The following is a 61,582-nucleotide window of genomic DNA, read 5'->3' as shown; positions in this document are numbered from 1 at the left end:
AGTGAATAGTTGAAATAAAGTCGTTATTTTTGTTGTTTTTTTGCGCACAAAAGTGTTCTCGTCGTTTGATAAACTTAAGATTGAGCCCCTGTAGTCACTTGGACTATTTTAACGATGTCTTTAATGACTTTTCGGGGACAGCAAGAGCCAGTCCCTCAAGAAGCCTATGGACTGTATGCAGGAGCGATCTTAATATCTTAAATATCTTAATTTGTGTTCCGAAGATGAACGAAGGTCTTACGGGGTTGGAACAACATGAGGGTGAGTAAATACTGACAGAATTTTCATTTTTGGGTGAACTAACCCTTTAAGTGGGACGTTTGCATAGAGAGTGTGATTTTTCTTTCAGTTTGGGTGTGAATGGGCAAATTGGCAAATGTACAGGTTGATTTTTTTTTCTCTTCCTGTAGCAATCTGTTATACTGCATGCATACAGATTGTTTGTGTTTGGGAAAGCAGGTACTAGAGTAATGAATGCGCTGGGATTGAACAAGTTGTTGATTTATCAGAAGCCGATATTACACAATTGTATTTATTTTTTTGCTGTAGAAATCTATGCAATAGTCTTAGTATTAGTGTTGTGCTGAAATCATTTGACTTTTTATGTGCCTTAAAAAAATAAAGGCATTTGAAATAAATTTCAATTTATGCACTGCATGGTTTGAACAAGTTTCAAGTTTGAACAATGATTTGTTCAGTAAATCATGTTGTAATGTGTTTTAAGATAGAAGTTAAAGATCGAAGATCTCTGAAACTATTAAATTGTTTAATAGTTTTATATAGTAATATTTAATAGTTTTATATAAATATATTACAGAAGCGTATTGCATTTACTTGAGGAAACAAAATCTTTTTCAAAAAGATTCATAAAATCAAAAAATCAAAATTATTCTGGAAAAAAGTTTTTGCTCTGTTTTTCTGAATTAACGAGTTAATTATCTCAGATATATATTTTCTTGAAAATAAATAAAACACAGAAAATGTATAGGTTCATTATTGTATTCCATATTTTCCATGCATCAAATACAGATGTATTAATTCACAAGAGTATAACTGCTAACTAGGTAGTAGAAAAATGAATATATCTATATACATAATATAATCTTAGCATTGATAGTGCAGTTGGAAATGGCAATGGAAATGAACAATAAACTCCCGTTTCTGAACAACTAAGCCAGACAACTAATCCAGTCTAGATAGACATCGAGGACCATGTTTCAAAACATCACAGGACTGAGAGCGAAGCACTTATAATAATTTAAACACTGACATGAAACTTAATAGTGGATTGCTGTTTTATAAGAGGGTTTCAGTTACAGAACAGTGTGACCCTCCATTATTACTAATTAATTTGACTGTGTTGGATAAGGGAACACACAAAATAATACACATACAACTATTGCTTGCTGTAAATAACCACAATTGTTTTTAGCAAATTCGTTGTCTGGGGAAATGTAAATAACATTTTAATATAGCACCAAACTCAAAAAAAAAAAAAGTGTAATAAAATGAAGGTTTTATAATTATCTTTCTAACTAATGTTTTTCTTCAGACAGGATCACGCTCCACAATCTTATCACGATTCCTTTTCATTTTGGTTTTTAAGACGAATCACTGAGCAGTTCATCCAAACTAATTTCCCTATTACATTTTTTAGCCTTATAATGTATAAAAAAGAAATAAAAGAAAAACAGACAATTTAGGCCAAAGTACGGGCGATACTGTCATGATTCTGCCCTAGTGTCCTTGATTTTCTTAGGATCATGACAGGGCCATGTGCTTGTGTTGTCTCGTTACCTAACCCCGCCCCTTGTTATTCTCGTTTTTGTCATTATTGCTTTACCTATGTCACCTGTTATCATTAGTCTCCCTAATCCCCTCGTGTTTGCTGTCCTGTGTCGGTTCATTGCGAATACATGTGAGTACCTTGTGGAAAGTCTTGTCATTGTGAGCATTTACTAGACGGTTTGGTTGGTCTGTTGGTTGTGCAGTCATAGTCTAGTCTTGTCAGCCTGAGTCTTTGTCCCGTCCGTGTTTCGACCCCTCGAGGGTTTTGTTTTCCTGATTTTGTACCAATATACCTTGTGTTCATTGCACTCTGTCTGCTTTTGGGTTCATCTCCTTGCACCATCATAACAGATACAACCAATATCTTATTATTGTTTTATTTTTTGTTAATAATAGGAACAAAGATGAAAATTACAAATAATAGGACAAATTGAATATAATAGGTGCATTTACTGTAACAGTGGCGTTCAAAAATGACTAAAACACTACATAGACTTAACTGTAAATTTAAAATACAATGATTCTTACTGACGTTATTCAGTCAAGAGTAGTGAGGGATTTTCTCTGTATTTTGATGACATTAATGACAGACGGTAGTGTTTTTTAGGCTGCTGTAATGCACAGATCCAATATAATGAAACGCATGCATAATCATAATTTACTTTCACTTAAGATAGAAACAACTGTGTTTATGTAAACCTTGCATGTATTTGACAGGTTAAGACGGGAAAGAAAACTTAGTTCAGTTCTCGCGTGCTGTGTGACAGGCTTTTCGAAGTTTTACGTGCTCAGAAAAGCTTATTTATGTCAGAACAGGCAAGACTTAAAAACGCATGCAAATGATAAACTTTCGTGGTGGTGAGCGTAACCCAAACCTTGCGTATTTAACATTTGATGTGAATGTACGCTGTGTAGGCTACACAATATTTTTGGACTGATAGCACAATACTACAATTTCCCAACAAAAACAGATTGTGGAGACATTTTAATCATTCACAAACAAAAATCGTGATAATCAGTGAGTGCATTCAGAAATCGATACATTAATTCCAGTTCAGTATCTCAAATTAGTTTGATTTAATATTATTACAATTTAAACTGAATTTTTTAAAATAGTCGTGCTGCTTAATATTTTTGTGGAAACTATTTGATTAATATACAGTTCAAAAGAACAGCAAAGGTTATTTTTAATATTTTAAATGTATTCACTGTCACAGTTTAATGCATCCTTGCTGAATACAGGTGTTGTAACTTGTGAAGGGTGGTGACTTGGTATGTTTATTTTTAGTATTTATTTTGTAGGGGTGTAACGATACTCTCATGTAATGATTCGATACTGGATATTATTGCGATGTGGTAAAAGGTTAACAAAAAATGTACTGTTGATTAAAATGCTAAATTCGTTATTACATTGTGGACTTGGTGCTGGTAACACAATGCACAGGACAATGGTGACATCAGAATAAAAATATTCATGATTCTGAAACTGAAAATACAGAACTATTTTAGATGAATATTATTGCACTCTTTCACTGACTACATATATTTAAAATAATGTAGGCCACTTTTTACTGGTGTTTATGTTAATAAGATATGTGGACCCACAAATATTCCCCCATTGCATTATTATACATTATATTCATCATTATATATAATAGTTTAATAATGTAGTACTCACACTAAAACTCTGTAAACTTGAATTATTTCCTCACACAGAAATTGAAATTTTGGGTGAACTACACATAATACATATTGTCACTATCAACGATACTGTGGCGATATATTGTGACACGGGATATTGTTACACCCCTAATATTTTGTCATATTAACGTGGACCAGGGTGGAAGAACATTTCCCACAATGCATTACCTGTTTGGAAATTTTACTAACTAAACTAAAAGTCACCCACAATTTAGCAGGCCACTTGTGTAACAGTGTGCTGATTTCCTAGTGTGTGTTGTTTTGTAAATCCATCCTTCAATCCTGGCCTCCTTCTCTGAGGTTACCGTTGCTCTAGGGCTCAAATTAAGTTTCAGGACCGTGCTGATGGATAGATATGGGGGTTACCACATCTTAGTGACATAATGTTCTCCTAATTTGCATGGTGATGACAGAAATCCACTAAAAAGGTAGGTCAATTGCACAGGCTTATACAAGTCACATGAACTGAAGCCCTTATCACATATAATATCTGGTCCACACAGGTCCAATTATGATAAACACACTGATAGGGTTTTCAGTCATGTTTGTGGTCATGGTAGACCTGCCAATTCCCAGGTACGCTCTCAACAGTCTGAACTGGCAGGAAAAGGCCCACAGCCCAACGGGAACCAAAAACATCGGTCAGGTTGGCACGCCAGGTCCCCCGACTCTCTGACAGATACCCTTTTTGCAGCTCACACCAGGTCTGCCCTCGGGCTACTAGTAGAAGCTGTTGACAACAGAAGCCGGCACTCACTAGTCCGATACCCAGCCAGATGTACAGCATTACAACAAGAAAGAACTGGAGACCTGAAATCAAACCTGAAAAAAAAAAAAAAAAGTTGTCTTATCCTTGAGAAAAATCAAGAAAGCCAGGCTGGATTATGCCAGATTCAGGCTACATGATATTTTTGTTTTGTTACGATAGTTAGCTGTGTCAGATTATACGATTGTGACTCTTAAATTCGTAGTGTGGTGTGGACAAGAAATATGTCCGACCAATCATCGCTAAGTTCCTCCCCTCCGCTTCCGGGTCATGGGACCTTATTTTATTTTGGAAAAAATATGTAGCCTATGGTAGTCAATGTCGAGAGACAACTTGTCTTTTTATTCCGTCTGAACTGTGCATTAAATTACGCATATGATGTTTGTCAATTTAAAAAATTATTTTATTAAAGTCAAGAAAGTCGCAGTTTGTTATAAAACAGAAGAGTAGCATTTAGTTTTATGTGAAAATCGCTCAATGAACTACATCTCCCGGGAAGCGAAACAACGAGCGAGATCCATTGCTCGTGTGTGTGCAGTCTGGTACAAAACACTCCTAATGTTACGATTATAACGCAAGACTATCGAAACAATGACAGACGTTCGCTTCAGTGAAGTTAGCTTCATTCATTGAGAGAAAATATGCGTCTTTGGGGTTTGTAGTCTTTGTAATTATATTGTATTTTCACAGTCTTATCTCAACAGTTTTACATCAAACTGCGACTTTCTTGACTTTAAAATGTATCTTTTAAATTGACAAACATCATATGTGTAATTCAGGGCGACTACCATTTAATATTTTTCTGAAATTTGGGGTGCTTCTCAATATCCCTCCTCGTCTCCTCGCTCCTCTATCCTCCCTCCTATGACCCGGAAACCGATCGAGCTCAGCCATCTTGAAGGACATCTCAATGGGCTCTATGCACGGCGGTATTTCCGGTGAAGCATTAGGGATGCTCGATAACTTCCGCCGATCATAGAGTCCAATGCAATACCGAGAATTTATATTGAATTTTATACTCCATGGTTATACTAATGAAACGTTAGTCACAAAAACAGATAAAACAGACACCCCTCGTTGTGTTTTTGCTTCTTTTAAAAATTATATTAAATAAACATAACTATATATAAAATTATATCTAAACGTATGTACGTTTCGTTTCAAAGACGGGAGGACAGTAAATATTGAAGACTCTGCCATAATCCCGTTTTCTCCGGTTTTCCTCCGCTTTAATCTACACAACCGGAAATGGACGAGCATCCTTACGTCAAATGCGGAACTTATGCGTGCATATAGCCCATTCTCTAATTGCACTATGAGGAGTCGAGGATCGAGGAGATAGGAGGCTTCCTGAGGAGTCATAAGCGAGGATACACAGGTGCATCCTACGCGGAACTGTTATATTGACTAAACGTGACGCACGTGTCAATTCTCCTCCCCCTTCACATCGGTCACAATCATTTTAATTTATACTTTACCTTTGCAGTTTATATAAGCCACACATCTCAGATATTTCAACAGTATAGCCTATCTTTATTATTATTTATTATGAATTTATTAAATAACCAAACATCAACAATATAAGGGCAGATCCTTTTAGCGCTGCTGATGACACTGTGGAGTGACACTCGAGTGATCAAGTATTCCAATGTATATATAAAAAAGCTTTTATTCGATTCCTCTGTCCTCCTTTCCTTTCCTCGCTTCCTTCCCTCACGTCCTACAGGGGGTGGAGCTGAGACGCAAGGAAAGGAAGCAAGGAAAGGAAACGAGGATGCACAAATAAGAAATGAGAAGAACCCAAGGTACCATGATGGTTGACCGGAAGGGGAGGGAACTAGCGGCTGACTTCCGGGAACAAGAGCATAAACAAACTACAAAAGCGGTGTGTTAGCTTAATGCTAATTCCAGTGTTCAACGAGTTGCGAAGTGCCTCCACTATAATTGTTCGTCTGCATTTTTTTATGAATAAATTTAAATAATTTCGCATTTATTTAGATTTTTAGAACCGATATTGAACTTAAAAATGCAATTTTCAGCTGAGTGTATTATCTTAGCCCTCCCGTTTGAATGCAACTTTAAAATTACTTGACAAAAAATTACATCCTGAGAAAAGTGGATTTCTGGGGGTGAAGCGCCCCCGCATGGACAGAGACGTGTTACTGCAGCCAGTCCAGAAACCGGAAGTAACCAGCCAGTGCCAATTCTCTTCAATTAGACATTCTCTGTCTGAACCCAGCATTGCACTTACCAAGGAAGAAGTAACCCGTCGAGAGTGGCAGAAGAGAGAGGAATGTCAGTGGGTTCTCAAAGGAAATGGAGTACTCCATCGTAAGATACGCCACCCCAATTACCAATGAATAGAGACAACAGCAGGACGTATAGATGCTGAACATAATAAAGTAGCGCATATTCCTATTCCCAATACAGTTTCCTGTGAAAAAGCAGTGGTGGTCCCGTTTTAGAATCACTTTCTTACACACTTTACAGAAGTGGCGTCCATTCAGGAGGTAGTGTGCGTCAATTCTGTCTGGGCAGTCGGGTGAACAGACTGGAATAACTGTTTCGTTGGCACTCTCAGATGGGTACCATATAGTCATTGTGTAATTACCCAGCGCGTTCCCCATGAAGAATAGAAAGACGGCAGTGTGGGTCAGCATGGTTGGATTTAACATCACATCTTGCCTTTGGAATACAGTGGGCATGAAGAGGAGGAAGTAGAGGGCGAACGTGACCACGGTTGCCGTGTAGAAGTATGCAGGAGCAATCGTGTTGAGTAGTCTGAGTTTCACCATCCTGAACAACATGCCTGTTAAATTAATAAAACAAAATAGTCAGCTGAAGATGATAAAATCATATATTTTATCTTGGATTTGGTATCAGTAGTGCATCCCGATAATTATGAAAGAAACTGTAAACTTTGGAACAGGAGCAGTTTAAAAAAAAAAATAGATAGTGTTAAGATAATGTTAAGATATGTAAAGATAATTTGCCATCAATTATAAAGTAAGTCCAAACGAACTTAACTGAAATACTTTATCTTGTCTTCATGTGTGGCCGGAAAAAATCGGACTTAAAATAAATAAATAATAATAAATAAATAATTTAAATAAATAATTGGAAATATATATATTTTTATATATCACTCCCTGGTCTTCCATTGGTCGGAAAAAAGATAGCCCCGCCCCTAACTCACACCATTGGATGAGCCCAAGTTGCTAATTCTGATTCGTAATAAGCAATGTTGAAAGCCACAGTGTTTACACTTTTTTAATAAGCAATAAATAGCCTAAATCTACAGACTACCTAAAAGTCTCTGCATATTTAATACTTTAGCATAGTTAAATGTGCACACATGAGCTAATTAAAAAAGACGCCAACCGATTTTATCAACGAAACTAAACTGTACTATTTGTTACACAGCACATCATTTACATCCTATGGGTTAATATAGGGTTTAGGCATAGCATATGTTTTTATTAGTGATCATGAAATGCGCGAGAGAAGGATGTGATGTGAAGGATTGTCTAATACTAAATTCTAATACCAACTAACGTTTTATAGACATGGTTTGTAATGAATAGAGGAAGGAACTATGAGGCCCGACACATATAATGCTAGCCTATTGAAACGCATATTATAGAGCAGGATGAGGATATTGCTCGGTTACCTGACGCCGGTTAGACCAGAGGAGGAGCTGATGGATCAGCAGCACTGGAGCTCGAGCTCATCCCTCACCCTCGTGCTAGGAGATAAACCACATGTAATTCATTCAGAAATAACGTTACTAAATCAGTTATCATTCTGTAACACGGAGCACGCATCTCTTCGCAATGCCTCTCAGTGGTTTAGCACCGCCGCCTGTTGGTGTGGGTAGCCTACAACATCATCATTCAGCTTCACTAAAAGAAAATCAGACAAACTTGTAACGTTATAGCTACACTTGTGTGATAGGTATGTTTATTTATTATTTTATATTGCTTTGTGATTTTATATCCCTATATACCGCCGAATCATACTGTTTCCCCCACCTCGACTCATTGTTATCGATGGACGACACGCACGTACAACTTTCTCCAGCAGATGGCAGTGCAATCCAACGCTTAATTTTTAGCAGACACGTTTATTTAAAGAGATAGTTCACCAAAAAAAAAAAAATTAACACATTTACTCACCCTCAAGTAGTTCCAAACCTGTATATATATTTGTTCTGATGAACACAACCTTTAAAGGAAGATATTTTGAAGAATGCTGTAACCAAACAGTTTTGGGGCACCATTGGTTCGTTCTACTATGGGTGACATCAACTGTTTGGTTACCCACATATTTCCAAATATCTTCTTTTGTGTTCAGCAGAAGAAAGAAACTCATACAACATGTGATGTGAGTAAGTAAATAATGGCAGAATTCTAATTTTTCGGTAAACTATCCCTTACATTTTCTCTCCATTGTTTTATATTAAGTTATTAAGTTAGCATTCTATGATGTGAGCCATGCTAACAAGCTCACACCTGTGATCCCCAGAAAAACAGTCAAAACTTTATAGTTCGCACGAGCCTTCAGTTTTCGTGTGTGTTGATGGCGTGTCCCTTCACAGACGGTCCCTAAGAAGGGCGCTCCCCGTGTGTGCTCACTGTGCTGGTGCTGATGCAGACACACTGAAGCATCTAACCGGACATAAACCACAGGAGGTGTTTCAAAGGTAAGCCGCACTATTGTTATATTCACATCGCTTGCGATGAACTGTTCTCAGTTATATCGTATTATTCAATTATTCAACCAACGATTCCATGATTATTTCGGAACTTCAACGGGGTTTAAAAGTGGACGTTTTTAACAGCTGTAGCAATTGTATGCAAAACGCTATTGCAGCAGAGACCAATGCATGGGTGCTAAACATAGAGGAGGGGTGATACATAAATAATTGAACCGTTCGAGGTTAAATGGGCATTGTGATGGGTGATGGCACTAGGTTTTGTTTTTTTTTTGGCTTGTTTGTTTACCGTCTCGTGCTCCCCGCTGTTTTATTGTGACATGGGAGTGCGCACGTTGTGCATTTATTGTGGGCTCTTGTAGTATTATCTTCTTAAAGTTCTGTTCTGCTGTTGGTAATGGTTGTATGAGTGCACACACGCTGACAGCGGGGAGTTTAATGTCTGGATAATGCATTGAATGGGGAACAAGTCAAAGCTGCGCGTTACAAATAAGAGGATGGGGGCGGATAGATTTCTCCACGCTGTTGCCAAGAAGCCGCGATGATGCATAATAACTTTCACAATTAGAATGGTGGTCTCTAATCTTTCATTTGAGAATCAAAAAGTAGGCTATTATTCTATTACTTGAACTGTTAGAGGGTGAATATCGAACCTGTCATGAACATGTCAACAAACACACAAGATGAAACAATATTGTGTTTCTTATTGTGACAATAGAACAACAATAGAATTCATTTTATTTAAGATTATATATATATATATATATATATATATATATATATACACACAGTATATTAATCATATATGTATTAATCACCCTGTATGTATGTATGCATATATGTGTGTGTGCATTGAATGAAGCCTATTTTGCCTATTTTTCTAGAATTGTTATTAAATATAATTATTTAAATGTTTAATTTAGGGCTGTCAAACGATTAATTGCATCCAAAATAAAACTTTGTGTTTACATAACATATGTGGGTGCACTGTGTATAATTTATATATATATAAATACACACACATGCTTGTATATATTTAAGAAATATTTTAATTTATATACTGTACATAGATTTATATATAATTTATATTATATATAATAAATATAAATATTTTATATATAAATAAGATTTTGTTTTCTTAAATATACAAGCATGTGTGTGTATTTATATATATATATATATATATATATACAAAATAATTATACACAGTGCACCCACATATATTATGTAAACACAAACTTTTATTTTGGATGCGATTAATCGTTTGAAAGCCCTAGTTTAATTACAAATGTTTTAGGTGGACATTTATTAGATTTAGACATCATGGTAATATTTGTTATGCACATCTTTTAATTTATGCTGTTTTATCATTTAAAAAAAGTAATGTGAGACTCTGATAAGAATAATCATTGTGATTAAAAGCAGTTAATTAAAAAAAATACATATGCATTAAACTATCCAAATGAGAATGTGAATTATGTGTGAATTGTTATGAAAGCAATGTTACAACCTCTATGGTTACAACGCACAAATTTAGAATTTTTTTTTTTAGCAAAGAATTCATGAATAGTCCTTTTTACATGCATATCGTAACATTGTTGTCAATGGGGTTTTCAATACCCAGCATGCTTTGCATGAGCCTGGAGGGGAATAATAAAAGTAGTAAGTTGTGTTATGTTATGTGTTTTTGACTGTATGAGTTACTGGGATCTTATAATGGCTTCTGTTAGGGCAGAATTTTAGGGTTTGCTGCTGTTGTGAAGAGGAAAGTGTGTGCTCTGTAACAATGCTAATGCTAACACTGGTATGTTGCTTTTCTTAGTAATCTTCAATGCTGAAAGATTTGGTCCCTGCTTGGCTAGTGTAAGCATGCTGTTTACCAAAACGAAGATGATAAAGCTAGTTGACCAAGTGATAAGATCAGTCGTCGGTGTAAATCAGATCTTTTATCAGATCATTTTTTGTACAACAACAGGGCATCTATCTCATCCCAGAGATAAAAGCGCAACCATCACAATTTATATCAAGCTGAAATAAGATTCTAATCCTCAATGGTGTATTTGAAAAAATTGTCACACTTTCGGAAAGAATAATCTATTAAAAAAAAAAAGATAAATGCCTGACATTTGCTGTCTTCAGTCTTCACCGATGGCAGTGTCCATCTATCAAGGATAAGACACAGTTATGGAGCATCTTGGAATGATATTCTGCGATGCATGATTACCAAACTGACTGTATAAAGCAATTAATAGTAGTCGAAATGTCACTGCACTTATGACAGAATGCTGTTGAAGCTCATAATTGGATCATGCATAAATCATCATTTGAAACATCTGCTGTTGGCTGATGTCTCTTTCAGCTCTTGGTCCTTACTACTCTCATTAAAGGAGAGATATTAGTGGCACCTTGCTTGAATTGGTTTTTGCTTGAGTTGCACCGGATGGGTGAACTTCTGGCTCTCACACACAGTGGTGTATGGTTTTCATGTTCCAAATAATTGATGTTTGCAATTTGCATGGTTTTCTGGATTAAAGCATATGAATCAGCATTACCTTACTTTATCAACAGACATATGAAGAGTTCAGATGCAAAAGCCTCTAAGTGCCATTTGAAATTTTCTTCTAAAATGATCATTTTTATCAAGCTTGTATATTTAAGTTCAGTGATTTCACTTAAATGGCAATGATAATTACCTATTAATTGTCATTTAAGTGAAATTACTGAACTTAAATATACAAGCTTGATAAAAAATTTCAAATGGCATTTAGAGGCTTTTGCATCTGAACTCTTCATATACTATACTATTTTTTTTAATGTTCATTTTAATATTTTTTTTTAAACCAAGTACATTAAAGTCTCATCAAGTTAATATGCTTTTTAACATTATTTGCATTGCTTCAATGTAATTTAATAAAGTAAAGAGCAGCCATTTAATATAAAATTTAATGTAGATTTATTATGTGTAAGGTATCATGAAGATCTCAGCAGAGATTCTCCAATTGGTAAAGTATCTCATTGATCATCATTTCAAGTTGATTTCGATATGATTTCGTTGATTCAGATATGACTGAAATGTTGTCCAAGTAAGTGTAGGATGAAAAACTGTAAAATAATTGTAGAATTTCACTCGCCTTCATGTCTTTGCAAACCCAGAAGATAATTTAGAAAGAATTCAGTAGCGCTGTGACTCAATTGAATACTAAATGGAGCTCTAAAGTGTGTGGCCAAAAAAAGTATGCTAAAACAATCCAATATTTCAGAAATTTTAAAGGGATAGTTCACTTTGAAATCAACTTTTGATATGTTTTAGCTTACCTCAAGGGCATCCAAGATGTAGGTGTCTTTGTCTCCGCAGTATTTTCAATTTTGATATTTTTAGGTCAAACCGTCATATATGAACGTGGTCAGTTTTTGACCAATGTTTTCCACTTCTGATGTCTTTTCCAGCGAGAAAAGACTATTGTAGTAATGAAATATTTGCTTAGTTATCACCAAACGTCTCTCTGTTCTGCTTAAATCATTAATCGTTACACTGCCTACAAAGTCAATGCCTGATAAGGCAGCGAGGCAACAAGTCAGATGCCTACGTTTGTGAATGCAACCATGCATTTCTGCCACCTCCATAAAACATTCATAATTTGTTATTTTTTTTAAACATAAGTTTATGTTGTTAGTCAAGTTAGCAGAGCTATAGAGTGCATTAGACAATTTGATTGCCATCTCTGATTGGTTTCAGCGTCATCTTATGATATTTATCAGCTTTAAGAACATTTGAGCAAGCCATGATGGCAATCTTACTAATGGTCTCAACAGCAATGCACTATCGTCTCCGGTTCTGACTTTTATTCTTCATCAGTGACAAATATGAACCAAAATTTACCTCATTGATACAATGTGAGGGAAGGGGCAGATGTGAGCAGAGTCAGACAAATAAATACTTCAGCGAAAACAGCTGTTGGGAATTGTGCCAAACCCTTAATTTTAGCCAGCAGGTGTGATTCCTTCATAAGGTGCTTTTGCAGAGGTTGTAGAGATGTTGCTTAGTCGTTTTCTGACTGCTGCTTTCTCTCCAGTGGTTCAGTGATCAAAAGCCTGTAATGCATTCCTGAGAAAACACAACAAATAACCCTTAGTAAAATGTGTATCTGGCATCTCCAGGCAGCACAGGCATGAATATTTGATGGTGCACTTGGCTGAGATTGAAAGTTGATACATCCCGCTGCAGTACACAAAGTGTGCAGAGGCTGGAGTGTGAGCTATAGGAAGTTCTCATAGGTAGTGGTAGGATATGGTTAGATGGAGCGCTTCGTCTTCCATAGATGACGTGACGTTCATAGAAACATCCAACAGCTGGCATGTAGACAGTTTGTGCCACTATTTGTCAGTACTTTGTCATCATTGCAATGTTTTTAGTGTAAGGACGTCATATGCGTTTGTTTCTAATATTATCTTTGGTGCAATATTGTCTCGTTCTAACACCCACACATGCATACGCAAAAAGATACTGGCACCCAAGGCCTTCACACAGTGTAAGAAATAGTAGTGTCCTTGCTATCAGACAGAGGTTAGAATATATGATTGAGATAGTATAAACCATCCGAGCCAGTTATCATACCTCAATGGTTACTTATTAAAGCTAATGACCTTGAAGTAATATTCATAAGAACATTGACAAAACCAAACCGTTCGAGATGCAGTTTCCCTCAGATATACGTCACAATAGGAAAGAAAAGACTAAAGCAACTTCAGTTTCATGCCAACTTAAACTTAAAAATACTTAAAAATTAACTTAAATCAACTTAGAAATAAAAATAGAGATTGATTTGAGTAATTGAAAATATTGATTTTGAGAAAAAAAATATTATGTGTAAAAACCTAAAGATAACTATAGCAAAACTATATAGTATCCACACCAATGCATGATACCTTTAACTAACTTAAATATGGCTTACATGGAGTTGTGCAAGAAGAAAGTAATGTACCATCATAAAATTACACACTTTATCTTTAATATTGGCTTGCGCGCGCGCGCGCGTGTGTGTAAGAGAGTGAGTGAGAAGCCAGATTGCTGCTTAGATGTCGCATTACAGCATTTATGACTCACATCCTTTCTGTCAAGAATAGATCTCAATGGAACATAAAGCACATACAATAATCATCACTGCATAGTTTACAGTTTATGGAAGAAGAAAGTCCATATAAAATGTGCATCATTCAAACTTTAACCAAAAAGATAGAAGCACTTCTGTACAACCATGAGAAATCATAATTAGCATAGTTTGCGTAGGAAAACACTACTAATACATTAGACGAGATCCATATTTATTGTTGCGTCACTGTGAACTCATGTTTGCATATGAAATTAGGTCTGGCTATATAATGAAATGCAAATAAAGATCAGGGCATTTTCTGTAGGCTACTTCAGATGAGCCCGTGAGACCTAATGTCGGGTTCGTCTTCTTTTTTATTCCAGAACATTTGATGCTTTGTATTGATAATCTTTGAACTGATGATAAATTTACCTAACATAATACATTGTTACATTTGATGATTCTTCTTCTAACTGACTTTTATATTATTTAATTAGAGTTAAAAGGAATTAGTCAAACCTTCGCTTAGGCTATATTTAATGATGCACAGATGTCATTAAAAACCTTTTCATTTTATGGAGTCAGATGAAATAACGAGAAAATACATACGACCGAGCGCGAGTTTACATGCATTAGGCTAATGTCTATGAAAATTATGTCCTTTTTAATATACAAGTTATACAAGTTTGGTCATTAAACTCTAGAGGGCGCAGGCTGATAGGTCCTTAACTCAATTTGTTAGCGATCACATCGTTATCTACATAGCACAAGGGTGGGGGGGAATCGATTCTTAGATGCATCGAGATGCGGACGTGGACGATTCTGAATCGTTTCACAAATGTCAAAATCGATTTTCAAAAAAATAAATACAATTTTTTTAGATAACGTTAAACTTCAAATCCCAGTCCCAAACACGCCTAGTCTCTTGAACACGCCTGATGTGGCTGCAGGTTTGGGTAAATAAAAGCCGATCTCACATAGAGGCTGGATCTGTTTTTTAGTTTTTGGTTGATAATCTTCTAAAACCGTCAGATTGAGAACGAGGAGTTGACGTCATTTTACAGTGCCCCTCCCCTTTCCGCCATGTTGGTAGGATTCCCACGACAAAACAGTATTGATTACGTGTGTTTTTAGCTCGGTAGTAGAGGAGTTTCTCGCAATACGCACTGTTTTACCATGCCTGGAAGTAACTGCTGCGTTAAAAACCGATAAAAACCCTGGTAACCGATAGCGTCACCTACCATCATGGCCGACCGGCTCAGACCCCGCCCAATTAGGCACGTGACTCCTCATTCTCAATAGTCTGCTTTTTGGCGGCCGGAAGCGCGGAAGTGCAGTGGCCGGACCGTGTGTGACGTGCACACAACATAACAGAGACGCGATGGCTGAGCGCAAAATCCGAACGGCAACACGCTCATAAAAGCTGACGTGTGGAAATATTTTGGCTTATAAAATGAAACGGGGAAAGGAGCCTTTTGGTTCATTGCAATGTTAATAAAATGTATTGTATGTTAATTCTTTATGGGTCACTACTAGGGTTGGGTATCATTTGAATTTGAACGATTCCGATTCCGATTCCTTGTTTCGATTCCGGTTCCTAACGATTCTCAATTCCGATTCTTTTAAGAGGCAGGGTCAAAAAAGTTTAGCTAACCTTGCTAACCAACGGTCTTTCTGAAGGAAATAGTTCTTCTGTCACAAATACTCCTTTTGTCACAAATTTTGCATTTTGCCGAGATTTCGTTATTTTTAGAAAAGTGAAGCCACACTTTGGACCGCCGACGTAAGCTACTCATGTTCGACTCGCGCGGTTATGCCAACACTTTCTTCGTTGGTGTTGTTCAGCGGTTTCTTCTTCTGCTCGGCGGACTGTGAATATCGAAACTAGGAATCGAAATTTTAACTTTTGAACGATTCCGGGAAAAACGAAAAGTTAGTCCCGGTTCCAATCGATACTCGATTCTCGATACCCAACCCTAGTCACTACTTTGTAGCCTACTTTTAAAGCAAAGTAGGCTAAAGATTCAGATAATCGATTTAGGATCGAATCGCAGCCCTCTGAATCGTAATCGAATCAAATCGAATCGTGAGGTGCTTAGAGATTCCCACCCCTTGTTATTTCATATGTTTTATGTGCAACAGCAGCATGCTCTACATGCGTACAGCATCATGTCTATGAATGTATTGGCAGCCCAAGACCAAATACATTAGCTCCATATATCTATTATCTTGTCAATCTCTCTGAGAGTTGTCATAACAGAAATATACTGTATAAATTGTCCTCATATTGGACACCTCTAATCTGTGTGATTCAAGTGTCATCATGTTTGATGTAGCAGGGCATTCCAAATGAACAGATATAATCAAGTGAAGTGAACTTCTCCAGAGTCCAGACAACCCCTGCTGAGTTTGTAGGGAGCTGTGAAACTGCGTGGGGACCCTGTGAATTGTAACACGACTTTAAACTTTGATGCTCAACAGCATTTGTGCTATAACACACTGTGTGGACAGGAACACAGTGGAAACCACCGATAAGCACCCTAGCAACCACCCAGAACACCCTAGCGACCGCTTATCAACATGCGAAAAACTATTTCTGTCACTCTTATTCCTCAGTACATATTTAAAATTGTTCTATTCTAATTAGCATATTTAATTATCATCTCACAGATCTTTGCGGATTCATTATGCCACCAAATCTACCCGAGGACTATGCCTTTAAGATCTCTGGATTACCGACTGAAAGATGAGAATGTCAGTTGTGGGTGGTGGGATCTCTAGAGGAGGGCTTCTCTCATCTTGGCCGAATGCTCCTTGGATATTCTGTTGCTAATCCATTCGTTCAGTCACAGCAAATCAAGGCAGTGATTCCTGTCTGAAGTTTGATTGGGGGAAATGGGAAAAGTAATGCAATATTTCCTGCCTAGCAAGGATTTTTAGCATATCCACTTAAAAAAAAAATGGTGGTAACAAGTTGATATTTTAAGCAATTTTTTAAGGCTTGATTTCTTTAATGCAATCTACCCGAATCAATCATGTAAAATCTCCTAAATTATTTAGTCTATGACACAATGAGTTTTATATTTTTAGTGAAATATGCTTTTATATTTGAAAATTCAAATGTATGTGATTTTGAGTGAACGGAAATGACCTGTTTGTATTGGACTTTGAGTCGTGTTGTTCAATTTAAAGACTGTATGCTGCACAGGAACATGTTACTGTACTGGCATTAGCACAGCTATTTCTCATTGAACTCCACCTGTATACAATAAATCTGCCACGGGTGATTTATGTACGCTATATTGTCCAGCAGCAGCACGTCATGCGCACAGCAGCGTGTTGTGTGTGTGTGTGTATGTATTGGCAGTAGCAAGTCCTGTACTTGCTCTATAACAGCAGCAGCGTAGACAAAACATATTAACCGTCATATCCATTACAATGCAAAACACTCTGAGAGATGTCATGACAGAAATACAAATATAATTGTTTCCCGCAGAATCAATGTGGTTCAAATAAGATGCAGGAATATACAGACGAAAATATCAGAGAGAGGACTGTCTGCAGACCCTGATAATTTTAAAGAATCAGAGGTTAAATGTCATGTGGTGCGACTCTATTGGTAAAGAAAGAAAGCTATGTATGTATGGATTTTTGGATGTTAAATATTACATCCACTATGTAAATAAGTTTGTAACTTTCTTGTGTTATCCTCAACAGTTCTTATAAATGTACAATGCCACTGTGATGGCATCTTGTATGCATTTTTTTTAACTGTCTAATAAATCAAATCAAATCCATAATATTTAGGGAAATTACATCTCTTGAACTATTTTAGAAATTCCTTTTGAAACTATTTGTAGAATGTCCTTTTTTGAAATTTTAAGCACAAGTTGTTATAGCAATATCCTCCACCTCTCTATTTTGGATGGATAAATACTTCCAAAATGCATCAAGTGAAATGCAAAACGAATGTGACGCTGTGACTTATTTGTATTCATGAGCCCTGAGGATCTGAGAGCTGATTTTGAAGGAATGTAACCTAGATTCAGTGACTTTGCAGTAAAAGATGCAAGCAACAAGCACTGTGAGGATAAAAGCATGTTGAAATATGACTCGGTGAACTCCGTGGTAGAGCGACCAGACTCTGATATTGTTTCATTAAAGTAATTGTTAGTTGTTTCAAGGGGACATAATACTCTTTTGTCTTTATCCTTGTGATTTGACAAGTTTCATTAAGCGGGTGGATTAGAGTTCACAGTGTTATTCCTGTCTTGCCTTTTGCTGTCTCAAGTCATTCTCCGTCTTTCATACTCAAGATCATGTGCTTGCTCAAGCAGGTAATGGAGCTTCAGCTGACAAATGCTTTTACTCTGCAAACATGCACTGAAGTTTTTTGTGGTTCAGAGTTCAGGACAATCTAATATTGAATTCCAGGCCCAAAGAACATCTTGAACGAATGAACAAATCTTTTTCCGAGTCAATTCGTTCGTTGAATGAACCAAATGACTCGGTTATTTATAACTTTGTTATTTATTAAATAAGTGATCGTTTCGCTTCTATGGAAGCTTGTTTCAACCATTGAATGAAAAATATAAAAGGTAATTGCGACTTTTTTTCTCACAATTGTGAGTTTACTTCTCGCCATTCTGACATTATTTCTCAGAATTGCGAGATGGAAAGTCAGAATTGTGAGATATAAAGTCAGAATTGCGCGAAATAAAGTCGCAAGTGCGAGATATAAAGTCAGAATTGCGTGATATAAAGTCAGAATTGCGAGATATGAAGTCAGAATTGGAAGATATAAAGTCAGAATTGCGAGTTATAAAGTCAGAATTGCTAGATATAAAGTCAGAATTGTGAGATTTAAACTATTCTGAGGGGGAAAAAAGTTAGTCTTTTTTCCCCTTAGAATTGGCCTAATAAGTCGCAATTGCGAGTTTATATCTCACAATTCTGAGAAAAGATGTCAGAATTTCGACATATAAACTCGCAATTATGTGTTATAAAGTCAGAATTGTGAGATGTAAACTCGCAATTGTGAGAAAAAAAATCACACTTCTGTCTTTTTCTCAGAATTGCGACTTTATATCTCGCAATTCTGACTTTATAACACACAATTCTGACTTTATAACTCGCAATTGCGACTTTATATCACGCAATTCTGAGAAATAAAGTCAGAATTGTGAGATATAAACTCGCAATTGTGAAAAAAAAAGTCAGAATTGTGAGATAAAAAGTCACAATTATTTATTATATTTTTTTATTCAGTGGCGGAAACAAGCTTCCATAGATAAGACCCTTTTTCATCGTCTGGAATCATTTAAAGCCCTTTGAACAGTTTGCAGTTTGCACTGAAACTGTCTTTTGGACCTTGAACCGTTTGGTTCCCATTGAAGTGCATTATATGGAGAAAAATCCCGGAAAATGTTTTCATCAAAAACCTTAATTTCTTTTCGACTGAAGAAAGATAGACACAGACATCTTGGATGACATGGGGGTGAGTAAATTATCAGCACAAGTTTTTTGAAAAGTGAACTACTCCTTTAAAGAACACAGTTGGTAGACCTTTTGTGAACATGATCAAAACAGCTTTTTATGAAGTTTTTCTATAAGCAAATTGAGGTGGCACAAAATATTTTTATGAGATAAATATATTATAATATGCTTTGCCTTAATTGGGAATATAGTTCTGAAGAAATAAGGAAAAAAAAAAAAAAAAAAAAACGATCCTATAGATGTGCCCCATTTTGCTATTTTCCATCCCAGTCTCATATAAAAATGTACCCTGACTACATTGGTCCAAAGTGCAAAACGGAGAGGGGTTACAATAATGGCCATTGAATTGTATGACTGTTTTTTTTTTTTTTGCCTATTCTTTTGCGTCCAGGTCACGTGACAACCCAACCCAACCTATTTTCAAATTCCAACATGTGTTAAGTATTCAGTGTGCAGCTGTAAAGGATCTGTTTGTACTGGACACTTGGCAGAAATGTTCTTCTCATGTTGGATTTCTAGCCAGTGATTCTCTGCCACATGAGAGGTGTGTCTTTGTGCCATGTTTTCAGCGTGTCATCAGGAGCTCAGGTGGCTTTAGCTCTTAGCATCTCCAGCTGCTCACCCTCACAACAATGCGACCGTAGATGCAAATGTGTTTCTTTTACTCATCCTCAGTCTTTTCAAGTAAGCTACAAAACACCTTACAGATTGAGATGACACTTCACTTTTTCAGGAATGAGTTTGTCTCCCATTAGATCTCACTGTTTACATCATCTAATTTACACTTATAAATGAATGAACATTGTACCTTAATTCTTCAATCTTGTGCTGTAGCTGTAAAGGAAATGTCATTTTTTTGGGGGGGTGGGGGAGTTAGAACTTATTGCTTATGTGTTAGTGTAGTATATTATAGTATACCATGTGTGTGTGTGTGTGTGTACTGGTGGACACTCCAGTGTTTAGAGGAGGAAACTGCTGACTCATCATCATCATAATTTCTTAACCTGTGACTAATGGCTGTTGGTTTTTCTCTCCTGTATGGCGAGAGGAGAGTCAGACTGTACTACGCAAAAGAGCCGTTTATGCACCGTCTGTCCGACTGGAAGAGCTCGTCTTTGTCAGCAACTGTGCAGAAACCTATTGGTTATTTATTTGTGCTGACAGTAGTAAATTAGTCATTTATGGGGGATGTGACATTATTTTCTATCAACAAGGTTTTTCTCATCAAAAGCAAGCTTAAACTCATACTGATAGCTTGCGTGACCCGATTTAGAAACCAGTAGTTTTATACTGTAAAGCTGGCTAGTTGTTCTTACTTGAGGACTGATATCTGGTATTTTAAAGACTGTAAAACTATTTAAATTAAAAAAAATAATAACTTAACTTAGTCAATTTAAATATTATTTATATGTAATATAATGTTATATATTTCTAAGCCTTCAGGTCATTTTCAGTGCAAATTGCCATTTGATTGACACTACAAACTACAGGATATGACAGCATTATAACTAACTTTAAGCCACACTCTTAGAAGAAATAGTTCTATTTAGAACCAGAAATGGTTCCATCCCCCGCTTCATATATGGAACTCCAAAATGGTTCTATATAGAACTATTTTTTTTTTGGTAAAAGGTTCTATTGGCCAAGTATGGAACCCCCAGGGTTCTATATAGAACCCAGAGGAACCCTTTTTTTAAGAGTGTATAGAACCTTTTAGGGGTTCCAAATACGTAGCACTGATAGAACCTTTTAAGGTTCTAAATAGAACCTTTTCTTCTAAGAGTGCATGTATATTTCAACAATGTAGAATGAAAAAACAACATAAATTATAGTTTGTTTGAAAGCTTTTCATTTTAGTCGATTCGATTTGCAAGAGTCAAATTGTCTGCATGACTTGAGGATGATGTAGTTTCTAAAAGTGATTTTATATGGATTAAGTGACTGATGTGACATGGCTTAGTCTATGTGTGAGTTGGAGATGGTTTTGTTACTATGGGAATCATCAGTTTAGGGCACAACATTATCTGTAATATCAACAAACAAAGCAATGAGCGTTGACCCTGTTTGTGTGTTCCTGTTAATGCGCTTCAGGGCAATATTCATAAAGGTTGTTAAACTGAATGAAAATGGTTCTTCAAGCTGTCCCAGTGTTTGTTCAAAGGTTTAGAAATGTTTGTTCAAATTGCCCCATAGTTAGTACCAGCTTTTTGCACAAGGTTTAACTGCTCAGGGCACTCTGTAAAGATGAAGATCAACATCAATGTCAGAATTAAACAGAAAAATTTGAGGAAATCCAATTACTGTCTTCTTCAGAAGTTGTGTCTTAAAAAAATCACTAAGTAAATACATTATAATTAATGTATTAAAATGCCGTCGACATAGCAGTGAGCGAGTAGTCGTCGTATGATCATTTAAACGGATTTTATGGCGAGGTCGGTGAGGATGGGAAAAATCTTACATTTCTGTTGTATATGGGCTGGGGCAATAATAATAAAAAAGAGAGCTCCTAACATATGGAAAAAAAGAACTATAAATGAACTAGTTCATTTTTTGAAGTATGAACTATGAACTGAACTAGTTCATTTTAATATGTGTGAATTGAACTTTGAACAGCATGTAGAAAGTGAACTTTCCCAACACTGGGAGTAATCAACGATGTCTTAATCTGTGCCCTGATTCGCCAAGATACCAAAGTCTGCAATCAGAAGTCAGAGATCAGATTGATAGGCTATATAATGCTGTTTATTAATATTTTAATTCTCAGTTAGTTTTCATTTTGAATCTAGACACTTCTATTTAGCTTTATTTCAGTTCTTGTTTTAGAAATTTTAGTACTTCTACTTATTTTTTTTAAACTTATTTTGCTCCATTTCAGCTAACAAATGTTTCCTGATTGACTAATTTCGTATGTTTTCCATATGAATGAGTAGTTGACATCATCATTGGCCACTATAATACATTCACAGTTACTATCTTATAAAATATTGCTCGTATCTTTAATGTTGCTTGTTCCCTGTCGTCTCTCCTCAGTGATGCTTTGACAGTTTGAAGGGCTTCGTGAGCCATGGCGGTGCGCTCTGACCTGTTGGGGTCGTCTCAGCCGGTGTTTGAGTCCTGGCCTGCAGCTGGTGGCGGTCCTTTAGAGGAGCTGGACGTCAGGAGTTCCCTGGGCTCACTGATGGAGGAGAACAGCACAGCAGAGAGATGTTATCGCTCTCACTCTCGCAGCAGTGTCCTGCAGGGCCTGCCCTTTGGAGGAGTCCCCACTGTCCTCGCCATCAACGTCGTTGTGTGGCTGGTACAACATTCCTGCTAACATATTTCGTTGTTTTGCTACAACTGCATGACATTTAGGGCCAGATATACTAACAGCTTACGTCAGCGCAAACCCTCTTTTGGCATTATAGGAGCATTGCGCAACATTTCATGTAAAAACTAGCCGTTCTTCTAACCCATACATGCTTAAACAATTGCCTGATGGGCTGAATGAGCCCTTCTCTGATCACTGCGATTGCCTCTATAATCCTGTACAGTAAAATTAATGAGACCGGGCGTGACGTCATGCGTGTTCACGCTCGCCTGGCTACGTCTGTTTATGTTTTGCCGCCATTCTCCGTATCAGCGAAGACAACTCTAGCGACACAACTTTAGTCAACTTTCCACAAAAGTAGAAGATTGATTCAAAGAGACTGGCTTGTAGTTCATTCCAAACCCCAACGCAAACTCCGCGTAAGACAAAAAAAAAAAACATGAAATCTTCCCATGTGAAAAAAAAATATTGGATTATTTTTATTAATGAGAATTTGGGAGGGGAATTTGTCGTAAAAATAATGTCACTATGTAAAAAGTCCTAATGTCTAAATTAGTTGAAACAAGACACATATTCTCAAAAGTTAACACACTTTAATTCATTTGAAAAAAAGCACATCTGCTAAGACTGCATTTATTTGATGTTCTGGTTTGGTGCTTAAGAAACAGTTCTTATTATTATCACAGTTAACTTGAAATTGCGTTGTGTTGAGAAAATTTGAGGATTCTTTGATAAATAGAAAGTTTTAAGTATAGCATTTAAATTGAAATAATTTTTTTTGTGACAATGAAAAAGTATTTACTGTCACTTTTGATCAATTCAATGCATCTTTGTATTTTTTTTAACTCACTGACCCCAAACTTTTAAACAGTAGTTTATGTACAGGACATTTGAGTTGATCGCTCAGGATTAAATTATAAACATAGGGAGTGTTTGCTGCTATTTTTGGTGATGCTAGTGAGGAAAAAATAACACTCTTCACCTTTTAAGTTTAGGATAAGTTAAGCAACATAGGAAGCTAAATAGAGACTAGTAGCTTCCCAGTAGTCAGCGTTTCTGTTGTCTTTTTTTATTGACTGACTGTTCTTCCCGGAGTCATTATGAACACAAGTGTGCATGCAGGCCGCACAGCCTGTTAGTTTCCAAGACAACCACACACCTCGTTTCTATCTGGCCAAAGAAATGGCTAATTATTACTGCTGCTCAGGGGTCTAGTGAGTGCAAGGGTCGACTTACACAAATGCTTCTTAATCTGTTTATACCAATAGCTTTGGCACACATTTAAAGTGGCACAATGCCTTCTGGCCATATTCTGGAATGTATCATATCTTTTAAAATGCATGAGCATTAGATATTGTTCACTGTGCATGTAATTTACTAGCAGTTTTTATTTAGGTCACTCATATCTTGAACATGATATGAACAGTATGCTGATATCACTGAGCTTTGGTTTATTTTTATTGCAGTTCCTGCTTCTAATTTTCTCCTGTTTGAGGAAGGCAGCATGGGACTACGGCCGCCTGGCTCTTCTTATGGAAAATGACAGGTATCATCTCATAACTGTTGACTGTTTGCTGAATGCATTAAAGATGTAAATAATTGAACAACTGTGTGTGGTGGTTGAGTGAACTGAATGCTTAGCAGGTCAGTGTGAGATCCTGGCGCCACCTGCTGGTTACTTAGGACATTATATTATTTGACATGATATTATTATTATTTTTATAGATTTTATTTATAGGCACCTAACATGACACTCAAAGACACCATCATAGATCTGAATGAATGAAATATTCTTATTAAATACTTTTTTCTTGTTTTTACTTTTTAAGTGTTGTTTAAGTGTTCCCTTTAATTTTTTGAGCAGTATATTTTGAGTTTTACTACTTTTAAGTTTGAGAAGACTGGATGTAAACCAAGCTTTAATATTACACTGTAAAAATGAATATGCTTTATCTAATAAATAGAATTGTGGCAACAGAGTACAAGCAATATCATTAATTAAATTTAACAAATTAGAATTGAGTAATAATTAATCAAATTATTCCTTAAAAGTTAACCATTTAAAATGAGTAAAGTTTACACCAAAAAAAAAAAAAAAAAATCACAAAAATATCTCACTAACAGACAGGTGTCAAAGATTAATTAAGAACTCTTTATTTTATATTGCCAACATTGAAGACGCCTGATGTTAACAAGCAGAATCACTGAAGGAGAAAACCGTAATTTTAAAACCAACCTAAAACAAACACCGATCACCATAATGATGAAAAAAAAATTAGTTTTTTTTTGGTTGTTGTTGTAAGTTTTACTCATTTTAAATGGTCAGCTTTTAAGGAATTGATTTGATTAATTATTACTCAATTATAATTTGTTAAATGCAATTAATATTATTGCTTGTAATCTGTTGCCACAATTTTTTGATTAGATAAAGCATATTCATTTTTACAGTGTAGCTAAGCAATCTGATAGGATATAAGTTTGTTTGGAGGACAGGTAAAGGTGGGTGTCATTGGCATAGCAGTGGAATTGAATCCCACATTTTTATATATATATATTTCCAAGAGTTTGAAGATAAATGATAAATAAGAGAGGGCCCAAGACGGAGCCCTGTGGAACACCAGTTGTGAGATAAGAAGGATTTGATCGAAACTGCTTCAGCTGTACAAATTGAGTTTGACCCGTAAGATAAGACCGGAGGGGGAACCAAAGATCCCATTAGACTCTAGTCTGTCTAACAGAATCCTGTGCGAAATAGTATCAAATGCAACACTCAAGTCGGGCAGAATAAGTCCCGAGTCAGCAGCTGATAATAAGTCATTAGAGATCTTAACTAATGCAGTCTCAACACTATGATATAATATTCAATATAGACCATTTCACAAGATGTAAACAACACTGGTCCAGAAGCACTTCCTGTTTCAGTTTTTTAACACTACATAAAAGCTGGGATAAAATACAACCAACAGAACATTTAAAACTGAATCAAAAAGTTAAACAAACATCTTTAAGGGAACAGTTACAGTTACAAACTGAAACAGGAAGTGCTTCTGGACCAGTGTTGTTTACATCTTGTGAAATGGTCTATACAAAGTGTTTATATGGTCATTTACTCTTTTTCTTTTAGAATACCATTGAATTTTTGCTCATATTTGTGATAAACCTGTACAGCATGTTCGTTAAAACATTTCAGCTCACACACACACACAGTGTCCCTGTGGGAGCAGTGTGTGAAATATAAATCATAACTCTAAAGGTTTGGCAGTGTTGCTTTATTCTGCATCAGCATGTACGAATGTGCCGGTGATTTTCAGTGTGTATATTTGCAAAGCATTGCATCAGCCCACAGAGAAAGCGCCGGCTCTCACAGTAATAATATTTTTACATTTGTGCGCACTAGAATTTCACTTGATGGGCTGAAATGTTCACTATTTTCTGATCTTGAGGCTAATTATACTTGAGTAATTTCGGAACAGGCATTGAGGCTGGAAAATACTGTCACTGACTGACATGATATATAGATAATACAAGGTTTCATTATCACATGGGAAGATTTCAGAGTTCTTATACCTCAGTTATTCAGTCAAAACGTTCAGTTAATGCTTGGTTTATCTGTGGTTATCAAAGACTTATTTCTTTAAAACCATGTTGGTAACATTTTACAGTAAGGTTGCATTTGTGAACATTTGTTAAGCATTATTTAACATGAACTATAAAAAAGAAAAATAATTCTAATGCATGTATTAATCTTAGTTAATGTAATTTTAACATTTATTAATACATTATCTAAATCAAAAGTTGTATCTGTTAATATGATTTCATGGACCTGAACTAACAATTGTATTTTTTGTAAAACTTTATTTTACAGTGCATTTTTTTATTTTTATTACACATATTACATGTACTTACAGTTATGCATAATTACATGCAACTAACCCAAAACCAAACCCTAAACCTAATTAAAATCCCCATAGTAATTATATGTTGTTTATTGATATTGCCGATACTCAGGACATAAATTGTATTATTATTACACTGTAACCAAGACAACTTAAAAAAATTGTAACCATATTTTTATTAATTAATACATACTGTGGCAAATATTTAGTTAATATTAGTTTATGCAATAACTAACGTTAACTAATGGGACCTTATTTTAAAGCAAATATCAGAAAAACTGAAATTAAATTATCTTTTTTTTTTAAACGAGTATAAAACCGCAATAAGATTCAAGCATGCGTCTACTACTTCTTTCTTCTTTCTTTATTTTATCTTCTTTACTTTGTAATGAAAGTAGATTTTACCTGAAAAGTTCGACTGTATTCTCAGGATAAATGTCTATTTATTAATTATTAGAATTCAGTTACAGTACATTTTTGCTGGCCAATATAATGTTTTGCATTTGAAATACAGATATCTTGTATTGCTTTTGAATTTATATAGAACTCAAATTTTAAACAATATGTTATTATGCGTGTTAAACTAACTAACGATTGTGAAAATGTACTGTAGCTTTTTTGTTGCCAAGAGTTTAAGGTATGAGAGGCTTACATTTTTGTAATATTTATAAGAAACAAAATATACCCATCTTGAAAAAAAATTGAATAAAAAGTGTCATAACTGGCCCTGGTCTATATATAATTCAACATGGGAATAATTTCCACATTTCTAACAGTATGTGAGGTTTTCTTAAGAGTATTTTGTGAAAAATTATTACCCGTCCATTTTATTATTTGTCTTTGTTCTGTAGCTTGACATCATTATTCTATGGAGAACAAAGTGAGAAGGAGAAAACCCCATCAGAATCCAGTCCTTCAGACTCGGAGACCAAGGACACGGTGAGGAAAAAAGCCTCACACACATTTAAGAAATGCTTGATCAGGATCTTCGTTTGAATTTACTACATTTGGAGGTGCAGAATCCCTCTCACATCACAAGGCCTGCACTTCGTTATCAATGAAACGAGTAAAATTAATAGATCGAGTTTTTTTAAAGGTGTCATGACATGAGAAATCAGGCTCGATCTTTTGACATATATGCGGTCTTTGTGTACCAATCACACAATGTAATGGAGAGAATCTTTTGTTGAAAGATGAACCATTGAATCTGACAGCAGCTGCATCACAAACCATAAGTAAATGATTTCATTAACCTTTGTCTGTAAATGACGGTTTAATATGATTTTTTTTTTTTTCAAAAAACATACTCGTGTCCTACTGATATTGTTTCCTATGCTGTTATGTTAGCCAATCATAACAGTGGCCGTTTACTCACAAGCCTTAAAGGAGCCACCCCTAAAAAACTGATCATTTCAGACAAAGGGTATATATAAATGTGTTTTGTTTTTGTTTTGCTTTGTTGTTTTTATAATATAAAACAATTATTTAAGTGAACATTACGGAACATATTAAAATAATAATAAATATCCATGTCATGACCCTTTTAAAGTCACTGTCGTCTTCATGTTGATGCAAACTGCTGATACGTGAAGACATAAAGAGGCACACATGAAGTTCAATCTGTCGACGTGGATTACTGTTACGAAGCGTCGCCCCAGAGCTGATGTCATATAAAATAGCCTGTGCACTTAGACCCTATTTTCTTTTACGCACCCTATCTGTCCGTTTAAATTCTGACCTCACTCTGTCTCCTTTCGTTTTATGTGCAATGACAGTTCAAGACATCACAGCCACGTTAAAGATATATTGCATGGCCTTTTCCACTTGTTACGCTATCCATGTTCAGTTAAAGAGCAAATGATTCTGACAGATGCTAAGCTAGCCAGACGCGCTGTGTGTGTGTTTTTATATGCCAGACCTTTTTATGACACCGTTGTCTTCCCTCCCTCTCTTTATAGGGCTTCTGTTCCTGGCTCACATCTCTGTCCCACATGAAGTAAGTGTGCGAGAAAGTGGTGATGTCATCAACCAGCATCCTGTTTGCTCGTGTTATATCTCATTAAGAAGGGAAAACACAGGGTGAAGGTGGACCGGGCGCTTTACCAACGCCTGGACACGCTCAAAAGCCTTTCAGAAGCGTAAACCAGCTGCTAGTCTGTCTCCACGGTTGCCGAGATGTTATTTGGACGAGCCGGATGGCATGTTGGTGCCACATTTAGCTGGTTCCTTTAAAAGCTTCTTGATCTCTCCCCGGAGACCGAGAGGCCATGCTGAGAGTTTCCTCACTCCGTGTGAGGCGAGGCTGTGTGTTTTTGTGTGAATGAGGGCTCCTTGTAATCATAATAGCCCTCAACGCCTTTATGTATTTGTGTGGTCTTTTAAAAAGACTGCTACACACACTGAATATTGTTGACTGAAGCCAATCATTCGTTGGAAACACTGAAAACTAGTTAAACTAGTTTAGTTAAACTAGTTGACTAAAGCTCCAGCAAAACCAAGGGGTTATAATGTAGGTTGGGATATTAGAAAACTCACATGGGTCATTGACATGTAAGAGTGTCTACGATTAAAGGAGTAGTTCACTTTTAAAAAAACTTGTGCTGATAATTTACTCACCCCCATGTCATCCAAGATATCTGTGTCTATCTTTCTTCAGTCGAAAAGAAATTAAGGTTTTTGATGAAAACATTTTCCGGGATTTTTCTCCATATAATGCACTTCAATGGGAACCAAACGGTTCAAGGTCCAAAAGACAGTTTCAGTGCAAACTGCAAACTGTTCAAAGGGCTTTAAACGATTTCAGACGATGAATAAGGGTCTTATCAAGCGAAACGATCGCTCATTTAAAAAAACAAAAAACAAAGTTTAAGTTTTATAAGCTCAAATGGTCGCCTTGCTCTGTTCTGTGATGCGCGTTCGTGACTCTCCTGTTCGAACTCGAGTCAACTCGTTCATTTCGTTCGTTGAATGAACCAAATGACACGAAAAAAGATTTGTTAATTTTGATAAACGAGTTTTAGACAACAGACAATTATGCCAAAGCCTTTAAAAATGTTTTTTTTTCCCTTAATTTCTTGGCTTTCTTTTTTTTCTTTCTTAATTTCTAAAAAAAAAGAAGACTTTTTAAAATAATATTTAATTCAGAAGATAAAAAACTGAATCTACACTCTCAGAAAAAAAAAGGTACAAAAGCTGTCACTGGGGCTGTACCCTTTCAAAAGCTACACTTTTGTACCTAAAGGCTGCATATTGGTACCTTAATGGTACATATTAGCACCTAAAATTTACATATTAGTGCCTAAAATGTACATATTGGCACCTAAAATATACATATTAGCACCTAAAATGTACATATTAGCACCTACAATGTACATATTAGCACCTGAAATGTACATATTAGCACCTAAAATGTAAATATTGGCAAGCTAAAATGTACATACAGTATTAGCACCTAAAATGTACATATTAGCACCTGAAATGGACAAAAGTTTACCTTTTGAAAAGGTACAGCCCCAGTGACAGCTTTTGTACCTTTTTTTCTGAGAGTGTAGGTAGTGCATTTTTTTATGTATTTTTGTATAAATTAATGTATGGGATAAGAAATGTTGTCATGAATGATGTCGTTGCCATGTTTGCCTAATTAATTTTAAAAAATATATATTTTAATGAAGCTTTTCTGTCCCTATTCTTTTCCCACAGGGACGAGGAGATCCGCAGTAAATGTGGCATTGACGCAATCACGTACCTGTCTTTCCAGCGCCACATTATCGTTCTCTTGATGGTGGTGTGTTTGCTGTCGCTCACCATCATCTTGCCCGTCAACCTCTCCGGGAACCTCCTCGGTACCTCCACCAGATCCTCAAATGCTTGGTTACTATTTGCTCTAGCATTGCTCAGCCATAAAGGATTCATGACAACAGACACAACACGTTTGGTATCCAGGAAAAGGCAGTATACTTGAATAAAGCATTACTTAATTCATCAGTGTGCATGCACCCAAAAACAGACTCCAGTTTAGAACAATCTCATGAATTAGTTTTGACAGATTGTTAGTGTTAGAGTTTCTGTTTGACCTGAAATGACTGTTAAATGCATGATGCCATGCTCTGACATTGATCTAAAGGACTTTCAAAAAGGAAAATAAAATGTAAAGATGTGTAATCTTAAAATACGTAATGTTAAAATACGTTCTCAAAACCTTAATGACATACAGTACATAGGTTAGGTTCATTTCTAGAGTGTAAAAAAAAATTGATCTGTGGTGCTTTTAAAATGTTGATTTTGTTCGGGATAGAGTACCAGTGAAAAAAAATAAATGTATATATATACTGTATATATATATATACCAAAAACATGGATTCACTTTATTTTGATGGTCCCTTTAACACATTCTGTTGACTATAAGTAACGTTGCACCTACGTGTCTACAACCCCTCATTAGTGTGTTAGTAGAGTATTTAGCGTTAGAATAAGTTGACATGTAGTTGCAAAGTTACTTATAGTCAGTAGAAAGTCTGTTGGAGGACTGACACAATAAAGAGTTAGCAGATATTAAGCAGACAGTCTAGTAATACTCAAATGAGTTAGTTGACTAGTTGCAAAGTTACTTATAGTCAACAGAATGTTCAAAAGGGACCATCAAAATAAAGTGTTACCAAAAAAATACTTAAAAGATACATTAAATTTATCAAAAGTAGTAGTTTTTAAGACATTTTAACAGATTTCTATTAAAATAAATGCTGTTATTTTACACTTTCTATTCATCAAAGAATCCTTAAATCCAGTGTTCAAAATCCTCAAATTTCAGCTTTGCATCACAGGAATAAATTACATTTTAAAATATATTCAAATAGGAATCAGTTGTTTAAAATTGTAATATTTTTTCACAGTTTTTACTGTATAAAAAAATAAATAAAAGCAGACTTGGTGAGCACAAGAGACTTCATTAAAAATCTTAAACATTAAAAACACCAAAAAAATCAAACCTTTCAACAGTAGTGAACATTTGTTTTGTACTGATTTGGAGGAAACTGGGGGAAATGTAAAAAAAAAAAATACTTTGTGTATGGCAGGAAATCTGCTGCGGATGCAGATTCCTGGTGGGCCTGCCGATGAATGACTTTCGGAAAGGCCTGGGAAAACTCTTGAAGATGTAGAAAGGCTCCGTCTTAACCCTCTATTAGTGAACATGTGTAAAAGCATCATTCAGACCACCCTACAGTGTTTGAAGATGGTTGGGTGGCACGACAGAGGGTTAGAAGGGCCAAGTTAAATCTGGGAAAGGCCTTGACTGTCCACGCCACAAGAAGAACATTGTAAAAAGCCACCAGCTTTACCTCTTGTTGTTCTCAGACCTGCAATAATCTTTTCATGCGACCTCGGTGGCAGAAGTTTACTGTGGCCTTCTAAAAGCGTTAAATGTGGATGTGTGGTAGACCAGTTTGTGGTGCAGCTTCAGGGCCGGCTGGTTACAAGAAGTTGGGGGTTTTAATGCTGACAGTTATCTCTATGCAACAGTATTTGTGAAATAAAGCAACACATTCACCAATCTGTCCTAGCAACCAAACCCAATGCATAGAGATTTGGGTGTAGAGAGTTTCTTTATTCCACATTCACAGGCCTCAAATTACTTTTAGAGTTGTATTTTTGACACTGGTGTTTTAACATGACTTGTTTATTATGTTTTTCAGGAGATAGTCCACAAAATTTCGGCCGAACAACAGTGGTTAATGTCCCTGCGCAGTAAGTTTGTCTATTATGATGGATGTACATATAAATGCATTACCTTGTAGTGAATGTACAGATTTATGAAGATGTTGGCATGATCTTAGTAACTCTTTTCTTCTTGCTTTAGGAACACATTTCTGTGGTTGCACAGTATCTTTGCCCTGCTGTATTTTGTGATCACCGTCCTGTGCATGGCCCATCACTCCTCACAACAGAAATACAAAGAGGACGAGAAGGTCTGTGAACACAAGATTGTATTGTGTGCATACGTGTTATTGCATCTCATTTTTGTATTTCATTTAAATGCTTCTGCGTTTTCAGGGAATTACATAAAATCAAACGTCCTTATTTCCTCTTAAATTTAAAGAGAAATGTCATTAATTATAAATAATGAATAATTCAAATTGTATTGTATTTTTCTGGAAGTCTGTTTTTACATACATTTGCATTTTTGGCATTGTGACATTATTTTTATGACGCCTCAATACTTACTTCAGCAGTGCCTTCAGATGTTTAACTTTTGTTAGTTTGCATTTCCCATTACTCTCATTAATTTTCATTAAATTCTCTTTACGGTAATACATTAATGAAAATCGCCCTGTCTGGACCATAGACTGTAAAAAATAGGACTGGACACTATTTCACGGAGCCCTGCACATGACATGCGGACAAGTATATAAATTGTGGCACCGAATTAAGAATTCGTTCTCTCGTTTTAGTTAACCGTGGCTACAAATGAAAGAATTAGTTCCCATGATTTAGTAATTCATTCCCTTGTTTTAGTAAATTGTGTCTACTTTAACAATTTGTTCCCTTGTTTTCGTGAAACCAAAAGGAGGGAACAAATTATTTCACAGTGTGGCCATGATTTAGTAAATCGAGGGAATTGATTATTACCGTATATCGTGCATGTGATTTACTTTAGACAAGGGAAGGAATTAGTAAAGCATGCTGAGTAAGTCGTGGGCACGAGTGTACAATTCGTATATATGTTTATAAATATATTTATTTGTTCCTGCATGTTGCATGGGGCTCCGTACAATTTTTTTATTTTTTTTATCCCCCCAAAAATGTATAATAAATATACTACAACATAAATTCTTTATTAATTAAATTATAAATGCACATATATATTTGCATAACGATTATGTGAATTAAGTGAAAAATGTGCTGTTCACATGAAATTAAATAAAGGTTTTATAATCTTTCATTGACTTGTACGAATAGCGTTTACCATTATGATCATACCTGTGAAGTTGATTCATTAGAAGGCATAATTGATCATGTTCCTACCAAAAAAGCAACACTGTTCTTTTGCCGTCTTGCAACCACCAAGATTTGCTTCATGAAATACACTTCCAGCTCTCATTTTTGATTTATTATTGCAGGTGGCCAGAACTCTGATGATAACGTCAATTCCAAGAGAAATCTCTGATCCCGGCCTGATCACCAAACACCTGCAGTGAGTGAAGGGCACAAAGCGGTTATCCACAGAATTTCAACTATTACTTAATCTCCATACTTCAGCATATTGGAGATTAGATGTCAACACAAGTGATGGCATTCATTTTTCACTCAGTGTAAAAGCCAACGTCTGTTCTATCTCCCAACAGTGAAGCCTACCCCAGCTGCACCGTTACAGACATCCGGTTCTGCTTTGACGTACAAAAACTAATGAAGCTGGACTCTGAAAGGTCATTCGCATTCTCACATCTCCTGAATGTCTAAGAGCTGAGTCTCGCAAATATTTAACCATATTAAAGGCACATTCACACCAAGGACGATAACGATAATGGTAAAGATATATTTCTATAAATCTTTCTAAATATAAAAGAAAAGCAGTGTTCACACCATGATATTATTGCAATCACTGTCAGAACGAATCCTTCCAGCTGATGAATGATAAAAACTATGACAACCAAACAGACTTTAATGAGCTCAAGCATTTAAAGTGACAGACGACTTATGCTCGCAATTGCAGCGTGCTTAGAATAAACAATCATTTCATGCTTTGGTGTGGATGTTATCTTTCTTTGTGTGAACGGGCCTTAAAACTATATCCTGTACAGGCGAAAAGCAATGAAAGGAAGGCTGTACTTCACAACCAAAGCTCAGAAGGAAGGCAGGATCTTGATAAAGATGCACCCCTGTGCACAGATCTTCTGCTGTGATATATGTGGCTTTGAACAGGTAAATTTCCCTCACGCACTCATTATAGTCAGAATGGATACATTTGTGCTGCACCTCTTCATGTTGGCCACTGGAGACCACCACACACCAACTGACTGTCATGAACTGCTCTGTGAGGAGATTTGATACTCTTCTTCTCATGTCTATTGTGATTGTCCTCTCATCAGGTGGATGCAGAGCAGTACTACAGTGAGCTGGAGGAGAAACTGACGGATGAGTTTAATGCAGAGAAGAACCGGATCTCTATGAAGAGGCTGGGCATTGCCTTTGTTACCTTCAGAGATGAGAGGATGACTGCAGTGTAAGTGTTGGGGGTAAATGGCTGATTATTGAGAATCTGCATCATCCGTCAAGAGGTCCTGTAATGAATACCTAGATTTTAAGAATATAAAAGTATTTTTATTTTAAAACATTTAACATCAACATGAAGCAGATCTCCTGGCAGCTGAACCACTAGACTCTACTGTAGCTATTAGAAAACGATGTGTTTTATTTCATTTAGTCTCATAGAGCCCTCAGGTTCCCTAAAGGTAGTCCAGGGTGAAATGAAACATATATACAGAATAAAATTCACATTCCTTCTTCTAACTGTTAACTAATTTTAACATTCAAACTTATGTCTTTTTAAGCATTATGAGATGTAGTAAAGTGTTATAGAGCATGTACATGGTTATTTGATGTCAGTTAATGATGACTTATAATAGTGATGACATGCAGGTACTCCCTCAAAAAAAAAAGCTTTCACTGGTGCAGTACTCTTTTAAAGGACCTTAGTTTGTACCCATTACTACAGTGGCCGAAAGAGCTCAACGTGTTGCAACTAAAGAAAAAACACCTGCAAAAAGTGTTTAAATAAACGTCTTCATCAGTTTGACAACACATGTGCTGCAAATACTCACAACGCAACCATATACAGAAACACTGCAATTACTCACAACTCAACCAAATACAGAAACATTGCAAATACACACAACTCATCCAAATACAGAAACACTGTAAATACTCACAACTCAATCAGATAAAGAAACACTGCAAATACTCACAATGCAACCAGATTCAGAAACATTGCAAATACTCACAATCAACCAAATACAGAAACACTGCAAATGCTCACAACGCAACCAGATACAGAAACAGTGCAAATACTCACAATCAACCAAATACAGAAACATTGCAAATACTCACAACGCAACCAGATACAGAAACACTGCAAATACTCACAATGCAACCAGATTCAGAAACATTGCAAATACTCACAATCAACCAAATACAGAAACACTGCAAATGCTCACAATGCAACCAGATACAGAAACAGTGCAAATACTCACAATCAACCAAATACAGAAACATTGCAAATACTCACAACGCAACCAGATACAGAAACACTGCAAATACTCACAATGCAACCAGATTCAGAAACATTGCAAATACTCACAATCAACCAAATACAGAAACACTGCAAATACTCACAATCAACCAAATACAGAAACACTGCAAATACTCACAATCAACCAAATACAGAAACACTGCAAATACTCACAACGCAACCAAATACAGAAACAGTGCAAATACTCACAACTCAACCAGATCCAGAAACACTGCAAATACTCACAACGCAACCAGATTCAGAAACAGTGCAAATACTCACAACGCAACCAGATTCAGAAACATTGCAAATACTCACAATCAACCAAATACAGAAACACTGCAAATACTCACAACTCAACCATATACAGAAACACTCCAAATATTCACAAAGCAACCAAATACAGAAACACTGCAAATATTCACAATGCAACCAAATACAGAAACACTGCAAATATTCACAACGCAACCAGATACAGAAACACAGCAAATACTCACAACGCAACCAAATACAGAAACAGTGCAAATACTCACATCTCAACCAAATACAGAAACTCTGCAAATATTCACAATGCAAACAAATACAGAAACACTGCAAATACAAATATATATATATATATATATGAAGAGTTCAGATGCAAAAGCCTCTAAATGCCATTTGAAATTTTCTTCTAAAATGACAATTTTTATCAAGCTTGTATATTTAAGTTGAGTAATTTCACTTAAATGACAATTAATAGGTAATTATCATTGCCATTTAAGTGAAATTACTGAACTTAAATATACAAGCTTGATAAAAATGATCATTTTAGAAGAAAATTTTAAATGGCACTTAGAGGCTTTTGCATCTGAACTCTTCATATATATATAAAACAGAGTGTTTCTGTTTTCGGTTGCTTTGTGCATATTTTCAGAGTATCTCTGTATCTGGTTATGTTGTGAGTATTTTCAGTGTGTTTCTGTATCTGGTTATGTTGTTTGGAGTATTTGCATCACATGTTGTCATCAAACTAATAAAGGTTTTGTCTTAATTTGCTGGTGTTTTTTATATGTGCTTGTGTTTCCTTCAGTTGCAGAGGGTTGAGCTCATTCTGCCATCATACTTTACCCCTAAAGAGTGCATATTAGTGCCTTGAAAGGGTACTGTCCCAGTGACAGCTGTTTTTTCTGAGAGTTTCTGAGTTAGCTTTTCATCTAACAATGAACTAATTAAACAACTCACAAACTAAAATGTGGGCAGTTTGGTGCTGTATTGTATGACAGGAAATCAGTTTGATTTCTATCAGAGTAGTTCTGTTAGTTAAAAAATACATATATATAATTTTGAAGTATAGATTTAATAGTATAGATCCCATGCTCATTATTAATACTGTCCCTTACAAAAAGAATAAATCAAGAAACTCTTGTACATCAAACTCTTTATTACCAAACCCTTGCAACTTAGAACAGCTTTTATTTAGTACACTACAATAAACAGCTTTATATATAAGTTTATACGACACTAAATTCTGGTGCTGGCTTCTGATTGTTCAATACAGTATGATAGTAATTTGTTACTCTGCTGAGTAGACTACATTTGAAAAATATATATATTCACATGTTCTCTCATACCTTATTGTTTAAATCTATAAGCCTCTGTGCTTATGTTTCTGCAGTATTGTGAAAGACTACAGCCGAGCTCGCTGCCGCCACAGACCCCAGCAGTCCAGCATTACCACAGTGGTGCGGTCCCATCAGTGGGGTGTTTCTTATGCCCCTGCCCCTAATGACATCATCTGGTAAGTCGACACCATAGCCACATCTATATCTTGAAATAGGAAAAAGTATAGAAATAACCGCAATGAGCAAACGCTTTTATGAAATGGTCAAGATTTACAATGTTTTATTTAACGTTTTTTAAGTAGACGGTTATGTTAACTGTGATCTGCAAAGTTGGAGTCATATATATTTTTCATGACATGCTTTGTTCCAGGCCATTACACTTGGATTTGAGAGATGAAATTGGATTAATTAAGTCTCAATCTGAGTGTGTGCCTAGACAGCCACTGTGAAAGCCATTATATCTCTTACATAATATGTGTTGAGAATCATATATTGAGTGAGTGTTAGTGTGTGTGGGTGGGTGTGTGGGGGGGACCGTGTCAGTCCGTCTTTCTGCTTGACTGGACGGATGTGTGTGTGTGTGTGCGTTTGTCTGAATTCAAGACTTTCTTTTTTATGGATACAAGCCCTAATGTTGTAGCATGTTTGCTTCTTATTAAAACAATTTATTGAAGTGTGAATGTTTTCCATTTCAGTGTAGCCCATGAGTGCAGTGTTTTGTAGCACTGCATTTATAGAGTAAATGCTTTTGCAATTTTGGATTATTATAGAGTGGAAACGATTACTTTCTAAAGGTATTTGTTTCCACTTTATGTAAACCTCATTCTCATTTTTATGCCTTTCATGTGCCTTGCTTTTACTTAAACGGGTAGTTCACCTAAAAATTAAAATTCTGTCATCATTTACTCATCATTTACATCCTCATGTTGTTCCAAACCTGCACTGTAAAAAAATCTGAACTCATTATATTTTGTTCCTTTTTTGCATGGGTTTATTTGGGTTTTACTTATTTCCCAAATGAGAGAACTTTATATCTCTATATATATGTTTTTCTAACTGGAAAACATAGTCAATTAAGTTCAGTTTACCAAAATCAAAAAAGAGTGTGTGTTTTATTTTGCGGAAGTAAAATAATAATACATGATTTTGTTTTAATGTCAATGCAGTCAAAGTAAATGAGGTTCAGTGTTGTTTTGAAGACTTTTGACTTTTTTTTGTACATGCACAGAAACAGTTTTCAAAATGTCTTATTTTGTGTTCTGCAGAGGAAGTAAAGTCATGAAGGTTTGGAATGAAATGAACCTTTATAATGTCATAAATTTCATTTTTTGTGAACAATCCTTTTAACTCTTTAAAGCCTACTGTATCATATTTTAAATTATTTAGACATGATAAAAACTTTGCTGAAAAACCTGTTGTACACAATCTACTGCATGCCTTCTTGCATCTGATTGATAAAAGTCTCTTGGAAAACATCCCCCTTCAGGTTGTGATAAGTGTCTTTTTCTCTGATTTTTATAAAGTAAACGTAAGATGAACACTTACTGGTCTGAAGAAGTAATTCACTTCTTGATTATCCATACATCATTCTTTAGAAAAATCATGATAACATGTAAGTACCAAATGTGATAGTTTTGAGAGGAACATTTATTTGTTCATCTCTCAATAATCGTTGTAACGTAAACTAAGCATTTAATTCTCTCATCTGGCTAAGAAAACTGATATTTATATACAGTGTGCATAAGTAGTCTGCTATAATGTTGTAAAGATCTCAATGATTTACATTACAAGCTAGAATTATTTCATTGTACTCTTTGACCATATAAACATTTTTTAGGTGTTTTTCCCCCTTTGAGCTTCATATTCTCTTATATATTACTATATGAGCCATAAAAGCCAGGCATATCAAATATGAACACGTATATAGACTTTTTTATTATAATTTAGATTTTCTATACATTTACTTGCTATATTTATCAGCCACAAACTTTCATTGTTAAATTAAATGTAGTATAGTGGAGAATGATGTATTTTTTTTATATTTTTATTTATGCGTTGTTTGTAATATCAATGTATATTCTTATCCATGTGTATTGTTGTTATAGTGAATGACTGTTGGTTTTTTGTTGGTTTTCAGGTCCTGCAGATAAAAAGTAGTATGTTTTTACTAATTCTGGCATATTTACATGGTGTATTATCCTACGACAATACATGGTCCCTATCAAATAAACTAATAAATAAATTTAGGTTGTTTAAATGAAAAAATATATACATTATTGTAAACTATTATATCAGACTTTAAGAGTATGAAGCGTAGACTATCCCATAGAACATCATAAATGAACCAATCTTGTGTCCCTGTCCCAACCTTTAACTGGTATGAACTGGTTTCAGGGGGGTTTGGGGCACTGTTGCTGGTTCTGAAAGGGTTTTGAGCTGGAAGACCTACAACTAAACCAGCTGAATACCCGCTCTGTCAGACTGGGAGTCCAGCTAACCAGCTTTTCCAGCACAAACCTTCCCATTTATGTAACAGCAGCTGAACACTTGGCGAGCACACACTCTCAGTCGTGCAACTGTTGTTCAGACCTTGTCTTGTTGATTGGTGCCTGTGTTCTTCCAGGGAAAATCTGTCAGTGTGCGGTTCTCGCTGGTGGCTCCGCTGCGTCCTGCTCAACATTCTGCTCTTCCTCTTGCTCTTCTTTCTCACAACCCCTGCTATCATCGTAAACACTATGGACAAGTTCAACGTCACTCGGCCAGTTGAAAGCTTAAGGGTCAGTGACCATCAAAGAAGTTTTATAACCGTCCGGCTGTATTACGCCACATTAGAATATAAAATAAAACTGAAAGGTCTTTTTTGTGTTGTTTTCGGAAGTTGGATGTTTTGAATTTGATCTTTTACTGTCTTCTACTGTCTAGAACCCAGTAATTACCCAGTTCTTCCCCACCCTGCTCCTGTGGGCCTTTTCCATTCTCCTGCCCTTCATTGTGTACTATTCATCTTTCTTTGAGTACCACTGGACCAGGTATGATGCCGTTTCCGCCGTCTGACTTTAAACTGTGTATATATATGAGAAAGCTACAGCAGGGAGGTCTTTTTACTCCAGTGCTCATTCAAATGACTGATTTTACTGAATTAAAATGAAATAATTGTTTATTAACACAGTTATATATGTTCCCTGTCGGATGTTAAAACAACTTATAATGCATTTGGATGATACACTACCATTCAGTTTTTTTTATTATTTTTGAAAGAAGTCTCATATACTCACCAATGCTGCATTTATTTGATCAAAATACAGTAAAAAATAGTAATATTGTAAAATATTGCTACAATTTTCAATAACTGACCTTTTTAAAAATATTTAAAAAATGTATTTATTCTTGTGATGACAAAGATAAATTTCTTGCAGCCATTTATTGTTAACATTGTAATTTACTTTAGCTTATTTTAAAAAATTTTACTGGTCCCAGACTTTTGCTTAGTATTGTATTTTTTTATATAATTTTTTTATATTAATTTGTATCATTTAAATTTCCATAATATACACCAAATACCACAATATATTAAAATATTTAGGTAGTTCAGGTACTGTTCACATTTGTGTTTGTTTTTTTAAAATGAAATCAATGTACAATATTTTAGTTCAATAATGTTTTTTTAAATATTTTGTATTTTTAGAGGATTGTATTGTACTAAATTATATTTATGGAATAGTTATGATCCATTTATTACCTGTTTATCATTTTGAACATAGACCTTAAAAATAATAAATAAATCTTGAATGCTTTGCAGCACAGACTTAAGTTAGGTCTCTTTTTAAAGAAGACACTTGGCAGTTTATTCCTTTCTTTTTCATTATTATATGAAAAAGTAAAGTAAATATATATATATATATATATATACGTTTAAGTTTATTATGAAAATGCAAAAAAAATACTATTTTTAAATTTTATATGAAATATATATTTTCTAAAACAAGTTTTTCTCTGTGAGAAAAAACAAAGTCATAAATCTAAAAAAGCTGTGTTCCAAATTTGAGGTTGATGTATCAAAAAATTAGCTTTCAGGTGTTGTGTGGGCGCAGTACCAAAAGTTTCCACTAGATGAAATTTGATTTTCATTTATTTCCAATGCGGCCATTTCTGACCTTGAACAATACAAGTGGGTCTTTTTTTCTGAACCATTCAACCTTTTCGAATCATGTTGATGATTTTGTGTGTGTGTATATATACAAGTTACATAGTAAAGACAGACTTCACTGACAGTTCACTTCACTGTTCACACACAAGGGTATGGAGGTCCCCTGTTGGACAATTAGCTGTTGGTCAGAGTAGGAGGTCCCCTCTTGGCTTGTTTTATATATAACTTAAAAAATAATTAAAAATGCATATTTAAAGTTATATTATGAAAAAAGACCTTAAAAGAAAACCCCCCTGTTTGTGTGTGTGTGTGTGTGTGTTCACTTAGCAACAGCAAGTCTCAAAAAAAACGAAAAAAAAAAAAACCATGAAACCGAACAGCACCAGAGTGTTAAGAAAACTAATATATGATTAGTAACAATGATTTTCCTTTATTATGGTAATGAGAAATTGAGGTAAGGTGTTGCTTGACAAAAATATGGTGTTGTCCCAATGACCAGGGTAAGTTTGCGCTGTTGGTAGTTGTTTATGCAATAGATTTAAGCTGCGTTGCAAATACATGTTCATATCAGCGCACAAACATATTGCATAACTGCAAAACAACCCCCAACCCAGTCTCAGTCTCCCACCCACCCATGCACAACACGTTTACATGGTGTCCCTCTCTCTTGCACTCTCTGCTTGCCTCTCCAGGCTTGTTGTCATAGTGATCACAACACGGGAATAATCATATGCAGACTGGCGGCGTCTTTCACAGAGTCACATTATAGTTCACGTGGATCAAACACTCTGTATTGTGCAGCTGCAGTACTTGCAGCAAAACATTTGTCTACCTGTTGTATTTACAGTGCAAACACTTTTAATGATTAATATACACTCGACATGAAAGTCAACATATATTTAACAGTATTTACAAAATTCATTTACATTTTTACTCTAAAATAGGTCACATTAGACTGTCAGAATGTGGTTTTATGTGGACTTTAACCAGGAACTGGTGTGATAATGGAAAATTATAGAATGGTATAATCATGTAAAAAGATGAAAATCTATTTATTTAAAGTTGACATGAAACAGAAGTTGCAATAATATTTTATTCCCTGTTGTGATATATATCTGTGTGAAATGGCTTCTCGAACAAGAAAAAATGTAGGGCGGGATTTGATTTTGTCCATGGGGAATTGATTGGATGGTTGGGGTTTGCTATTGGTTGATCTCATGTATTCATTCTATATTTATTGTGTGTCTCTCTCAGGTCCGGTGAGAATCAGGTCACTATGCACAAATGCTTTTTGCTGCTGGTCTTCATGGTAATCATTCTACCATCACTGGGTCTATCCAGGTAATCATCCTACAATAATTATATGTATAATAACACGTCGCATATCAAGGGTTTCATTTAAAAATACCTATTTGGTCTGCCATTTTGTCTCATAATAAAATGTTTCTTTATATACAGTAGCCTATGTATGTGGGTCAATGACAGTGATAAATAAGGATGTCCTACCTATGCCAACATTTTTTTTTTTTAATTAGGCTATTTTTCTTTTCACAATCCCCTGACACTTACACTATCTGAACATGTTTGATTTTAAGCCCAACTAAATTCAGAAATTTTAATTTTATGAACCTCGTTTTTAAATAGTTTAATCTCACAACATAAAACAATAGATATAGACTATCTATCCGGAAACGTTGTGTTTGCCAGACATTAGTGGATCATATTCATAGTTAAAGGAATATTTCACCCAAAAATAAAAATTCTGGCATTAATTATTATAAATTTACCACTTTGTTTATATAATATGAATCTTCAACATGCATTCACGAGAGCACCACGTTGTCGATGTTGTTGTGTGAAGGCGTATTGGAGATTCATGTTTTGGAATTAAAGTGGTAAATTATGTTTTTTTGCACAAAGAAACCACTGATAAAAATTGAGGTTGAATCACTGGAGTCACATGGATTACTTTAATAATGTTTTTACTACCTTTCTGGACCTTGAAAATGGTAGTTGTGTAGGCTGTCAATGGAGGGATAAAGCTCTCAGATTTGGTTTGGAACAACATGATGGTGAATAATTAATGACTACTAACTATCCCTTTAATGTGATCAACTACACCGATGATTACTCTAGGACACCTTAAGGTTAAACTGACATCACACATCCACTAAAAATCACCTTTAGACCAGAACTAAACAAAAGCCTGAGACTTTGACATTCACAGTTAAGTGTTCTTATTACCAGTCCTTGATTCTGATTGGTCAATAGCTGTCCTTTATTCATGATTGGTCAATAGCTGTCCTTTATTCATGATAAAACACAACGCCTATGACCGCAACACTGTTGTTTTTATTTGAGCTTTCATGCATATTACACACGTTGTTGCTGTTCACGGTCAGGGACTATTTATTTTTTATTTTTTTCGAGCGGAAGGAAGGCTTTTAGTGGTTTTACTTCATGAAACTTTAATATTTTTATTGTGTGGTAACTGTTTTATAAAAGCAATAAGGTACTCAAGGCAAGTGCTGTATCGTGAATAAGTAACGGCTAAAAGGGTTACACTGCTTCGCGTTGTGCCTAACAACACCCTTCAGCCGTTACTTATTCACGATACAGCACAGCCTCTCGACGGTCTCGTACATTATTGCTTGCATATAATGTTCAGGATTATATATAATATACAGTATTCTCTTGTCTGCTCCTCAGCTTGGATTTGTTCTTCAGGTGGCTTTTTGACATCCACTTCCTGGATGAAACAGATGTAAAGTTTCAGTAAGTTCTTACTGTTCCCTAAATCTACAGCTGTTGGTTAATTTATGGATAATTTGTTGAGACTGACTTTGTTTTGTCCACTCAGGTGTGTGTTTTTGCCTGATAACGGAGCTTTCTTTCTGAACTACGTGATCACGTCCAGTCTGATCGGAACGGCCATGGAGCTTTTGCGTATTCCTGCTCTACTGGTGTACTCTCTTCGCCTCTGCTTTGCCAAATCTAAAGCTGAACGTATCCACGTTAAAAGAGTGAGTAAACCTGTACAGTGAAAACAAGTAAAAACAATACTAGTCACTGTCCGTGTCTTGCTTGATGCAGCTGAATGATGTAAACATTTAATAAACGCCAGGAACATTATAAAGATGCATATCAGCACGAAACATTAACACAAGACAAAAAAACAGATAAAGAGTGAGGGTTTAAATACACAAGATAATGAGAAACAGATGAGTTAATGAATTACTATGGAAACTAAACACACAAAAAATACAAGACAAAATAAAAGTCCAGGAATACTGAGACACAGAGAAGAGGGACAATGATATAATGAAAAACTACTTCAAATAAAAAAAGACTGGTTTCTAATTTTAATATATTTAAAAATATAATTTATTCCTGTGATGAAAAAGCTGAATTTCTGGGGGAGAAGTTCCTGCTCCAGGTAATTTTGGGGGAAACATGGCTTAATTGTTTAGAGCCCCTAATGGAAAAGTTCTCCTATAAAAAATTATATTTTTGGATCATTTATTCCCATTCATGTCGTTTCAAGCGCATTCACTGTTATTTTTACTGTGTAACACTAAAGGAGAATCTAAAGAATCTTTACACAACTCTTTTCCATACAGCGGCTGTTCTTAGTGACTGTTAATCACCGAAACTTAACATTAAATGGCATTAAAATACACTAACAACCTATTTCTCCATTCTCACCCTCAGAGTCAGGCCTATGAGTTTCAGTTCGGTCTTGAGTATGCCTGGACCATGTGCATATTTTCAGTCAGTATGACCTACAGCATCACTTGCCCCATCATTGTACCTTTTGGTGAGTCTGCGTAATTTTAGGGTTTTTATTTTTCAACAAACAGACTGTTCTTTTAGTATGTCTTGTTCCCCTCGCTTATTCCACTTTCCTCCTAATTTGCACTCAAATCCATTTGTCTATCATCTCTGCACCATTTGTTTGATATTTTTCTCATTCTCTCTGTTCCTTTTTACCCACAGCTCTCTTTTTTCTTTCCGTCACTCTTCATTTCCACCTCTGTGCATGTTCTAATACCTCGTTCCCGTCCTCAGTCTGTGTGGGCGTCTGAGCCGTATCTCCAACAGCATCTCAGTATCGCGGTGTGACATGGCCGCTAGGTGAGAACCCGCTGTAGTCTTCCAGACGCTCCGACCCGTCTAGCCGAGATCCAGACGCCCACTCCACGCCTGTTCTGTCACCAATACACACCATGACTGTTTATTTACTATACGCTGACATCCATCATCATGATTTTTCACTTAGTTCTGAATTCATTTGGCAACTTGCACTCGCGTGTGGTCTATGTCAACAGGTAAATATATAAATATTATGTTCAGGGCAGGAAAACTTCTTATAAGATGACTTTACCCACAAAGCATTGCTGCTGGATCATCTGAAAAGTGCTTTTAAAAATGACACTGTAATGTATTTCGAAAGATCAAAGTTTATTTGATAACTCCAGCTCTATTCATTTCGCAGGTTTGCTTTACCTCGTGCTGAAGCATATGGTAGATCGGTATAATATCTACTACGCCTATATACCCACCAAGCTCAGCCAGCAGATCCATTCGGCTGCCATCAGTCAAGTGGTGGTGGCGCCCATTCTCTGCATGTTCTGGTTGCTGTTCTTCTCTGTGCTCAGACTGGGTAGGTTTACACAGAAACGAAATTCCCAGTTGTACCTCAGATTTTGGAAGTGGATATTGAATCCTACTGTATTTTTACAAAACAGCTATAAAAATGTGAAAGCTGTTCTTTTCTATAAAACTATAAAAGTGTCAGGTGACTGCTGTCTATTAAGGTCAGTTGTAGTTTTCCTTGGTTTATATCATTTTTTTATTATATTATTCATACTGTATCCACCTTATTCCTGACGACCTTACTGCGTTTTGAATTATGGGTGGCACTTCCGGTTTGGGGAACTTCCATTGAAAAAAGCTGAAACGAATCATTTCGAATCATAAGGTTGCCCTACAAATAAAGCTGATCCGTCACTTTGAGCTGTCAATTTTCCTTCATGATTTATTTTCAGACATCAGGAGAATAACGGTATACTTGGTATTTTAATGTGACATGTAATAATCAGAATATCTATGGCAAGAGCTCTTTTCAGTCGCTGCTTTCTTTTCCTCATAATGATTTTTATTTTTTTCTATGCAATCCGCTGTAAAATTATGAAAAAGGACAACATATACGGCACGTTTGCGGTCTGTTCTCCCGAATTTAATTTACGATTACATTCATTTAATTTCATTTATTTTAAATTAAAAATGTATTTAATTTTAATTTTCTCGCGTTATTCTCCTAAAATCCTCAAGTCTCTTTCCTGGTTTGTTTTCACGGGTAAATGCACGGGTAAATGCTATTTATAATCTATCAAAATGACGAAAATCACTTTGATATAGTGTCATGTAATGCTGAAGTTAACAAACATTTTTGATTAAGTCTTGTTATAATACATATATTTGCCTATACAAGACTTTTTGGTCTGTTGAAAGTACCTCGTTGATTCTTTTGCACTTTTATTTTCACTTTTCATCTTAATGTTCGATGGTTGAAGGGTGAGTTGATTAATGTCTCATTGGGCCACTTTTTTAGCATATTGCGTTCATAGAGCAAGCCTTCCACTGATTGTTTACAGCTTAAAGGAAGTTACACCCATAATTCACGCAAAGCGTCATGGGGCGTAGGAATAAGGTGGATAGTCTGGGGTATTACCCTAGGAACACTAGGAATTTGGAAAATAAATCAGAATTAGTATTATACATCTTTAGCTATGCATAATGGCTGTGACAATCAATAAGATCAAGACACTTTGTCATTCGCTTTTGGTTTCAAGTTCTGTGTAATCTCATTGGTCCACAATGTTCCACATAAATGTGATGTGTACTAAACTAATGTTCTGATCAGCTGTGATTGTGCCACATTGCATTAACATAATACATTATTAGTTTAAATAGAACCAAACCACATAAAAAAGAAAGTATTGCTATAATAACTGTGTAACTTAAAATAGAAACCTGAATGATCTGACATTATGTGTTTATCTGTCACTGTAGAATATGTGTTCACTTTGAGTCAAGACCAGACACTCCAAGACTCCCCATAAGACCCCAACTCAGATCAAGACTAGACCACTCAAGGCCTAGATCCAGCCCAATATATAATCCCCTATAGACAAAGAACTGTCCATTTCAATAAACTGAAGTGGAGAAAATTTAGATTTTTTTGCAGCTATGCTGAGCCACTTTGACAGTAGCCAATTAGAACATGACAATCCATGCAAATTCTTTTTAATGGTTAAGATACCTTGCTGACCTTTGCCTGAGGTAAATCCAGTTTTTTTGGAAATTGCAGGCAAGACAGTGGTTTTATGTAAGGATATTATAAACTACATTTCCTGAACCAGACCCAAACCCAAACCCAAACCAAGAGACTAGTAATGAGACCCAGACCCAAACCGAAGCCATGTTTACTGTATGTGGTTTTGAGAGATCTTACAACCAAGACCACAAAATCATGTATCCAGCTCTGTTCCATATTAAAGCATTACCTCATGTTTTATCTCTTGTGCAGGTCCAATGCAGCCCATCACTCTGTTCACCTTCATAACTCTCCTGTGCTGTATTGTCTTCTCCTGCTTTGGTTTTTGTCTGAAAAAACTACGACATGACAGATCAACAAGCTATCAGGTCAGCCATGTGAAAAAATCTTGATCTTGATGTTTTGTAGAAACATGATGTATATGCTTGTAAAATAGTAATGGTCATACATTAATGAGTGAATATCAAGGTTATAATTCAGCCAAAATCATCAGAAAAAAAATAATCTATTATATTTTTGTGACAATTAAGCACATTTCCCCCCAAAAAATATAAAATAAATAAATAAATCATATAGGTCATATAGTCTATATTGACAGTTTGACCTTTACAACTATATGCATTTGTCAACACAAGATGGGCTTTGAGAATAGATGCTTTTAGCAGGATAATATCTTCAGGCAGTAAAACGTGATGGCTATCCTGATTTGTTTCAGATGTCCGATCAGACGACAGAAGAAGGCTTCAGTGATGCGGAGAGAAGCACTGTTTCCACCACAACCACAGCTAATGTACCTGCTTATCCCGTCACAGCTCATTTAATTCATCACACTCATTTCAAGTCCCTCTTATGAAATTAATTTCTCTCTTTCCACTCATCTCCTCTAAGGCTGCCACTCACCATGTCAAAGGCACTTCACATGTAGCATGTTGCATAAACATAAAAAAAGAAGCTCTTAAAATAATGGCACTCTTGCTTTCCACCTACTCACCTCTCATTCTTTCCCTCCTCAGCTTTTTATAGCCTCTGTCCTGCTGGACCCAGAGCTGGGCCTGACTCCCATGCCCTCTCCGGCCCACCAGAGCTACGGCACCATGAGGAACAGCCAGAGTTCAGTGTGTGACGCTGAAGGAGTGGAGGAAAAGGATCTGGAGGAAACTTTGGAGACTGAACTCAAGGATGACACAGATCCCAGTTGCCCGAGCCCTCTCATGGACAGTCCTGTGGGTTTCCAGTGACCGACCTGCCCAACGTTCCCACTCCCTAACTAACGCTCGAGCCCAATGCCGCATCTTAGCTAGTGGTTGATAAAGAGGCACTATGCTGCACATCTTTTCCTCTAGAACCTCTATGTAAGTGTAAAAGACAACAAATTGCATCTATCCAAGCAAACTGCTTTAAAAGCTTGTTGGGAATTCAATGACATGGCGGTTTTAGTTCGGAGGACTTGAGCTTTCAAAGAAAAATCTGAAGTGGATAAAAGCAAAGATCTGTCAAAAAATGAGACCAGTCCACTTCTCTTGCTCGGACTATGCTTTCTACTTTCCTCTATTTTTCTTTTCACGCTAATGATGTTAATGGGTGTCTGGTGGTTTGGTTGATTGAAGCTTGGAACATTGCATTTTGACAGATTTTTTCTATGTACTTTTTTATTCATTGTCACATTGTAAAGCTTTAAAGGGTTTAGGCAATGCTCCTGCAAATCCGATTTGCTTAATTCATCTTTTGCTGTTGTTACAGTGTGTGCTTACTATTGTTATTTTTATTCAGTACTTGTATTTTAGCAATGGTACATAATTGTGCAACATTATGCTGAGAGGCTGTTTTCATGTGTTTTCTATTAGTAGATTATTATTACTGTTATTAACACCCTCAACCTTTTTTGTAGTGTGCGCCAGAGTCAATCGCTCCCAGTTATTGTTTGTTTTTCAGTGACAATAGCAGTTGTGTTGTACATACTGCAGTCAATTGGCACTACATAATATTTCAAATTCAGAGACACTCATTGCATAATTTTAGTTGTTTTTTTTTTCTGTGCTGTTCAATCAGTAATTTGGTCTAAAGAGAAGATGTGAGAGGACATTAGAAAGTGAAGCTTTTTACTGACTAATACAGTCTAATTTAGCAGACTCGCATAATGAACTGAAAAATGTGCAAAACAATCAGTTTGTAGGAAAAAGATAAACAAAAAAGAAGAGCTGTTCAATCAATGCTAAAAAAGACTCTCGGCAGCATAGTTTTGACTCCCAATTTCTACAGTAGTGCACTTATAATGAAAGTCTATAGAGCAATGAGGGTTTAAAGCTCTGTGCAGCTAAAATCACTGATATTAGAGCTCCAGACAAAATAAAATGAAGAGAGAGCCACTGGCTCTGAAAAAAAAATGAAATTTTGTCTTTTTGTCTGTTTTGACTGATGACTATAGAATCGCTTGATAAAGATGATTGTTCAGTCATTGAGTTCGTATCATTATTGAGATTTTAATATTGTCACTCCTGCATGCAGTGAGGAAAACTGTATAGGCCTACAGACTATAACGATTTAAGTTATAAACTGATTTTTTTAATAGTAGCCAACAAATTCGTTTCAGTTGTTGTCATTGTTTTTGCCATAAAAACACACTCAATTGTGTAAGCATACTTTAAAATGACGTTCGAGAGTGGCAATGGTGTCCACCGTGTTTTTGGAAAATTTAGCTCTGAAATTTCCTGACCCAGTCTGATTTTAATAGCTAAAACGTGGCTTTTTAGTGAATATTGAACTGAAAGAATCGGTTCACACGAGTCATTTAGCCCCGAATCAGACATCAAGCTCCGTGTTCCGTCACGTGCATGAAACATTGGCGCGCATTCCAAACAGACGACGTCTGAAGAAACCGCATTTGAGCGGGAAAAAGACGTTAACGGCTTGATACTAAATTATCATTTTATTCACAGTCTGGAGCCCTAAATTGTGTTATTTGAGCTCTAAGTTGCCCTACATTTACATGGTCAGGACAGTTGAAAAAATTCCTCATACAAGGTAAGCTATTTTGTTCAACTTATAAAACGTTTTGTGGCTATACATTTGAAACAATTTGTATTTTAACATGTATTCTGGTGCCATGTTTATACCACAGTCTTTTATAGTAAGTGCACTGCTGTAAACAAATATTTGGTTTAGATTTTTTTTTTTTTTTTACAAACTGACGGATTCTATCAATGGAGCTTAACGTATTAAAATCACAACCTTTTTAAAAAAAATATTTTCAGGGTAAAATCATTTATGATAACACAAAATGGCACATTGGATGATCCTGCTACTCAATTCATAGTTTCCAACTGCATGTTGTTCTACTCTGTCACACAGTCAAACCAGCCTGCAGCTCTCTTTAGATCCGTTAAGTGTTGCTCTGGCTTCTGTAATACCAATTTTCTTAGTAAATTTTGTATTCTTGGTCTTTGCTGCTAGTGGTTCTAGGACTGGAAGGGAAGGGTGGGTGGAGGGTTTTCTTGCCAAGCTGAATGTAAATGAGTTGTGATTTGTACCGTGCTCTCTTGCTGTGCCTTGAAGAAACAGATCTTAAGAAGAAAATAGAAAAAAAAACATGTTATGTCTGACAATCCAGCATGACCTGCAATATGCTGCATGGACTACAGAGCAAGATAAGACAAAGGAGCTAAATTCTTAAGCGCATTCCACCAATGATCACTAGAGATTTCTAACTTGTTTAAAACTGACTTTGCCCTAAAACGTACTATTTGCAAGTATGCAAATGATTCTTGCTAAGCAGCTAAGTGATTTCTGGAATTGTCAGAGCACTACTGAGAACAACGCTAAAATCCATTGCGTTCTTAGCGTTCTAAATACCTCTATAATGAATAGGTTAAATGTTGTAAAAAAAAAAAAAAATGTTGCAAAAATGTTGCCTTCGTGCCCCTTACTTTGGCAAGAGCAACAGTTTGAAGAGAATCTTGTTGAGCAAGTTACATTGTAAGCGGTTTTACATGTTTATTGTTAGCACGCTAAGCATATTCAATAGGCCAAATGCGCTGACCAGATATTTACGTCTGCGTACTTTTGTATAAGTATGTTTCTGGCCATACTGTTTAACAGCAACATCATTCCATCCCAGTCGCATCTAATTCAGACCGATTTTCATTGGTTATGGTCAATCACAGTATCTATAAATACAGGTAAATAACACACAAACATATGCAAACACTCTTACGTCAATGTCTTCAATATCTAGGTACCTGACAAACTGCTATTGTGAGATACTTTTTGATATTTATTTTTTTGTTTGTATTCTCAAGCTGTTGATGTGTACTACTGTGTTATTCAGTGTTCGGGCCGTTTACACGACACCATTTTCAACTAAAATCGTAAAACTTTTTATGTGCTCTGGCCGTTCATTTACAGGACAGCGGCGCTTTGACTGCCGAAAACGTGCATGTTTTTGAAAACTATATTTCTGTCAGGACCACTAGCGTCAAATACGATTTGGATTGGCGATATGGTACTGTTCTGTGCAAGAATTCCCTGTATGGGAGTATACAGTATCAGATTAAGTGTCGTATTCCTATTGGTAGACGTGGATCAGCTGAGAGTCAGCTGATGCGAGCTTGACTAACGTGACCTGCCAGAACTGATGCTACACTTGATCGTTATCTTCCCTGTGTAAACTACAAAAAGAGGAATTTGTGAAAATGGTGACATCATTCGCATGCATATTACATGTTCAGTCCAGAGGCACGGAGTGTTTCTTTATAAAGTGACAGTGCCACTTACTGGCCTGGAATGAATAATACAGCATTTTTTGTCGTTTTTGTGGAACGGCTGCACGAAAAACGGAAAGGAAAAACTTTTATGTTTTTAGTACATAGTTGTCGTGTAAACGTACCCTCAGTTTATGGAATGTGGCTTGAGGTGCCACTATCATGTGATGGGGTGCTTATGACAAAGTAAATTGCTGCAAATTATTAAATTGCAGCAGCACAGCTCTTAAGGGTGTAAAATATAATTTACAAAAAATCAGTGCTGTTAAGTTGTGTCTTTATTTTTTATTTATATATATATACTTTAAACAATACCTAACCCTACTTAAAGCAAAATCGAGCAAACTCGTTGACGGCATTTCAGGCAAAATCAGGACAGAACGAAGTTCATTTGGAGAGTTAGCACTTTCTGGAGTAGTTCGCTCTGGCTAGTTCCTTCGAACTGCCAGGTTCATGGCGATTACATTATAGGTTTTTGTGCTTTGTGGCTCCTCCTTCTTTAATGTGGAAATCTTGGTTTATTTCTTCTGTTAAGTCCATTGAAATCAGACGCAAGTGAAAACATGAACACCGGAGAGCGGATTTATAGTAGAAATTTGAAAGTGACTGGCATTTTGTTTCATGTTTAATTGTGTAAAGCTGCTAGCTTTAAAGCAATCTATTGTAAAAAGTGCTATACACTGTAAAAAATGAAGTTAACTGGTTGCCTTAAAACTTAAAGTTCATTGAAATTGAAAAATTGAGTTGATACAATGAAAGAGATTGATTTAATAATAAGAAACTATAAATATTATGTTATCTGAACCACATAAATTATCTAAGTTGATTTGACGGATAACAAATCAAGTGTAAAAATAAACGCGACGATATCTTTAGACTTGGGCCAGTGAGTAACCAACTAGAAACGACCCAGAACATCTTAGCAACCAAGGTAGCCCATCCAAAATACCCTTGCCTCTTAATAGCAACATTGCAATGGGAAAGCAGGGTTTTTTTTAGGGGGGTTAATTGTTCCTTGCAGCAGTCTCAAAAACATTTCCCTGTAAGTGTTCTTAAGATTCAGTTTTTGAAAATGAAATGTCGGCCCTTAAATTAAATCTCATGTCGTGCCAGAAGACAGCCAGTGGTCACTTGACCCGTCAATGCTTGAAAACTGCCAATTATGCTTTTCCTGCACACTAGATGTCATTACCATGTGAGTGCTAGTGTTATGGGACACCACAGCAGAACAACAACTGAAGCCACACTTGAGAAATATTTCCAAAATGCAGGACATGCACTTATAATAGGGCCAAATAAAATGTGTACTCTGATCTGTTCTTATTCAATAAGCTTCTAGACTTCCTTTTAAAATTCATGATTTCTTCTCCTGTAAATATCTGTTCTTTAGACTTGTTACAAAGACCATAACTGTAGATTACTAGAAAGGAATCAAGTTACCGTATATTCCAGGATTTCAATTATGGAAGTTTCCATTTCTACATGGAAAGTTCCATAGAGTGAGTAGTGCAGATAAATGGAATTCCATGTGTCCCACCATCAGATGATTGTGGAAATATGAAATAAACTCATAAAAATGGAAGATATTTTGATATATTTAATTAATTTGCCCATTGAATCGCTGTGAATGTCCATCCACAAGCAGTCTTTGGTTTATTTAGGGTATTCAGCGGTTTTTGTCTCGGCTATTATTTTCCTTTCTTTTGCAGAACTGGCAGGAATATCTGACAGAAGGCCAAATGTGGATACATCTAAATCTCTTAACATTTTTTCCAGAAGTAACAACCCAGAGACAGAAACATTCTATAATTCTATACTAGTATGTTTGTTTGTGCCACCGCTGGTCTATATGCATGTGCTGAGATGTTCTTATGTGAGGACATTGTCCCAACTATGGATGGATGGATAGATAGATAAATCACTAATTTAACTGATTTAAGTGAGAAAGTTCAAATGTTCCAATTAAAATAATCCACTGTGGACATAGTAGCACAACTTGCCTTTGCCAGGGCTTTTGGGGATTAATTACACTGATGTTTACCTTTCAGCGGGGTGAGAATTCCCTGATGGTTGCAGTGATTAATATGTTGGAAGCATCAAATGTGGCTGAGTGTATGCCACAGCTCACCTCTCTAATGACAGGCTGTGAAGAGCAGTGAGTCTGCATACTAATTACTGCAGTTTGGGCTGGCCCTGCATAGAGTCAACCTAATTATTAATGTGTGTGTGAGTGTGTATTTCTATAGAGAGATGGACGGTCGGCAGTTTAAATGATAGTGTCATGGTTTTGCACTATTTTTCAGATGTTGCATCACATGAATCTAAATATTATATTTCACAATGAAAATATGGCACAGAAACATCAGGTATAGAAAATGTACAATGCAACATTGTATTAAAACAGGAATCACAATGTTTGGGAAATGTTTCCTGGTCTGGAATGTTTCTCATGCACAAAAGCTAATTATTGCCGCCTAGCATTACCGTTAATCTCTGCTAAACTTTGATCCATTATCAACTGTAGTCATTTAACATCCATTGAAAACTAAGATCTTCCTGTCACAGTGTCTGGTTGTGTTCCCTTGTTTGTCACCAGAGGTCTTCGTGTTTAAGGTGTCCTTCACTATTGACTTAATTTCCCAGCATTCTGTCTGTCACTGTCACTCATCAGTTCATTGCACTCAGCTGTTTCACTGCATGAAAAGTGGGATTTTCGTCAGTAAGCGGCACTGTAGATTGTCGTGGAAGTTCAGGTTTACGACTGCACACGGCAATTTACAGGTAACACTCAAAACTGCTGTGAATTGCCGGAAATTGACGTGGGCCTTGCTTGGCAGTTGTCCCCCCATTGTCCCCCCTTCTCCTAAATCTAGAGGAGGCTTTGACATGTAAATGAAAATGCTGTGAGCTATACACATGCAAATAAGGGTAGGGGAGTTTCACCCCAGGTAACATTTTTCTGAAAGGTATAACTTCATTCTAAGACAAGATCAGGCTCAGTATAACCTAATTGCTGTGTTTTTTTTTTGTTTTTTGTTTTTTTAACATTTCACATAATGCACAACAATTACAACAATAACATGACATCCAAAAAGATAACAATCAACAAATAATAATTTCACAATAAATAAGAAACAAATGAAAATAGGACAGAATTGAACAAATGAAATAAAAACAGGAAAGGGACTATCTCTATTGTGTATAATATTATGATTTAAGAGAAAGTTAGAAACCAGTAATTTGTACTATTTAAAGAAAGAAAATTAGCTTCAATTAGCTTCAATATTCTTTAGCAAATACAATTGTATCACTACATTTTTATCGATACATTTGAGAGACAGAATATACTGAAAACTAAAAATGAGACCAAAAAAAAAAAAAAAAAAACTTCAAACAAGGTTTAGAATTATTCATTTTACTCTTATAAATATGAAATTTTCCTAATAAAATTATAAGATTCATCATAACATTTACGGAAGCAGTTTTCAAAATATATGATAACATCTTTGATGTTAATTCACAGTTATAAACAGATGTTTTTTTGTTTTTTACAATTTTTTTGACTGGTTTATTTAATTTAAGTAACCTAATAAAGTTATTTATTTATGCATATATGTATTTTTACATTTCATGGTAGCCTATTTAGGTATATCCACCTTATTCCTAATTTAAAATGAACTAACAGCAGCAGAAAAGTCAAAGGACAGCCGACGACAGCCTTTCAACCTGAGTCAAAAACCAGTGAACGTAACTCTGATTGGCTGAGGCAGCATATCGTCATAATCCAACCTGTAACGTCAGCCACTCTGATTGGCTGAGGCAACGTGCCAGGCATGTGGCGTGTTTTTTTAAGCAGAAAGTAACTACACAGATATTCAGCCTGCTTCGCCGTCATGATCGCTGGGGAACCCATCTTTTCCTCTAAATTGAAGGTAAGTTCGTCCAGCTTAGTGAATTCTATGTCCATGTCTACTTATAGTTTTTGGTAGTTTAGCGTTTTTGTCTTAAACTTCACAAATCGGCTGTGATTACTGCCGCGAATGTCCAAGGGTGTTAACCTAACGGAACAGTTTTTTGTTTTGCGTTAGCTTGCTGCTCTTAATTCTTTTTTAGTTTCGTTTCAATTTGAACAATTTGGGACACTAAACTGTACGTTGGGTTGCACGTTGTTATCTGGCTGCAAGTTAGCTACCATTCTTTGATAGTAATCAAACTAACTCATTTACTCTGAATATCGTCAGAAATTATGAAAAAATAATAAGTGCCAGGGTCCTAAAACAAAGCGCGTAATGTGCTTGTATGCTCTAGTGTAGGCTATCCTTGTTTTTAAAATTGCATCACTTTGTGTGATGAGTGAAATCTTCAGATGTTTGTGATTTGTTTTGTCTCTCAGGGGCTGTTAGGAGTGAGGTGTCCTTCGCTGATGGGAGAAAAAACACCTAAATAAGGTAACGTTACGTGTTGTGATCTCATCCTCTTTTCTTTTGAACAGACCCCAGTCAAATAAAAAGTAAAACTAAACTAATTTGGATTAACGTCTGTGTTTATAGATGACTTTGAGCGTGAGACAGTGGTGAAAACGCCAAAGAGAACTGGAACATGGCATGTTATATTCAGTTATAAATGTTTGATCAAGTTTTTAAATATCTTATAAATCTGTTCAGTTTCATCATTTGATAATAACTTTTAAAACACATTTTTTTGTGGTATAGATGCAGTGACTGAGACTGGGAGATGCAGTGACTGAAACCTGGTGGTAAGTGTTGATCTATTGGCAGTGGAGAAGACACTTTTAATAGACACCTTCTCTCTTGTGAGCTAGCAAACTTTGTTATTCTAATTAGAGCATTGTAAACATCACCAAATGTGTTCGTTTATTTCAGTGTTCCAGAAAAAGGTCCTGAAACTACTGGTCGACATCCGCCATCGCCTGAAGGAAACCAGGTAGTGGATGCAGAAGAAACATATTTTTGCTTACAAATGTGGGGACTTGGGGCAGATTGCCTTTGCATACATCTAAATCATTTGTCTTTTTCAACTTTGCAGAAGGGGTCATGAAATTCGGTTCCACAGCCACTGAGGTGTATGTACATCAAGGTGAACCTCAAGCACGCGTCGCAAAGACTTGGATTCACTTCGCCCTGATGAGCCAAGCCTACAGGACTTGAATTAAGAGTTTTAAAGGGATAGTTCACTTTGAAATTATTTTTTGAAATGTTTTGGCTTACGTCAAGGGCATCAGTCAGTCATATAATGGAAGTCTATGGGGATCTCTTAAAAGAGCATGCACAGAGAAGTACAAATTAAACATGATTTAATGAATCATAACTGTAAGTACACCTTGATGGCTTAAGATACGAGACGAGCGGTTTGTGTGAGAAAATGAACAGTGTGTGTGTGTATATATATATATATATGATCTGCGCATGCGGTGGAAACCGCCAGAAGCGATCTTGCACTGGTACGTCACTCATTGTTTACACAGATTTCGGAAGTTTTACTGTGAAGATCTAAACATATTAAGATGTATTGCATTTTGTGTATATCTAAATATATATATATATATATATATATATATATATATATATATATATATACACACACACACACATTTATACAATATAAATACTGTTTGTTTTCTTTCCCAAAACGCTCATTTCGTGTCTTAGTCAATCATTGTGTACTTAATTTATGAGTCATTAAATCATGTTTAATTTGGTCTTCTTTGTGCATGCTCTTTGAGGTGGTGACCATAGACCTCCATTATATGACTGACAGACAACAACAGTTTGACCTAAAAATATCAAAATTGAAAATACTGTGGAAACAAAACCACCTGCATCTTGGATGCCCTTGAGATAAGATAAAACATATCAAAAATTTATTTCAAAGTGAACCATACCTTTAAATTACATCCTTATTATTCGTTCATAATTCTGGCTCCACTGTACATTGTGTTTGATATATCTGGTGCCCAATTCTGATGCCATTCAGGGCAATTTATTTTTGAATAGAGATGCAATATATTATTGATTTATTTGTATAACTGTAGTGCTGTATGTATGTATGTTGTCCCATGTTTCCAGAGGGTGGAGGACATGTTTTCTGTGCTTTGAAAGATGTTCTCCTATGCTGTGTACATAGTTTTGTGTTTGTTCTAATAAAGCTATTTCTTTGAATAAACAGTATGTGGCAAATGTTCCTTTCCTCAATAAATTCATGTCCTTGATGGTAATAATAATTTAGTCCATAGGATAACAATGACATGAATAAACAACATAATAGCATATCATATGAATATATATATATATATATATGATTATTATTATTATAATTTTATGTCGGCTGACCAATAGTAACAGATCTGCCAACCAATCACGAGTGATTTTCTTGTTTAAATGTAGTGAATTTCAACCAATACTGAGTGAGGAAATTCAAGCCATTCTCTGGCAAGGCGCGCGCAGTGCTGCTATTCATATGCTAATTAGGGCCATTCGCACCTCCGCGAGCGCTGCATGCATACGTCATGGTTCGTTTCCGTCAATATGTGGCACAGTGGAACGCGACGTTCACAGTCTGTAAATTGTCGTTAACTGCCGAAAATTAGGGAGATTTCCGGCAGTTTACGGGGACGAAAATCCCACTTTTCATGCAGTGTTTCCCGTCATCATTGTTCCCAGCTGTTCATTGTTAGTCTTGTTAGATCTGTGTATTTATCCCCTGTCTGTGTTAGTATGTGTATGGATTCGTTGTTAGATGTCACAACTTCTTTGGTCTGTTTCCTAGGTGGTTTGTGCTTTGTTTTCATGTTTGGTATGATTATTTGGATTTCGACCCCTGCCTGGAAGACTACGATTTTGGATTGCCCTTTATAATAAACATCTGCAAATTGGATCTTCTGTCCCCTGTGTGTCGTGACACTTCCGGTCACTTGAAAATTCCGGTCCAGTGTGAACGGCCCTTAGTTATGCAAATGAGTGGCGGATACCAATGGAATTTCTAATAGTGGAGGTAATGTGATCTGTTTTAACAGTTGAACGCTTTAGAAAAGTTGACTTTTCTAATGAAGAGCCTAGGAAGAGGCTTTCCTGTAGGTCAAACAGTAGAGCGTTGGTGCTCGCAACGCCAAGGTCATGGGTTCGATTCCCAAAGAAAGCAAGAACTGATAAAAAAGTAAATGCGCATCTTTAGTTGCTTTGTACAAAAGTGTTTGCTAAATGTAAATGACACTAAGGCTAAGAGTTGCCTAAACTCGTCAATGAAGACATGTATAGTTACAAAATGCCTCCTTTCTCAATATACAATGATAAAAATTGTCCTTGTATAAATGAAAGCAAAATAAGACCAAGCACAGGTACGTTTCATCAGTAATGTGCTACACTCATGGGATGGAAGTGGTGGAGAAAGCAATTTTTCATACATCTGCCACAAGTGTCAACACAGGAGGAAAAAAAAGAAATCAGCTTGACATTTTTCTTCTGTCTCCTAAGCAACCTTCCTGAGCAGGCAGTCTTCAGAAGGTGAAAACCCCTGGGAACAGAACACGCTGCTTTCTCCTCCTCTGTGCCATATGCTTGGAATAGAACTGCTTCTGTTTTCCCTATTTGACTGCTACCTGCGTTTGTCTCCCCTGCTGTGCATGTGCATCTGAACAGCTTGATTTGTTATAAACCAAGCTGTTGAAATACTTGCGTTTCATTTGCACAGGAAGGAATCTTGATCAAGCTAATCTTTCTTTTCTCTCTCTTTTACTATATGCTTGACCATTTATAGTCAAACATGAAATGGCATTCGCTTCCAATTTTACATTTTGTGATTTTAGTTTCCATTGGCTGCTGTTGTTCTCAAAATATTCTATTTTATGTTCCACAAAAGAAAGAAAGTCATACTGGTTGGTTTGGAATGATATGAGGGTGAGTAAATGATGACTTCACGACCACTAATGTATGTTCTATATAGTATGAGTGCATGTACTATGAATGTAATCTGGATGTACTACATTCCCCATGTTGTCATTATCATGTGACCTACGCCACTGTCAGTTGCGTCGCTTCACTATCATTCACAAATCTTCTCCTGTGGCCTCGTGGGATAGCAAAGTGTATATCTTCTGCACGCTTCCTACTCTTTTATGAGTACAGTGAATTCGGACATACTTTTTTTTTGTTACATAATGTTTTTCACCTACTATATAGTAGGTGAAAAGGGAAGCTTGTTTCTGCCACAGAATTAAAAATAAAAAAGTAATTGTGACTTTTTATCTCACAATTCTGACTTTAAAATTGCAAGTTTACATTTCTCAGAATTGCGTGATATAAAGTCTCAAATTGTGTGTTATAAAGTCAGAATTGTGAGATATAAACTCGCAATTCTGAGAAAAAAAATTTATATCTCGCAATTCTGACTTTATAACACACAAGTGCAACTTTATAATGTATCTCGCAGTTCTGAGAACTAAAGTCACTACTTCCTGAACTTAAGCCAGCTCCTTGTTTCCTGTCTGCCATTATTGGCTGAACTTGATTAATTCAGGTGTGCCTGACCTCAGTAGTCACGCCAACAATAATCAGACACACCTGAATTAATCAAATTTGTCCAATAATGGCAGACAGGAAACAAGGAGCTGGCTTAAGTTCAGGAAGTAGTGAAGCTGTGCATAAAGCCAATTGCGAGATAAAAAGTCGCAATTATCT

The 61,582-nt window shown here is 36.0% G+C and overlaps 2 protein-coding genes and 1 long non-coding RNA gene across 3 annotated transcripts; 2 read left to right on the top strand and 1 right to left on the bottom strand.

Annotated features, from left to right (window-relative positions):
• Positions 1 to 983: 983 nt before the first annotated feature.
• zdhhc22 (zDHHC palmitoyltransferase 22) lies at positions 984 to 8,276 on the bottom strand. The gene is made up of 3 exons (XM_039666911.2): positions 7,926 to 8,276; positions 6,507 to 7,064; positions 984 to 4,311 (listed from the first exon to the last, which is right to left on the bottom strand). The coding sequence occupies exons 2-3, from the start codon at positions 7,060 to 7,062 to the stop codon at positions 4,025 to 4,027; spliced, it is 843 nt and encodes a 280-aa protein (XP_039522845.1). The 5' UTR covers positions 7,063 to 7,064; positions 7,926 to 8,276; the 3' UTR covers positions 984 to 4,024.
• Positions 8,277 to 8,818: 542 nt separating this feature from the next.
• On the top strand, positions 8,819 to 53,148 carry tmem63c (transmembrane protein 63C). The gene is made up of 23 exons (XM_039666922.2): positions 8,819 to 8,957; positions 22,586 to 22,853; positions 24,332 to 24,411; positions 27,613 to 27,700; positions 28,720 to 28,757; positions 30,461 to 30,603; positions 32,452 to 32,503; positions 32,616 to 32,724; positions 33,877 to 33,950; positions 34,102 to 34,182; positions 34,558 to 34,678; positions 34,846 to 34,979; positions 37,699 to 37,821; positions 40,269 to 40,422; positions 40,568 to 40,674; positions 43,047 to 43,133; positions 44,502 to 44,567; positions 44,653 to 44,815; positions 45,504 to 45,609; positions 46,288 to 46,455; positions 48,385 to 48,500; positions 48,848 to 48,922; positions 49,146 to 53,148. Exons 2-23 carry the CDS (start codon positions 22,620 to 22,622, stop codon positions 49,368 to 49,370), a joined length of 2,544 nt encoding a protein of 847 aa, XP_039522856.2. The 5' UTR covers positions 8,819 to 8,957; positions 22,586 to 22,619; the 3' UTR covers positions 49,371 to 53,148.
• Positions 53,149 to 56,539: 3,391 nt separating this feature from the next.
• On the top strand, positions 56,540 to 59,074 carry LOC148973588 (uncharacterized). Its single transcript, XR_016146716.1, has 6 exons — positions 56,540 to 56,821; positions 57,283 to 57,337; positions 57,440 to 57,491; positions 57,602 to 57,645; positions 57,773 to 57,833; positions 57,936 to 59,074. It is a non-coding gene; the product is annotated as an uncharacterized LOC148973588 (long non-coding RNA).
• The last annotated feature ends 2,508 nt before the right edge of the window (positions 59,075 to 61,582 follow it).

This window comes from Pimephales promelas, chromosome 15, assembly GCF_988280905.1.
Source record: "Pimephales promelas chromosome 15, fPimPro1.hap1.1, whole genome shotgun sequence".
In the NCBI taxonomy this organism is placed as follows: Eukaryota; Metazoa; Chordata; class Actinopteri; order Cypriniformes; family Leuciscidae; genus Pimephales; species Pimephales promelas.
This window is presented reverse-complemented; position numbering and strand designations above follow the sequence as displayed.

Excerpts from the sequence above, each read along its gene's own strand:
- zdhhc22 (XM_039666911.2), bottom strand. The coding sequence starts at position 7,062 with ATGTTGTTCAGGATGGTGAAACTCAGACTACTCAACACGATTGCTCCT. Across the intron at positions 4,312-6,506 it reads GACGGGTTACTTCTTCCTTG|GTTTGATTTCAGGTCTCCAG; the intron begins GTAAGTGCAATG and ends TTTTTTTTTCAG.
- tmem63c (XM_039666922.2), top strand. The coding sequence starts at position 22,620 with ATGGCGGTGCGCTCTGACCTGTTGGGGTCGTCTCAGCCGGTGTTTGAG. Across the intron at positions 32,725-33,876 it reads AATACAAAGAGGACGAGAAG|GTGGCCAGAACTCTGATGAT; the intron begins GTCTGTGAACAC and ends TTATTATTGCAG. Across the intron at positions 45,610-46,287 it reads CCCCATCATTGTACCTTTTG|GTTTGCTTTACCTCGTGCTG; the intron begins GTGAGTCTGCGT and ends TTCATTTCGCAG.